Genomic DNA, 71,901 nt, shown 5'->3' with positions numbered 1-71,901 from the left:
TTGCACTCACATCCTTATACGCTGAACTCCATTATTCACCTGGCCTCTCTGCTGCTCAGTAGTCCCACGAGAATTTATTTCCTCTGCCTTTCCAAATCCTTTGAAATGCGCATGTAACATGCAAATCCATAATCCGGTACAAAACAGACCCATTTAATAGATTTGTGAGATTTTCGAGCAAACGGGCGACATATACATTCCTTTTTATATATGCTTGTATAGTATCCACTATTGAACTGTGGAGCAGTGTCTGAACTCATTATTCTTTTTAATCCTCCTCCTTCAAGGTTCATTCATGAGAGAAACAGTAGGCAAACAACAATAACATTTCATGTATACAAGGTCTTTGATTAAAGCTTTAGGACAACAAATGTAATATGAAGCTGCTGAGCTTGTCTTATTGACAGCACAAACATATAACACAAGGACTAGCCCGAGGGTCCACTTTAATCCTATGCTTCACCAAGACAGAATCACGTGCAATGACTGCATTGCTCTCATATTGCATCACTGCCCGCAGGAGTAAAGATGGTCATAATAATGGATGTATTGAAACACGGGACCCATTGCCAAGCTTTGTGTGATCAAGAGTGAGGTTAAGGTGGAGAGATGAGTGGATGAATGATCACAGGTGGAGGTCACTGTGGCTGCTGGTTTGTTTTTATCAAATCTGTGGGCTGGTGTGGAGGCAAGGTGAAGGTCAGGGTGGCTGCTGCTTCTATCTCAACCCCCCCCCCCCCCTCCGGCCACTAACACCACCTCCACGGTCCTCTGGCCAGTGTCCTTCTTTACCATCGACAGCTCACTCAATAACCATTACTCTCAGCTGGACAAGAAGTGGGTGGAGTCTGCAGGGCCATTAATCCCAGATCAATACTTGACCATAACATACCAGTGAGCTCACCTGAGGGATCTATTTGTTTAAAGAGTGGAAGACTCATTAATCACAGCAGTATAATCATATTAAGACAGGAGAATAAGATGAGATTCAGATGTACTTTATGATCATTTTCAAGCAAAATGTACCAAGACTAAAACTTCAGAATCGTTTTCTGGCTCAGTCTCACAGGAAAACATCGCATTTGACTCGATTTGTCTTGTTATTATAACCATCACAGAGACTGGGCTTTCCTTTGTTGTTTCAGCCTATAGACACTGCATGCTTGGTAATGTATGGATGGCAACACAATAAAGCTCAATAAGAAAGGTCTAAGAATGCAAAGCAAAGAAAAGCATTGCCACCTGATGGGCAGAGGGAGTAACTACAGCTTAAAGCTACCATGCATGTACTCAAACCCTGATCAGTTTAAGTTCAAGTTTATGCACGCACACACACACACACATACACACACACACACACACACACACACACACACACACACACACACACACATAAATAAAATACTGTTACATAGTCGGTTTGACATGACAGTGGAACGAAGCAGTTCAGAGGTGCTTCAAATAAGCATCACCACATTCAGGAGGGTTTGATTTAATAGGCATTTGCTTTATTTAGCTGCAGCCGCATTCATTTGTTTCATTATAGGGCATCTAAATTCTTAACAAACTTACAGACTGACTATTTAAGCATTTAATAAGTAGAAAAAGTAGAATACTGTGTTTCCTGTGTGTATTATTATATAAGCTTTCACACTGCTTCACTCTTGGTGGGTGTACAGTTGTTGACCTAAAGGAACTAAAGGGGATGCAATGTCAAGTGTGAAGCTGTTTCGATAGGTAGTCATCATACTTATGGCTAGACGTTGCCTCCCCTGGGCGAAAACAACATGTTATCTGTGATGACATCATCAGTGGACCTGTGACAGTGTGCACAAGAGATCACAGACTCTGTGAATGCAGCACATTATAAACTCAAACCTATTACAGCTCAATGTCGAGTTGTTATGGATTATCATAACCATACTTACTAGTGTTGTAATAACCCTTCAATGACAAAATTATTTAATATTAAACATTTTCCTTATAAACAGGATTTAGAGCTGGTAACATGTTAGATAAGCCACATGAATTTGCATTTTTCAGGTAAATTCATACGTTGATGTGGACGGTGAGTTAGTGGAGCTTGCAGCTGAAACTGACAGTGAGTGGTGAGAGTGATTTGAAGCAATAAATCTTTGGTCTGGAAAATTCAGTTCAACTCAGTTTTATTTATATAGCGCCAAATCACAACAACAGCCACCTCATGGGACTACAACAATAATACAAAGAAACACCAACAATGACATGACCCCTGTGAGCAAACGCTTGATGACAGCGGCTGCAAATTTCAGCTCACAAGTGACCAACAGTAATTCATTGTAAAGATATATAAACATAAGTTAAACTCCAAGACTGTTTCCACAATCAGAGAATTAGTTTGGAAATATTTATTGTTCCTTTTTGTGTTCGGGGTTTTTTTTGGTAGCATTTAACTGAAAAAATAAAGAAATTCTTCACACTGTCAAACATGTGATCATCTGGGTGCAGCGTGTATGTCAGAGTGTGTCTCCATTCATGTGCATGTTTTGCACCCCAGAGAACGGGAGCATCCAGGTCGTCGGTTCAGTGATTGACTGTCCTGCTGAGTATTGCTGACGAGGGTGCAGTTACTTTGCTATGTCAATACAAGCAGACCCGCATCTCTCTCTTTCTCTGAAGCACACACACACACGCATGCACAACGTGCCTCTGCAACAACCATAAACCCTTGCAGGGCAATCAGTCATCCAGTGCTGGATATTGCTATGTACAGTAAACCAAGTAGCAATAAGACTGTCAGGGAGATACAGTCTTTCTCTTGGCAGTGCATATGTCTTTGTCACATTTACTACCTTTCCAGCGTCGTCTTCTACATGTACTTTCTGGTTTCTCACCTGGGCTTTGAGGGGATCAGTTTGGACATACGTGTCCAGAAGCTCCTGCATCCAATCAATATCTGGGGATTTGTCAACACTCCCATGAGAAGTTGCCTGGCATCACCCTCCCCCCCAAACCCGCATACACATCTGCATCAGCTGACTTCACACTTGTGCCTGGCACGCCTCTTCAGAGCTACCTCATAAATCCATCGCACGCTGTTATCGATTCGGTGCAAATGCAGTTTAGAAAAGTACTGTAACATTACTTTGGTGTGGTGGTTTTCAGTGCTTTAATTAAAGTAACACAAAGAGATTTCAACTTGGGATTTACTGCCTTGCATTTGATATGTGTCTTTTTGTGAAATGAGCCAAGTGACAGAAAAAAATATGTTTTTAATTCATTTTGCTCATGAATTACTAGTAATAAATATTTTCAGCCTCGCAGGCTTCTCTTATTGATGAATGTCATCAATTATATAACGGTTTTTCATTTTTGTTCCCCATTTAGCAGCTTTATAGTTATTGAAATCATCTCTTTTCACTCAGCAGGGACTGAGTTATATGTTTTGCCAGATTGCCTGAGCTCATATCAGATGAAAAGAAATTGAATATTGTTTGCTTTCATAGCACGTAACCTTGTCTCTTAGAAATTATGTCACGCTCTCCTTCATTAACATGCTTTAATTATGTTTTCACAATAGCTTACAACAATATCCAGACAACCACAGAAATAAAAGAAGTATATTTTAGTTGTAGTATTTTGGACGGAAGACCCTGGATGACCCCAACTCACCCTGTAACGTCTTTTCTCACAAAGGGGTCACAGTGCGCCTCGAAACATAATTTATTAAGATTGCATTGAAACAGAATCTGAACTACTTAGACACAGATTTTAAAAAGAATAATTCAAAGTGAAGCTTGAGGCAGAGATGAGGAGCTCTAATAGACTGTATGAAATGTTTTCACGTAAGCAATTTTCAGACCGAAAAGTTTTCGGCTCTACTTGTGGGTAAATGCCCACTGGGGAGCCCCCTGGGAACTACATAGGATCTAAGTCTTTTTTCCTGTTTGCAGTTGCAGCACTAATCTGAACTCTCAAATGATGTAAAAGAAGGCCACTCATTAGTAATACAGCATCAGCTTCTTCCCGCAGCCCATTATTTCCTTGTAATCCTGTTTAAGCCTCTTCATTTTCACACACAACTTGCTTTACTGTATGGTGGATGCCTTACACACAGCTCAGAGGAACTGGTGGAAAGACTTTTATAGTTTGCAAGTTAATGAATGTTATGCATTGTGTGCAAGATACTGAGCAAAACTGTTGACCCGCCCCTCATTTCTCTGGATTTTTTTTCAAAGGAGCCAGACTTTTTTATAGCCGTCTTGAGTAACAGTTCTCTAAGGCTTTTACAAAACAGTCTTTCAAAGTACTTTTTTTTTCAGGAGAAGGTTTCTTGGTTTCTAAGGCTACTTAACAGTGACCTTTGAAATATTATATAAATAACATAAAAGGTGCCTAACTCAAGGGATGAACCAGTGTTGTGTTGTGACACTTAAGCAAACAACCAATTTAAACTGTATCCTTAGACATGGAGACAAAATAACACAAACTTCAACAAAAACATATCATATGTTCTCATGTTTTTAGTTGAATTTGTGAAAATCACCAGGAAGGTGATTCCCAAAAAGCCAAAACCTTGGTTTATCTTGGCATGGTGTGCCATGTGTGTCGAGACCAAAAGTAGAATTCGTAGTCTGAAAAACTATCTATAGGAGATAAACAGTATCTGAAAGTCATATCGTAAAAAATATTTAAAAAAATAATCCACCAAAGACCTGACCCTTAAGCTGATCCATCTGCTGTTCACTCAAGCCTCATCAGAAATGGTGGAAGGTAGGAAATAGGGAGAAATGGTTGCCAGATAATACAAGAACTGGACTCAAAATCAGTGGCAACAGCTCTTATGAAGTGATGAATTCAAATTTGACAGTTTTGATTCAAATTTTGGCAGCACGGTGGTTAGGGCAGCACGGTGGCACGGTGGTTAGCACTGTTGCCGCACAGCAAGAAGGTCCTGAGTTCACTTCCACCATCAGGCCGGGGTCTTTCTGTGTTCTCCCCGTGTTTGCGTGGGTTCCCTCCGGCTTCCTCCCACCATCCAAAGACATGTAGTTAGTGGGGATAGGTTAACTGGTTAAACCAAATTGCCCATAGGTGTGAACGCAGGAGTGAATGCGAGCGCGAATGGTTGTCTGTCCCTGTGTGTTAGCCCTGCGATAGACTGGCAACCTGTCCAGGGTGTACCCCGCCTCTCGCCCTATGACAGCTGGGATAGGCTCCCTGCGACCCTGAAAAGGATAAGCGGAAGCGAATGGATGGATGATTCAAATTGTCGTCAATATGAGGGGACGGAGAGAGGTACAACAGTATCTGAAGCCATCTGTAAAACGTGGTGGAGGCTCTGTCATGGCTTGGAGCTGTGTTGTGTGTTGTGTTGGGGATCTTGTTGAAATTCATGAAATTATGAACATAGAAAACTACCATTTGATTTTAAACCACCATGCAATAATATATAGAAAGCAAAGGCTTAATTTCAGCATGGCAATGATCCCAGACACACTACCAATGCAGTGAAAGCATACTTGGATTGATAAACACAGAGTGGATCACTAGAAAATGAAGAAAAAAAAAAATTGTAATACCAAATATTCACTTTCAAGCTTGTTATAAATGTGCAAAAATTTGTTTTTGTGGCTATACATTTATGGCTGTGCATGTTTCAATAAATCCCTGCAACTATTTGGCATTTTCAAGACTTTTGTAGAGTATGTTACAGTATATGTGCATTTTGCTAAAAGGCCATGAGAATATTTTAGGCAAGAATCAGTAGCAAATCTATAAATGGTTTAGCAATCTACTCTTATTTCACATTTAAATATATGTACGTGTTTGTATTATCAGTAGCTGAAGCTTAATAGCAACCATGAGGCCAAAATGTCAATATTTTAACAAAGTAAAACTGTCTCTCATGGAGAAAGAGATAAATAAAATGTGGAAGGATATATATGTTTTAATCCGTTAGCCTTTGCCCCGTCTCCGCCCTAGTTAGCACTCACTGTGGGGCACATTAAGGTCAGCATATGTGTCACAATAACAAGCAGCCTTTTCCACACACACACATTTGCCTCCTCTTTCTGTCACTCAGTTCTGTTTAACATCACAGTCACACAAGATGCCTCCTCAGTTCTTCTGTTGGCACTGAAAAATTCATCCGTAATGACTAAATGATTCGCGGCATAAACAAATATTTATGCGAGAACGCAATTAAGTATGCATGCGTGCTGTTTATAGGGTTGATATGTGCATTGAAAAAAGTAGATGTCAATAATGAGCAAATCAATACACTGAACTGTACCAAGGTAAAGCTTTTGTGAGTTTCCTCACATCACTTTCAATCAGACTGAAGCCTCACCTTTATTCAATTATTGTAACTATCTCCAATAATTTACATACATACACAAACACAAGGCAAATCTTGAATAATTCATTATGCATCACACTGGCAGCCAGTTCATATGGAGATGGGAAGGAAGCAAAAAAGGAATTCAAAGGTAGCCAAATCTACTTGTTAATTCTCAGCGTGAATCGCAGATGCTTTTGCAACAAAGAACAAAGAGCAGAAGTTCACAAATTCACATTCAAATTCCCTGAGATTTCTATGAATATATAGTGAGTGACTGAAGCCATCTGAACACAAAAAACAGGACTTCAAACAGTATATGGATACTGCAATTACCTTAAATGCTCTTTTTTCCCTTTGCCTCATCTCTCGTGCTCATTTTCATTTTCATTAAATGCAGTCAATGAAAATACAAAGTAAATTCTGATGGAAGCAAGCATGCAGTGTGCAGTAGCATATGGCTTTTAGAGCCACTACAGAAGTGGGTTTGCTCTCCGTTGTTTTAAATCACATCTCTCCTCCTCAGGGCTGAGCACAGTTAGACACTAAACAGCCCACCAGCCTTCCAGCTCTAATATGAGAATATGTTGATGTTTGACACCCCTGTTGTGTTTTTCACATTTGCATTTCAATAGCTGGTGAGCCACATGTAGTTTTGGTAGCGATAATGCCTGTCAAGCACATGGCAATAACACTGAACGGGGGATTCTTCTTCTTCTTCTTCTTGTTTTTTTCCACCCAGGTTGTTAAAAGAGTCGTTTGACTACCAGAGAAGATTCTGCAGCTGGAGACACATTCGTGGATTGCCTGCTGCTGCTCAGTATGTATGAGGATTCATAATTATAAAGTCATCAATTTGTCACTAATGCTTCACGGTCGGCTTGAACAATGACATGAATATGCCCTGGGAACAAAACAAGCATGTGTGTGCTTTGAAGAGAATTCCCCTGTTTTCTTTCAGGTGCTCTTTTGTTTCATTCCTGCATCCTAAATCTCCATCTTTGACAGCGAGGCATACATTCTCCTGGAAATGATGTTTATGCACAGCTAATTTGTCTTGCCTGATAGGAAACACAAGCGAAGCATAAATGTGATTGCTGTACTGTTGGAAATGGAAATGTTTTGCTACCTTTTTTAAATGCTTATTTTTATAGTTTTCCAAACATTTCAACAATGTGACAAAGATCTGCAAGGCACTGCTAGGGTCTGAGTAAATTTCATGATCAGAGGAGGTATACAACAAAACGAAAAACAAACACAAAAATGCAGTTCCTCAAATGGCCACTTGAGGCTGTTACCAACGTGAGTCAATCCTGCTTTGTTCCCATGTTAAAATGACTAAATTTACGACAAAATAAGATATGTTTACATCCTTCTTAGGCTTAAAACGAGCAAGGGACGGATTTAACTGACCTGTTTGCTCACTTATGACTGACAAGTCATCAGTCAGTAAGCATTGCCTGGAATTTCCTTCTTTCTAAAAAAAGAGTATTACTGAAATTATTAAATTAACTTATAGGTGCAGTTGTTTGTTTGTTTGAGATTTAATAGCAAAAAGAATATTATACTCATAAATATACACTGATTACTGTGTAATTATGTCTTCAGACATTATGATGCACTCTCATACACTTGAGGAAACCACCACATTGATCTGCCATCTTGAATACAGTGATGGAGCCCAGCCACATACTGTACGTAGTACACCAATAAGTCTGTGTCCAAACAGTGTACTGTTGTTTGCATGTACTTAGCATTAATTAGCATATTGAAAAAAATGACATCAATATCCATAAACAGAGGGTGAGTGAATGAATAATCTGGAAAAGCCCATAAAGTTGTTAAGAGATGTGACAATAATACAATATACAATTTTGTCATATAATCATAGTAAGGTGGTCAGGCCACCAGCTGTAGCAGCGATAGTGAAGTATAAACACAACACAGATAAAGCTTCTTGTTGGAGCGGGATTAAAATAGCTATTCCCTTGTTACCATTAGATACTATGCAAAACTTACTGCCTGGGGAGTTGGGTTCATACTCAGCACAAACACACAAGAACAATAGATTTTCTTTTCCTCCACCACCCAAAGAATAAATAAGCATGCTTTCCACAGTTTTGAACTTAAAAAAAAACAAAACAGTAAGATGAAAATATGGCTGTTGCAAACTACACGACAAAAAAAAAAAAAAAAAATCACAGGAAAATGTTTTCATCAGAGCAAAGCCTCAAGTCAGTTAAACTTGGATATTGATCCGATCAGTTGAGCAGAGGGGTTTGTTAATCAGGTTCACCTTCTTTTTGAAAATGAAATTGACAGCAGGTGCACTAGAGGGGCAACATCCACCTGGGTTTTACAGGTGGAGGTCACTTAAATTTTTTCCCTCCTATATTCTTTTGTGACTGTTTTTTCATTAGTTTCACATTTGGCTGTGGTCAGTGTCACTGCTACTAATGCGAAGCACAGTATCAAGAGGATGAAGGAGATTCCAGGAGACCAGCAGTTACATTAGGAGAGCTAGATGCTGGAAACATACAGCATAAAGGGTGGCTTGAGGGCCTCTAGTGAGCCCTGTGCTCACTGCCCAGCACATTGGAGTCAGACTGGAATTTGCCATTGAATACCAGAATTGACAAGTTTACCACTGGTGCCCTGTGCCAGGTGTTAGGCCCCAAGTTGCACCTGAGACTCTTCAGGAGTTAAGCGTTGCTCTGGTCCAGATCTGCGAGATCCCCCCACGAAACCATCCATAGTCTTCCCAATGTTGACAGGCTTGTATACTCGCACGTGGTGGCCATACAAACTACTGAATACCACTTTGAGTTGCTGCAGTGAAATTTCAGCAAATCTTATTTGATTTTCCCTCTGTAAGTTGGTCATTTTCATTTCCATCAAACAATGTACCATCCTTTTGCTCCTAACACACATTAAATATTGGTATAGATTTCAAGCATGATTTTTTTGTCCCCCATTGAGATTTTATGTGTTTCTAAGTTTTTTTGTGAGCAGTATATGAGTACATGAATGCAGGTTGCAGGAAACAGGGATCCCATACAAGGCGTACGCAGACAGAAAGTGGCAGTTATTTGTACATTCTCACAAGGTCAAAAATAAGTGTTTGTCAAGGCTCAAGATGTGAATAAAGCAACAGTCAAGCACACTTTGTTGTAAGAGCAGGGAGGCGTAGCAGTCACATTATTATTGTCTGTGGATGATGTGCTCAAGGTCATCTCCAGACTTAGCAACAGATCTGTTCTACTGCGTTCTCCCTTTCCATCTTTCCCAACTCAGAGTGATGCCATTCGGTCTGCCGCGTCCCTGCCGGCGGACTAGCTGTCACCCTCTGACTTCCACGAAATGGGCAAGTCACCGCCTATGAACCGGACACCACTTGGATCAATTCACCTTCTGCCCTTCATCTGAACCACTTAGACACCAATCAAAGAAGGGGAGGAGCCCCATCATCAAGCACTGTACACAATCTGGTATATTTATGAGGCGCTCAGCTCACCAAGTGCTATTATTGAATAAAAGTACTGCAGAATGTAATTTGACTTCTCAATATAGGAAACACAAATATCGCAGCCCCTCTTTAATGAGGTGTCAATAATAGTCTTTAATGAATGCGCCACCATTGGCGCACTGAGACCAATTATGCTTTAACTGTCACAACTAGAGATGGACCGATCCGATATTACTATCGGTATCGGTCCGATACTGACCTAAATTACTGGATCGGATATCGGAGAAAAGTAAAAAATGTAATCCGATCCATTAAATATCACGAAAGCACTTCACAAAACTTGCAACACGCCGTAACTCACCTCAGAACGTTAGCGCGTCGGAGCAGTGTGGTCACGTGATAGAGCGGCTGTGGCATGCGGGACCTGTCGGTGGTCTGGATAGCATGTGGAGCTTCGCTAGCAACCCGGCATTTCATCTCCGACAAAGTTATCCCGAGAGAAGTAAAGCAAGTGTGTAAGTCCATCTCTGAATGTTTGTAAAGCATTCCCACGTTAAGCTTAACAAGCGACTGCCTCTCGCTCTCCGGCTGCTACTTCAATCATGAAACTGCTTAATGATCAGCTGATCGGCTTTTCTGTCGCGAGTCCGTGTCTCTGGTTTGTTTTTTGGCCCACTTTGCACCAGGAAGAGGAAACCAGCGGCTGAACAACAGCAGCACGTTTAAGCTTGATCAGCTGTTGTTAGAATTTATTTATTATTACTTTCTACTCGAGGATCTTTTTCTACGTAGCTGACTGCTGGTAACTGTGCAGGGGCGGATCTAGCAAAGTTTAGCCAGGGGGGCCGATAGGGCATTAACAGGGAAAAGGGGGCACAAAGACATACTTTTCTTTCTTATTCTCATTTAAAATGTCTAGCTTTTAATAAATAATTATCTGACACCCAAAGTTTTAATTTGATGTAAAATGAATAGAAGTCAATTACTGTATATAGTGACTATTAAGTCTAATATATATACCCTAGTAAGCTATAGTACTTTTTCCTTTGAGAAGGTACCATCTGTGCAGTCTGCAATTTTGTTGAAGAAAGATGTTGAATCTATTTAATATTTCTTGAAAAATAATTGATTTCTGTGCATTTTTTTTTTTCACACTGCATCAAATTAAGGTTGATTACGTTGATTAAGCATCATGAGGTGGAGCGTGAGGGGGTGGTTCCCTATTTTTTTATTTATTTTTGTTGTTGCTGGGAGTTGGAACCCTATTAGTTAGGTTGCTTAATATTTACGCTAAGTACTCTTTAAAATACCAGAATAGGGAGGATGGTGTAGGTTTAAGTTTATTAGATTGATCAGTATTGCTGAACTATGAATTTTTTTTTTTTTTTTGCATACAGGTATAACAGAATAGCTTTAGTGTAGTTGTTGTTTTAAACTTGAGTATGAACTTATACAAAATGCAGCAAGATATTTAAAAAAAAAACAGTTTTGTTGATTAAAAAACACTATATCGGATTCATATCGGTATCGGCAGATATCCAAATTTATGATATCGGTATCGGTATCGGACATAAAAAAGTGGTATCGTGCCATCTCTAGTCACAACCAATCAGTCAGTCATTATTTTTCAGTCGCATCAAATTTGCTGTTACTCTCGCAGGATCTCAATAAAAATGGCTATCAGTGTCATTTTACAGTCTCATCCATTTTCCAGTAAAATCTTTTAATCAATAAAACTGATAAAACTCATAGTGTGCTTTTATTTAATAGTCCCCACTGCATATGTACAGTGAAAAAAGAAATCATTAGTCTAGATGGTGTCTTCAAGGCCAGCAAAGGTTACTCTATTAGTCCCAAAGGTAATAAAGGTGGATCTTACAAACTCTGGCCTCTGAAAATTGGAAATCTATCATGATTAATTGATCAGGATGGTCCAGGGAATATAGTAGAAACGCTGCCATAAAATCATTTGCAAAGGACAAGAATTGAGCAACTAATTTTGGCTCCTCGTCAGCTGAGTAGTGAAACCCGCTGAAAATCAATTAGAAAAATTAAAAGCCAAAAAAACAGAGGCAAAGATTTATCTCGCTTTTAATTTGCATAACTGTCTATAATGACAGGTTGGCTGGGACGCTCTTTAAGTAATCATGGTACTTGACTGCTTGACACATGCACCTGTGATGACTGACTGATTCATCCACCAACACAGCTGGAGGGAATACTTAATGTGCTTCATGAAAGGTGGACCCATCTGAGGTGCCCTGCTGATGGATGGACAGATGGTCCAGCTAATGGGGGCAAAAGGATTAGGAAAGGAAAGGAATTGAAAGGAAAGGAAAGGAAAGGAACAATTTGCTGACCTTATAGGCCGTGTTTGCATACAAATACACAAAATTTACAGTAAATAAAATGTCTTAACTGCAGTTCCAACGAGAAAAAACTGTAGATCGGTGGCAATCAGATAATATTAAAGCAAACAGACATAATCAACAGATTCACTGCTGTTCTACTTACAGCTGACAACCAATTTAATAAGGAAAAACTGCAAACGTTGACACCCACTGCCTGACAGTCAAAAGACCATTGCCAGGTGAATATAATAAGAAGAGACATTTACATTATGCAAGGCAATTTTATCTGTAGCCCATTTCATTACTGGAACCTTAATGTGTCGTACATTAAAATGCACTCAGCCCTGTGTACAGAGGCACAGGAACACGATTATATATTATAAGACTGAGAAAACAGAAAGCACTTAAGGTGTCACCGTTTGAAGCCTTGTGTTGTGTTCCCTGTTTTGTTTTCCCCTGCCTCTTTGTGCCTCCCTTTTACACCCCACTCACTCACCAGATGTCCTCGAACTTTCTGCTGTCAGTTATCCGTCCGCCACACCCATCTCACCTGTCCTCGGCTCCCCATGTTATTTATCCCTCTCTTGACAGACTGTTAAACTCTGTCTGCCGTCTCAGTTTCGTCTTTACTAATTTTCTGCCAATCACAATGCTTATCCGCCAACCATCCACCCTGCAGGCTTGATTTTGCTTTTGTAAACAAACCACTCACACCGCCTGCCAATCCCACTCTGTTACCACAAACTGTGAGTATCACAGATCACCCACAACAGATGGAAACACAAACACCTATATCAGTATCGCTAATTACTGGTAGCTGGTGTTGCTGTTAGAAGTGGGTTTTTGGATCAGCACAGAACCCTTTCTGGTGTCGAGCATTTCCCACAAATATAGGTTAGGCTGAAGCTTGAAATGTGGGTTTGCAGTGAGAACCAGAGAACCAACTAGATCAACAGTGAAGAGACTGCTTTCAGTGTACTAAACCAGTGAAAATAGAAACGCACAAAAAGAAGTGTGTTTCCTGATGGTCCAAATAGTCTTTCATTGGACTGGTGCTGCAGAGGGCATGATTTTGCAACAGGGAGATGCTTTTATGCACAGAAATAGCATTAGCAGGTACCTCTGTTAGCTAGCTGGGGATTCTTTACTAGAATGTTTCCAAACTCCATTCAGTTCAATTCAATTCAGTTTGAATTATATAGTGCTAAATCACAAGTTGCTTCAAGTTGCTTTATATTGCAAGGTAAAGACCCTCCACAGAGTCAGACGCTTAGCTGCTATCTTATTAACATTATGTACGATTAACTTTTTGAACTTTGAAGGATCTTTGTAAGGTTACATCTGAAAAGGCCTGCAAACTGAACCTCTTTTTGGAACATGATGGCTTGACCCTGTACCTGACGTCAAGGCTTCCAATCAGAAGTCTCCCTGAGCGATATGAAGACTTGCAAGGGCCTCTTTTATTATGCAATTTCGGTTGAGACCTCGCAGTTATATTTCAGAATAAAAGGGAAAGAGATGATCACTTTATCAGGTAAAAATACAGCAGTGAGATTTTTCATTTAGATTAAAGTTTGAAAAAACAGTTGAGGTTACAAAAACAATCTGAGAATAAGCCGAATAAAGCTTTAAAAATAATAAATGTTGTATATCAATATTTTTTACAATAAAATTTATTCTGTATATGTGACATGAAATGTACATGAACAAAAACATTACAGTAATCTGTGACTGCAAAATGTGAGAGCAGAATAACATCAGTGTCTGCCATGAAGCATTAGAGAAGTATTGATGTGACTCTAAATAAGCCCATGGGCTAAAGCCGACAGAAAGTCCAATCCAGCCAGCTTTGCAAAGTGTAATTACTGCAGGGAGGAAGGCCATAATACAGCAATTTTAAACTGAAGGCATGCCTCGGGCTGCTGGATGGCTGACCATTTTCGAATTCTGAATGAGGAGACCCCTATTAACTACTTCCCCCTTTTACTCATGGTTCTAATTATATCACCAAGCATACAACACAACAATTAATATTCTACAACTAACTTTCTTTAATTATGGGCTGGACTGAGTGGTCTCTCCACTTGAGAACAAATTGGGCTGTATGCGGTCCATGAGCTAAAATGAGTTTGACATCCCCACTCTAAGCAACAATTAATGGGCCCATTGAGGCATTAATGAGGCAGTAACTCTAGTTTTTCTTTACAGAAACAGCTTTTTCCTCTTTCTGAACAGTGATCTGAAAGCTTTTGACTTCTAATGAATGCTGTTTGTTAAAAAAGGAGCCAAAGGGTAACAGCAGTGTGAGGAGGTGAACACAGGAAGGAAGAAGCATCTGTAAAAGAGCTGAAGTGAGGACAGGATGGAGGCCAGAGGAGTGACAGTGAGTGAGAGTTAGACGGTGTCCATTGTCCACACTGAGCCCGATGTCCACGCCTGCATTCAGGCCAAACCTGTGGCCGCAGGGCACTCAATCAGTCCCAGTAGTGCCTGGCCGATCCACGGGCACAAGGACAAAACGAAAAGCTTTGAAAGTAATCTCCAAGATAATAGACTTCTGCTCCGTCCAGAAGTGAATCAATGCTGTGCTGAAGTGGGCAGGCCAAAAGAGAGACATTTTCCTTCTTCATCTGCTAGAGATGAGGCCACTTTCAACTTAACCTCATTTATTATCAAGACCAGCACACGGCAGTCCAGAGGACTTCAATCTCTGTCTCTGTGATATTACTGCCAGTCTGCACTTCATCCTTTTTCTTTACTCCACACTGCTTCTCTCTGTCACACAGCAAAGATAGATGGGAACAGTATGAAAGAGGGTCACCCACTCCCTCATGTGAGTTCATTATCTTACACAGGGAGGGAGGAAAAGACACAGAGAGGTGTTCACTGGGGATCCCGTACACAGTGGGGAATTTCTCAGAGCTCTAAAGAGGGGCAGGAGGGATGCTGGTCTAAAAAAATGCAGGTCAAGAGTGTCAGACACAAAACACAACATGGCATTCATTGCGCATAGACATCTCCACAATGCCAGAGAGGAAAGAGAAGTGTACTTTATTGTACCAGCAACTGTTCCAATGTTATGGAAATGCATGATTAAAAAGGTGAATTGTAGGTTTTGTGTCACTCGTGGTGGCGCTTTGTTATCCTTCCTGACATTCACTTAAACTAAGCAGGAACAAAGCTGATCTTTCTCTCAGTGTGTGTGTGTGTAACTGCTAGGAAATAGTGTGTCGGGGAATGCGTGCGGACCACAGTTTGTCCCCTATCGGTGTGCCACCAATTGTCAGACTGGAAGCTGCTCATTCAAATCAGCAACAAAAGGCTCTTTCCCAAATGTTCCCTCTCTGCAGATACACTGCTTTCCTCTTGAATGAAGCAAAGCCAGTAGTGCAGAGACAAAGCATGGATAAACGAGGGAGCACAAAAAAGGATTTATCAACTCATGTAAGCAGAACTATCTCAAGAGGTGTTAAGAAAGAGTGAGATCCAGAGAGGGGTAGGGGGTGTATGGGAAGAAAGACCACGACTGTAAGGAGAGAGGGGAAATGTTCCCATAGCTGCTGTCATTATTCTTCTCACCCGGGCGGTTATTATGGTTTGGAGAGGAGTTCTGGCTGCGTCCCGTGTGGTCGCTGCTACAGTGTGACCCAGTCCAGATGGCCTCTTCTCTTTCCCTTCTGTGTGTGCAGCACACTACTGGGACAGTAACAGACGTGCACAGCGCAGCTAACGGCCCACGGGGAGGATAGAAAGACAGTCAAGAGAGGTTTCACACCAACAAACAGAAACTGACACATTTACAGATGACTGACGACTGAACAAATAAGAGGAGAAACATGACTATTGCCGATCTGTTCGCGGACGACAAGAGCGAATGACCTGAGGACAAAAATGATGTGAGTCACGCTATGGTCTTCAAACTCACCAGACGTCAACCTAACTTAAAACCTGCAGAGATTTTTAGACAAATATGCTAAACCACACAAAAAAGTTTTTCACATCCACAACAGAGTTTCAGACATTTCACCTATATCAAGGACGACTGACTTCACATGAATTCACTTTTATACATTTGTTTTATGTCTTCTCTCAGTGAGAACAAATCCAGAAGTCCACTGGATCTGTTGCCTCTATGTCGTTTACGCAGTGTTTTATCTAAACTAAGTGCCCGTAACAACAAATAATCACCGTATCACCTCGTGTTTTTGGGACCGCATTATCACTTTTCCCACGTTTCCTCTCTACATCTTGCCTTCACCAACTAGTCAGATCACAGTTTACATCTATATTTGTCCACAACAGCAACTGTCTGCTATAAAAGAACACTGTAGCTTCAGTAGTAACAAAACTGTAACATCTACACAACCATAACAGATACAATAAACACAATTCCCTTAAATTTAGGTCCCGGGGGTGTGATGTAAGAGCACATGTAGCCAAACCCAACACATCACAATATGTACTGAAGTATTTCAATGAATTTAAAAGATGAGCACCAAAGTGTAGCATTAACCGTTCAGTATCTGATCAAATGTCAAATATACCCACAATTTCCCCTTCTGTTCATGTGTATGGCCAAAAACATTATGGCCATACAGGTGCTTTGAGAGGTCACAGTGACCTTTGACTTCTGACAGCCCAGTGATTATAAGTCTGTCATTGTTTTTGTCAAATTCCATCAAATAGTCCAAAGGACATAGCATTCCCGAGAATGATAGCTAGGTCAAAGGCGAAAGCAAAGGTGCGAGACTTTTGGTTTATGGTTTAAAAAGTTATTGTCAATGATATGTACCAGAGGCAGGGAAGGTTCATGCTAAAAGTTGCATGGTTTATGTGAAGCACACATATTAGTAAAATAAAGAAGCAATAAAGAACTGCAGCCAATGCTATGGTTGTCAAAAAATCAGTACTCGGATTATAATTAACACTAAAATCACTATTGGATTAGATACTCGTTTGCGAGATTTGACGTCATACAGAAGCTGATGTTCACAAACCTGAGCAACACTTTGAGGCATTTCATGAGTTTAGTAAAGCTCCTGGAGTGTTGTTAATGATAACCAGAGCTACACACATGCTAACGAGCCATTTAACTGGTATTCCATAGCCACACTAGCATCATTAGTGTAGGGGCTATGGCTAAAAATAAAACTAACAATGCTGGAGCTACACAGCAAACTGCACCAGTCCTGCCTGTCTGTACTGTTAATAGACAGTGTTAAATTAACAGGCTAGGACAATTACTTGTGTCTGGACAGAAAACATTGCAGCCTACCTTAATAACTTTATTTGATTATAAATGAAAATTACCAGAACAGCCAAACCTCAGATAACTTAAAAAGGGAAAATTAAAAAATGTAGCTTATATACACCTTACCATTATTCTAAAGTAGGTTTGTTTTTTCTCCACATGGCATAAGACAAATTTAATTTAATTGCATTGGCACTGTTGTTATTATTTGTATTGTTCCAATCTTTATTTTTTTAATGAAACAAATAATTCCTCTTAATTTCGGATCCTTTTTTCCCCCTGTGGCATTGAAAATGAAAATGAGTATTTTCCTGGGTATTAGCATCAAGCTTGCAATTCTAGTACTGTGACAACCCTCAGCCATTACTGCATAGCTGTATAAACTGTTGCAAACACTAGAACATTAGCTCAAAAGCAACATCCGTTCCACCTATGGCACTTAAAATCAATAGGCATTTAATTTTAAATGTTTAAAATGTGGCATCAATATGTTGTTAAAGAGCATTCAGAGGCATGGTGTTTATGCCTTACGGGATTAGGACTCTGGCCAAAATAACATCTCTGATGGACAGAGTCTCCCACCCCATGCATGTAAATGTTGCTGAACTGCAGAGCTCCTTCAGTGACAGACTGCTGCATCCTAGATAAATGGTAAAAGGCCTGTATTTATATAGCGCTTTACTAGTCCCTAAGGACCCCAAAGCGCTTTACATATCCAGTCATCCACCCATTCACACACTGGTGATGGCAGTTACATTGTAGCCACAGCCACCCTGGGGCGCACTAACAGAGGCGAGGCTGCCGGATACTGGCGCCACCGGGCCCTCTGACCACCACCAGTAGGCAACGGGTGAAGTGTCTCGCCCAAGGACACAACGACCGAGACTGTCCAAGCCGGGGCTCGAACCGGCAACCTTCTGATTACAAGGCGAACACCCAACTCTTGAGGCACGATCGCCCCAAGCTGCATGAAGGAGCGTTTCCGCAGGACCTTCCTCCCTGCAGCTGTCAGACTGTACAATAAAAAACTGCTCCCAACAAACATAGATGTTTACATCTGCGCTGTAACTGCAATAATTTAATCAACCGAGCCGCACTACAACCTGGTTTGCCTCTTATCTGTAGTTATTTTTATTTAATTTAATAACTGTACAGTACTCTGTTTATAGTAACCATTGTCCATATGTAAATATGTAAGAAAAATTGTGTATTTTCTGTTCTGTGTCCTGTGTACTGTTTGTTTGTATATGTGTCTTTCTGGCTGCTGTTACAAGTAAATTTCCCCTTGTGGGACAATTAAGGATTATTCTATTCTATTCTATTAATTTCTGTAGAATCAATGGAAAGTGGAGCCAAGTGTAATTTGTTGCCTTAAAAAATGAAACAAACCCAAATGATCAAACATGTCTGGATGTGCGACAATTAAGGGCTAATTATACCGGTTACCACCCGCAGCTCCTTCATTAGCTGATTTGTCTGCACTGTGGTTACCACCCAAATCTCGCCGTTGCTCGAATCATCAAACTAACACACGGAGCTTCATCATAACAGTCCCTTATCGACTGGCCTAGAGCTGCTGTCTGCCACCTGCTCCCTTTCTCACAGCTCCGCCAGTGTACCCATCTGTGTAACCACCTTGCCCCTGCCGCAGACCAACCTGTGAGTCCCAGCTCATCTATTATCACTGACAGACAAGCACCACACTTCAGTTCAACACCTGTAACAAGTTCTCAACAACATATGGGTCCTCAGTTCCTCTGACAGCCTCGTGCTCTGACGTCACCTTTAAAGTCAAGCTTTACCATGTGAGTATGCAGTACTCCCCATTCTACCACTACTGTGTGTATATGAGCTGATCATGGTAAGACATTAACAGTTAAAGCTATGTGAGCCTTAGTAAATGGATCTGTAGTACTCATATTTTTCTACAGCCTTTAAACGGATTTCCCTGCTAAGCTCCTTCCTGTCTTCAGTCTCTACCGGTGTTGACTGCTGCCACATGTCATCTTTTATCTGCAGCTTCCACAGCAGTGACAGTCCGTTAGCAGCTTAGCAACACTGTGTCTGATATTAAAGCAGCTTTGATCAGTGTTTTTATCACAGCAGTATATCAAAGGCAACATGAAGACTCTGTGAAACAGGGTGCAGGTAGTTATAAATATATAGAAAATTATCAAATGCCTCTACAACAGTCAGCTGTGTTCAGTGAAAAACCTCTGATCAGTAAAGTATCTGTTTGTCTTTTTGTCTATCTCCAGCTTTTTTTTTGATCTAATGTATATATAATGTTTGAAGATGGCATTTTATATTTTGTCTAGGCAAACTAGCTTAGGCTGTAAAATACTTCAGTGAATGATATTCGTCTATGCTACATGAGTCATGGTAAAACAAAAGTACACCCTTTGTGAATTCTGAGGTTTTGCATATCAAGATCTAGTTTTTACCAAGTTCTAAATTTAGGTAAATCCAACCTGAGATGAATTACAATGAGATATTACACACTGTTGTTATTTATTTAACAGAAACTGACCCAAAATGCAGAAGCAGCGTATGGAAAAATTAGGAACATTATTTCATTTTGGCCTACGCTACAAAACTACTTTACAAGAATGCTTCAGTTCATTTGCAGGTATTAGTTTATGCAAGTCCCCACCACAGCATTTCAGTCAGGTTAAGTTCTGGACCTTCATTCTTTTCTTGTCTTTTTTCAGTCATTCTGTCATAGATTTGCTATAACAAACCCAAATCATCCCAACCACCATGTTTGACAGTTGGTATGAGGTGTTTGTGCTGATAGTCACCAAACGTTTTGGCTGAAAATCTCCACTTTGGTGTTGTCTTTCCAAAGCACAGACCTGTAGAGTCTGAGCTGTAGCTCTTTTTTGCAGTTTGCATGGTCCGACCTTGGGGTGAATTTGTTAGGATGTACACTCCTTGCGCTCCTTGAATGTTTTTCAATAATGAATAATTATTTCCAATGAATCTGTCTCACTGCAGAGTGATGGATTTCACATTGTTTGGAAATGTTTGTTTAACCCTTCCCAGATCAAAAGGCAGCAACAATTTCTTCTGTAAGATCATTGCTGATGTTTTTCCTCCGTGGCATAGAGAATCTTCCAGATGAGCAAACTCACAAAACTTATTGGTGATCAACAAATGAAGTGCAATAATTCTTATGGAAGCAGAAAACCTTCACTTAGTTTTTCATTCACTGTTTCTGCATTTCTGCAGTTCATCTGAGGTTGTGTTTACCAAATTTTAACCCCCACCTGTCTGACATAAATTCTCACTTCTTAGTGTACAGACAACCTTTTAATCTATATTGCATTGCTTTCTTGTCTGAACAGATGTAAGAAAACCTTTACTGAACCCACATAACATGTTGGCTTGTGTTCTGCACAATTTTGCTGCTGTTTTCTTGATTCTGTGCTGTTAAAAAATAAATCCTGTAACTTCATGCCATCCAGCTAAAACAGAAGATTATAAAGAAAAACAAATCTGCTGCATAAGCTTTAATTGGGTAATTTAGAAAAAGGAGATCAGAGATTTAGCTTCCCAGCTGGGAGGGGAATTGCCCATTACCCAGTGATTTTCTCGAGCATGACTATTACTTGTGCTATGTAAAGGCTCAATGCTACCATGCCCAGTTAATTACATCCATTACTCAGGATTGGGTGGCAACTTCACACCTGGGGAAACACACACACAGAAGAACACGCTGTCACGTTCCTACTCACCTGAACACACACATAATCTAGATGTGTTTAGACTAAAAGCTGTGGCTGCTCTGGGTTGTTTCTCATTTTCCAGAGCTTAAAGCCCATTTTAGAAAAGGAAGATTGATTCCACGAGCTCACAGAGAAACACCGTCTTGTTGAAATTTTAAAGAAGCGCCTACTTCTTTCTCAGAAAACATTCTTACTGATAGGTTATGCCAGTTTTGACCTTTAAAGCCATCTGCGCTAACCTTTAAAAGCCATCATGTTTAATGTGAATCATAACAGAACAGCTGGCTGGCCGTGTGCATTCACTCACCACAACCTTTTGTTTTCACCACAGCTCCATATTCGGGGTCTGCTGGGAGTGAATTTTCTCGGAGTGATGGATCTCATGCTGAATTTGTCATATGTCATATCCTGTAGTATTGCTGTGATAGTGCGAGTCTTCTGGTGAAAATCAGCTGCCAAATAGTGGCACCTGCTGGGAGAAGAAAGCGTGTACACTGACAGTTCTGAATGACCTTGGTCGAAACAATATTTAGATCAGGATTCCTTCCTTCTTACCATTTTTATCACATTTACCACAAGTTAAAGATATATTTACCACCTAATATGATCCCCTTTTAATTTTTATGCAAACTTAAAGTAAATCAACCTCACAGATGCTGTAGCCAAACTGATAATTTAGAAATCCATAAATATAGACTTATTTAGTTAAACAACTTTAATGTATTACAAAAACAAACAATCAAACAAAAATCAATAGACTGAGCTCCTGACATGCTAAGTTATACTCACAGGCTACTTCTTTTGGGATGCCTTGCTAGCACTGGGTTGGATGCACTTTTACCTTTGGAACTAACAGTACATTCATTCTTCATGGCACAGATTTAACACGGTAAAATTATGATAGCATCACATGGATGCTGCAGATTCGTTGGTTGAACATCTATGATGTGACTCTCCCATCCCAACAACAACACCCCAAACACGCTGTATAGGATTGAGATTTAGTGACTACGGAGGTTATTTGAGAACAGTGAACTCACTGTCATGACCAAGAAACCAGTTTGGTGATTTGAGCTTTGTGACGTGGTCTGTTAGCCTGCTTGAAGCAGAACATGGATAAACGGATGAGCATAGTCAACAATACTCAGATGGGCTGTGGCATTCACAATGCTTAATTCGTGTCAAGATTCAAAAACTGAGCCACAAATATATCCTCAACTAAAACAGCCTCAGCTGGTGATGCAAGGCAGATTGGATCCATGCTGTAACCTATGTGCTTTAAGGGTTGACGTGCTGTGTGTTCAGAGATGCTCTTCTGCTTACTTCGATTCTAACAATCTAGCAATTCTTCTCTGACCTCTGACATCAACAGAAAACTGCCACTCACTGGTTATTTTCTCTTTTTCAGACTATTCTCTGTAAGGCCTACAGGCTGTGTGGGAAAATCCCAGTAGATCAGCAGCTTCTGAGACACAGGGATGCCTTTCTGGGACTAACAACCATGCTGGGTTCAGTCACTTAAATCGCCTTTTTTCTGATGTTCAGCTTGAACCTAAGCAGGTTGTCTTGACTAAAGTCTGCATGCCTAAATGCTTGGAGTTGCTGCCATGTGATTGGCTGATTGAGCAGTTGAATACATGAGTGTAGAAATTGATTATGCTCTCTAATTTCAAAAGCAATAATTCCCACCTTTCAGGTTGCTAAATTCCTCGGTGAAGAGAGGTCAACACCAGTGTTCACTCTCTTGTTATCACAGAGTAAATGAGCATCAATAATGTCTCATTAGTTCTTGATTTCTTCTCAGAGGTTTTTGGCAGGCGGTGATAAAAACCAACACTAGAGAGCAGCACTGTGATATATGACCTTGAAGAAAACCTTCAGACAGTATGGCATCCAGATTATATTTGGACAAAAATTGTGGGGAAAAGAGAAAACCAGGAAAGATCTGGCTTTCCAAGGAAAAGAAGCTTCCTGAAGACAAGCACTTATGGTGACCTTGGCTAATTCGTTTTGTTAGTGGACCAAGACATACCGTCTGAGGTTGTTGATGTCAGGTAAAGGGTTTAATTTAAGAGAGGCTGATTTAAATTTAGGTTTACATAGGGTAAGTCGCTGCAACATGAATGTAAGTAAATGAAATGCCCTCTGCAGTGATGGGAACACAATCACATCTGTCTTGGAGCAGTTTAGGCTTGATGTCTTTCCCAGCATGAAGGTTTCCTGTTTGCAGATTATAAATGGCTCTAAAGGGAAACTTTATTTATTTTTTATTTATTTTTGCTCTGTTTGGCTCCAGACAAACATGTCTTTAACTTTATGACTTATGAAAGTTCAAATTATAAACAAGAAGACATGGATGGATGAGTCTCTACTGTAAGTGTATTTCACATGAACATCAACCCTCACTGCTGTCTGACAGCCATCTAAACATTAGGGACTTTGACTGAAGATTGCTTTAAAAATTAAAAACACTATAATTTGAATCGATTTCAATTTTGAATCGTTTCAATTTAAAGTAAACATAGCTGACTGAGAACAAAGTTGTATTTCATACCTTAAGGAATGAATGAACACTTAGAAATTGTATTTGTATGAATAAATGAATAAGTGGAGTTGAAAAGACTAAAAAAATTAAAATCATGTGTTTGAGTTTTGGGTCAATGATGAGATCCTAGGAGGGAAGGAGGGAAGTGAGTGATGAAAATTACTACAGCTCATTGCATTAGATGTCAAACACCTGCAGATGACAGAATAATTACACTATCAAGTTTAGGTTTAAGCACTTGTGGGCTTTATGAACATCTGGCAAATGTTTACATATTTCTTCCCTAAACTCAAAGACATGGCATATAAACTTTATTCATGTCACACTTTGTTAGAACAGTTCCTGTCTGAATAAACACACACACACACACACTCCCGATTAAGTAGCTAAGATTAGAAACAGATGTTGATTCAAAGAAGACATAACAATAGACTGTATCTCTACAGCCTGATGTTTTAGCTTGATCATCAGGACCACAGTATGGATAATCCTTCATGTATAGTCACGCAGACCAGCGTGCCAATATTATAGCCTACAATTTTCCAAAGTACCTTAATTCAAGGCCGGTTTCACACAGTAATCATGAGCCAAATAATCATGTGACATAGCTGTTTTATCAGAACAAAATATGCCCTGACTTCCACAAATGAAAGCCAGGCGCTTGACTTAAACATTGCCAGGACTGGACATCTCAAGCTTAGGTTTGAGAACTCCAGCACCCGAGACTGAGCTCCTGTTTGTATTGTGAGCGTGAATATTAAACACAGCCTAACGGTAGATATCAGTTTTCCGCTGTGACTGTGGCTGGTTTGATAAGTCAGATGAAGGAAGGAACTGAAGGAGCTCCTAGACGGTGATGTCATACGTTTTAGAAAAAACATCAGCACCAGAAGGCGACTGGACAGACTTGTTCCCACTGATGTCGCTGAGAGCTCTGTGTGGCACTGGCAGCTTATTTTCTTGCAAACAAGTTTTAATTTCGTGGCTATATAATAATGATCTTCCACAATGATTAACATTTACCTTCACATTTGCATATACTAATTTACTTTTAATATATTATTACTTCTCATCACCCTTCAGTGAGTTCCAGTATTTACAGAATGAACTAAAGCTACAATTATTGGCTCTTCCCTTTATCATCAGCTGTTTGATAAGTGAGTAATTTTCAACACTGCTTGCTTGTCGGTTAACCTTCCAGTCAGTTTATGAAATAAATCAGTAAATCCAGCCACCTGAACCTTAATATCAGTTGTGATTTTTCTACAATTACTTTGGTACATTTCATAAAAAAAGTAAAATTTTACCATCATACTATGAAAACTGTGCGTCGCAGCCTCTTGAAGTGCATAATGTTGTTATTTTTCCAACATTTTTCACCACTCATAACAGGACATTTTCAGGGCTGACAACACATACTTAAAGTGTGTTAAAACTTAAACCAACTCAAGTGTCACAATCTAAAGCTCAAATCCCCCTTTGTTAAAATTATTTTTTCTATGACCAACGTTGTGCATCATTAAGTCTAATGCTGATGACATAAAATGAAAGTAACAATCATTTATACCCTGGATGTTTTATCTCTTTTCTGCTAATAATTTAGAGAAAATTTGTTGTCTTTAAGTTTTAAATTTAAAAAATGTTTTATGCCACGTGTTGTATTTTGTCACGGTTCCACTCCTGGAACTCCACTCCACGCCTCATAGCCTGTTCTCCACACCTGTTGACTGTTCAGCTGGCTTTATTTAAGACCGGTGTTCTGTAGTTTATGCACCTTTCTGCTGTCACACAATAATTCCAGCATAAATTTAAATAAGTAGGACGGTTTGCCCCTTAATTTTGCCCGTTAGAGTATGCTTCTAGCTCAGGGGTGTCCAACTCCAGAAACAACGGGTAGGATGCTATCTTCTGCTGACCCTATACCTCTAGGGCCATTCACTCACCTTGTGCAGTTTCTCGCCTACCTTTTTCATCGCTGGTCACTACACCACTCAGATTACCTGCTGCACCTGCCTTCCCTCCTGCCATCATCTCTGGTTTGGAACTCTGGACTCTCTGGATCACAGCCAAACGATTATTCACCGGAAACCCGTCGGCAGTCTTCTCCCCCACGCTTCCTCCGACCTGCTCTCAAAGCTTCTGACCCCAGCACCTCGTATCCTGATCCCTTTCCTGCGCTGTGCCTTAGTTATCACCACTTGTATCACGTACAGCTACATCTCGTAGTTTCAAGTTTTGTGTATTATTTATAAACATTTTCCTTTTTGGGAAAGTCACTAAACCCCCGTCTGTGTCTGAAGTTTGAGTCCAGCCTGTGTGACACTATCACCACGTGGTATAGGTGAAGATTTCCTTTACTGTGGGGAAAAAATATATATAGCAATTTAAAAAGCATCAAATTACTTTTACAGCCAAATTACTTTTATACAGTCATTAAATGTAACTAAAACAGTTTTCCCAATAATAAAATTATGCATGGATTCTTTAGATATGTTAGATGTGTTTATTGTACAAAAAGAGCACCAGCTGATTCTGAGAACTTTTCTCATATTTGACTCCAAGAGAAACAGATTCAGAGGTTGGCAGTCATTGGCAGTGATTAATGAAGTGGTCCACCAACCTGCTCCAGAGCTAAATGTATGTGTGAGTTGACTGTTTTTATAAAGGTTGTCACACCATATTTGAACCATGTAGTTCAAATACATGGTCCTTATTTGTGCTTATGGTGTTTCGACTTCCAAGACATTTTTGCTGTTTGAGTAGTGTTGGTACATGGACATAAAATGAGGCACCACTGAATTTTAGCTCTGAATGAAGTACCATGACCAGGAAAGTTTTTCCCCATCTTCTGTTGTTCTTGGCCGGAAGGTGAACAAACTTTTTTTTCTCTCCCTGCAACAGTTTTCCACATCATGCAACACTAAAGTCCTGTCCAGTATAGTTATTGTTTGCAAGATGATAAACTGTGACTCCTGCACTCTTAAGCTGTTGTTTGTTTGGGGAAACTTGTCTTAAAATCCCTGAGGGAATTTACATTAACCCAAAACCCAAAAGCTTGTCATGATTTTGTGCTTTTTACATATCAGAAAGGGATTGTAAAAGAACAAAGTTTTTTAAGTAAAGTTTAAAGGGCTAAATTTGCCTTTTCATGAGCTAATGATAAGTTTCATTGTCAGTGTTAGAATTAAATCTTAACCGACACATAATTCAATTCAATTCATTTTTTATAGCTCCAAATCACAACAACATTACATAACGGTGTGTTTGTTATGTTATAAAGTCAAGATTCTACAATGATACAAAGAAAACCCCACAATGGAAAAAAAACCCTGTGAGCAAGCACTTTAGTGACAGTGGGAAGAAAAAACTGCATTTCCTGTCTCTTCACGTCTTACAGACAGACTATACCCAAGTGTATCAAAAAGATGTATCCGTGATGATAGACAGCAATTCACAAAGAAAACTGGTTAGAAAATAAAGATCCAAAGTGTAGTTATGTTTAAAGTTTTCACATTGTGAGTCAGGTTTCACAGGGACCATTTTCTACCTCTTCTTCTTTCTTTTTTTGCCTGGATGGGATCCTAAAAGTGAGTCATGTGACTGGGGAATAGCCTCTTGTCCAAGTGTGGTCTGGTTTTGTACCATTTCCTTTTTTCTGTGAAATTGAATGAAGCCAGATTTTGAATTACTTTAACCTCCTGAAAACTTATGTGATTCACACAGCTGTGTGAGTTTCCTGTCTTTCACTCTTGTTGGGAGAAAAAAAGCACGAATAAATGAGGAACCTTCATATAAATGTCCTTCTTCATGGACAGGAGCAAAGTTTATAATCCTCTTCTATTGATAATAAGTTGTATAAATACACCACCTGGCCAAAAGTACTGGGTCACTGACACATTACATCTACAGGAGATGCCTGTCTATAGAGACCTATGCCATGAAGCTCTGAGCTGATGTTAATGCCAGTGGAGGTTTAGAGCTCTGCAATCATTGAGTGTCGGTGACTTTTACACCTCTGTTACTTTGTGTTCCTCAATGCTTCAGCTTTGCAATAATAACACTTGATCATAGACTATCTAGAAGCGAAGGAATTCAGTTCAGTTCAGTCAGCTATTTAAAACGAGACATTCTTTCACAAATCTTTATCAAGTCAGACTACAAGGCTGGTCACATTACTTTATACAGCTGAGGCCATAAGACTGAAAACACCTAAATTCACAGGCTAAGAAGTGTAACCCAATATTTTTGTCCATATAGTGTGTCAAACATCTGCAGCAGCACTCTTTGTAGGATACTCCAAGTAATAAAATACAATATGAACACTTCAAGAAGAGCAACATAAAACGTGGAAGAGCTGAACAAATGTCTGCGTGGATATGTGGCATCTTAGAGGCTTCTGAAGCCAGCGGTGTCATGTTGGACTGACCAGGATTCAGTTTCTCAAATGTTAAAGATTCTCCTAACATCTTCTTCCATCTCATAATCTTTCCCAAAGACTGACTCACCTTCCTGTTTATTTTACTGACCAAATTCTGTGGCAGACTCTTTCAATATCCACTAGTATTTTATCTATACTGCAATGTCAGACTGCATCACACCGTTGTTCCAATAAAAAGCCACGACATTTACACTTTTCTTACAGTTTTATTTTTTATTTATGGCCTACGATGTTGGTGAGTCCTTCTTTTGATTTTAAATGTCTATTACCAAACCAGACCAGAGCGCTAAGACAGAAATTACAACAATGTGCAATTTTCAGTCTAGATAGTTTTTGAAAAGAGTAGCATTGGTTTGGAGATAAAAAAAAAAAAAAAAAAAAAAAAAACTAAGATGCTATTAAATACAACAAGAACTACAATAAGATGAAGACAAAAAAAAGTGTAGTTTTGTTTTATTTTGTTTTCTCCTGCTAAGCCAGATATCCCCATCTCCTCAGACCTTTAGCACTGAGGATCCCCAGGGGTCTCCAAACTCTGGTTGAAGAGGTAAATGGATGACCTTGTTGAGCACATATCATCTGTCTTCCAAGTCAGTGGCCACATGTTTCTAATCTACCCCTTATTTCTGCATGTCTTCATGCTTTAAGTGAGCTAGAGCCAGAAAACATGAAGTCGATGCTTGAACATTTACTTGTGTTCTCTATAACGTGGCAGGGAGAAAACCATATGTCCTCTCCCTTTGCTTGTTTCCAGGTTAAAATGTCTTTACAGTCATTTAAGAGGAAATGCGTTTGCGCTTTGGTCATGTGCAGTAATGGATTGGTCCTAACATCTCGCAGATGTTCGCTCTCCACTTCAGTGACTGGGTGTCATTAAGCTAAGAACATCGGCGATATGTTAGACAAACAGTGTTTACATTCTTGTACAAATGCCAAGTTAGTTGTTTGTAATATAAACATGCTTTCTCCATTTAAAACACTGATGTAAGTGTGTCATTAGTGAGGGTAAAGAGTAGCATGAAGCAGATTTCATAAACATGCACAGTATCAGGTTTCTAATATTAGCACCTTTCAACTTGTCTGACATATTTATTAGATATATCGATTAGATATATTTTTCTTGGATAACTTTGTTTTTTTTTAAATGATGAACATTGCTGTATGATTTATTGTAACATGTCATCATTTTGCGTGTAAATTAAAGCTGCATAATGCTTATAAATTATCTGGTAACTGGCCTGGTGACCTGAATGCTCAATGACCTCAGTGTTGCATTTTATGTCCCAGAACACCAGTATGGCTCCAGAGAGCACCATGTGGCCCTTATATGTTTATTTCTGGCTTTAAATGTAGCTGCAGCTTGTTGTTGAAAACAGGAACTGAAGAAAATAGGAAGCTAACTCATTACCCCTCAGGCTGATTATAAGTTAGCATGCTAGTTTGTAGTTTTTACTTATGACCCTCTCTTCCTTCAGATATGCCGTTTAAAGATCACCTTGCTAAACTAACAATTAAATGTACCGTACTTAACAAACCGCTACCTAATGTGAGGTTTATGTCTCAGTTGCCATAAATTTATAGGGTTCAGACATACATGTCTTTTTTTTTTTTTGAAATTGTATTTTTTATGCTAAAATATAACTATTGTTGTTATCCATAAATTTTCAAATGTACCGTTTTGCAGGAAAAGGCAGAAATTATTGCTATTTAATGGCATTCATGAATAGAAGAATTCGTTTCAGTGACTGGATGTGATGCTTGATTCATTTCTGACTTCTCAGTGTGAATCCACATGTTGGAACCAGATCCGGGTATAACAATGTGGACCCAGTTTGAAACAAGTGTTTCCCAGATTTCTAAATATTTGTGTTTTCTTGTTTTTATGACAGGTGGTCTAATTAACTTGTTAACACATTTACAGAACAGCATGAAAGCTTCCCGGTTCAATCACAGAAAGAGACACAAATCCCTTTGGGTTTCCATCATGAAAGGTTATGAAAGGCATCTGGCATGAAAACTGCCAGATCAAACATACAGAGCTACCTACTGTGGTGAGTCAGGGCCAGCGTGGTGGTGCAGTGGTGAGAACAGCAAAAAGGTCCTGGGTTCAAATCCACTCCCAGCTGGGGCCCTTCTGTGTGGAGTAACATGTTTTCCCTGTGCCTGTGTGGGTTCTCTCGTGGTGCTTTGGCTTTCACCCACAATCCAAAGAGAACGATAGGTTAATTGGTGGTTCTAATTTGCCAGAGGTATGAATGTGAGTGGTTGTCTGTCTCTCTGTGTTAGCCCTGAAATAGGCAGGTGACTCATGCAGGGTGTCTCCTGCCTCTCACCCGATCACACCTCGGATAGTGTCCAGCTCCTGACTCCCCTGAATTGGATAAGCAGAAAAGAATGGATGGATGAATATATATCTTGCTATTAACAACAATCAGTAGTTACAGCCTTATAATATAATACAATAAGTATCAAAATATTAACTAAATATTCTTAAATGTCCTTATTTTCTCAGTAACTCATTACACACACTGTGATCCATGATAATCAATAGGTTTTCAGTGTTCAGTGCTGTAAAACAGCATTTTACCTTTAGTCACAACGTTTTAAAAAATTTGCAAAAAAACTGTTTAATTGATCTCTGATGATAGTTTCTATTTTTCTTGCTTCAAGGAGAAAAAAACAATCCTTCTTCGATAAAACAGCCTGAATTAATGTAATCATAAGATGTGAAGGAGAGGTCTGCCAGCCTTCAGTCTGTTCGTGCTGCTGACTTCCTTTGTGGTTTATTTACTCATACTTAAATAAGCACCTCTTTCACGGCACATTTTCAATAACATTTCCACTGCTGAGACTAACACAGCCAATTTTATTTTATTGCTTTCCTGACCGTGAGTTATGTGGGCCAATCCAACAGTAATACATTACAACTAAACATATTGTGTGTGGTAGGCTACATTCTGCAACTTACGACTTACTGTGATCCAGGCCACACCGTTTTAGTGCAGATGTTGTAAGTTTGACACAATCATTAAAGGAAGATGACACACCAGAGCTGTTGTCACAGAGGTACGTGTGAGAAAACAAATGCGGACATAAAACGGTCTTTAACTTCCAAGATCACTAGTAGAATATCTGTGTGTTGTCCAGTTGAACCAGTGTGAGAATAATGCAGTTAATAGGTAAATGCATGGAAGCTGCACATTCTGCTCAGGCAGCAGTATTTCCAGATGTATTAATGCATCTGTTGTGTCTTACAGATAAAGAAGCTGCAGCTTGAAACAATAAAACTAGAGTTCACGTGTCATTATGCCTTAAGAAAACACAAAGTCTTCTGTGATGATGTAATATGATTGTATTTCTATAAACAGCAATAAAATCACACATCATTTCTGTCGCTTGCTCACTTCAGTTTCTTTAGCTGCCACAGTTTATCTCTCACTTTTGGACTGTTTTTTGAGCCAAAGAATGTGTTTGATGGCACACACACTGTAAATTATATCATTTTAATTAAGAGATAATTGCCAGATTATGCGATAATCTAAACAAGTCAGTTTTCCACCATATTTCCTCCCATTCTTATCTTACAATATAGTCTTCATGTATCCTGTAACCCTACCGTGTGCTGTAGTTGCACCTTCTGTCCGAATTCTGTTTGCAGCTGCTCTGCAAGAGATGAGAGACAAACTCCACAATCACCATGCAAAGTGTTGTTTAACTTTCGTAAAGCAAGATCTGTGCATTCTGTGTGAATAACTGTATTCCAAGGGCAAACAGGCATGTGAGTATTGTTTCAGGACTTTCCTTTAATCCGCAGAGCGGTGAGTAATTTAGTGTACTGAAACAGAAGAGACTTGTATGTCTTGTAGACAGACTGTACGTTACGAAAGCAGACAGGACAGCAAGGAAACAGAGGTTAAGCAGAGAGCACTGGGGGGAGGGGGTGGCTACTGGTCCCTTTAATGACTCTACCAGTGAAAATATGCAGAGCAGCTTCTGCTTCTGTCATTAGGGGCCCGGCATCACACAGAGGGAGAGAGAGCCCACTCTACTTCCTTCTGGGGGAAAAAGTGGTTGAAACTCAAGAAAATCAAGATTTTAAAACCTTTAGAAGATACATTTGACTTTGGAGAAAGCTCAGCATCATCAGAGAGCACAAAAACTACATCTCTGATGAAAACCAATAATTCCTGATAGAATGATTTAGGGGTTTCTCACAAAAGATGGTTTTGTGTTTTGGGATTAGATTAAAATAACTGATGCCTTCATTCATCATTTACTGAATATAGCACCAGGTTTAAAGCCCAGAGTAACTAAAGTTTCAGCGTTGATGGAGAAGGAAGGTCTTCAGTCTTTATATTCCATCACAGGTCAAGGATTCAAAATGATGTGTGGATGTTAATGCTGTGCCATTATTAACCAATCACATCACCTAGATTATTTTTTATCTTATCTTGCTTCTGAAATTTAACCAATTCTTTAGTGAATAAATTAGAGTGTGGCTGAAGAAGGAAACAATAGGAAAATCTGTGCATTGTGTAGAACGATATAAACTATTTTATTGATCTGTAATTGATGCATCAGTGTGGGCTTCACTTTGATAATAATTGCATTTACCTCTTCCTATACAAATGCTACATTTTACTTCACCTGGTTATTTTCCACCACTAGTGGAATTTTCCAGACATAAACTTTATTTAACCCAACACTGGGGAAATTCGCTTGTTACAGCAGCACAGGAGACAGGAGGAATTAGAGATGCATTAGAAAACAATAAAAAAGGGACGGGGGCAGACTGGTAATAATAATAATAATAAATAATCAATTTTTTTAAAAGCCAAATGTTCAGATGGTTAATATATTCAGTAAATAACACCAAGGTTTTCCTTTTTATATGTACATAAAGTGCAGTAGGAATTATAATAATATATATACATATTAATATTATTTTCATGTCCTGATGATGCCTGATCATCAAATTGTTAGTAATGTTAAATTTTACACTTAAATTTTGCAGGTGAATCAGCATCTAAATTGAAGACTTTAAACTGAAACTTATCTGACCTGTGAGCGCTTTGGGGTTCTATAGCTCCAGTTGCAGCGCAAATTTGTTGCGATCACGTATTTTGACTGTAGAGGAAGGAGTTTAGTGTTGTTCTCTCTATATTTCTGGCTTTACAACCCTATCTCCTGAGACTTCAGTCCTGTAATTGATGGTGTGTCAGTTCAGGATGTTCTAAGGTTGTATAACAATGGTGTAGAGCTGCCAGTAAGAACCTACATATTTATTATCAGGAAAGAATGCAACCCGCCTCCCACCATTTGGATGATTGGCATGTATCCCACGGGGGCTAAAACAGTCTATTAACCACAAACAATGCAGGAATTTATGCTGCTGTAGTATCCACTGCTACACTAATACCTCTGGTATCAAATGTCAAATGCTTTGACTGCTTACCATTTGGGATTTATTTATCTTATGTGTAAAAATGCAATTTAAAATGTATCCAGTGACTATAGTTGTCTGATGTGAAGGTATCCATTTCATATATATACTTATATATGAAATGGATTTCATATATATACTTATATATGAAATGGATATAGTTAAGTAAAGTGCTTCAATCTGTTTTCCATCACAGACCAAAGACAAACGATGAGTCACCAATAAAAGACCAACATTAAACCAATGATGATCACAGAATAAAAGTGCAGTTTTTTCAGTCATGTGAAAAAGAAAGTTGTCACAGTCAAGTACAGCCTGTGATTCAGTAGCTTATAGAATCAAATTTAGCAGCATTAACTTGAGATAATAGTTTTCCGTATGACTTTTCTATACCACTGTTATAGATTTGATGCTTGCTTTACTTGTGATCCTTGTCCTGTTACGTAACCCCAGTTTGGTTTATTTTTTGGACAGATGACCTTATATTTGACTCTAGAATACTCTGATATACGGAGGAGTCCACAGTGGACTCAATGACTACAAGGTGCCCGTGTCCTGTGGTTGCAAAACGAACCCAAATCATCTCCCCTCCATCACCATGCTTGATGAGGCGATGAGGTGATTGTGCTGATGTGCTGTAATGTTTTGTTATCCCTAAACATGTGGTTCCAGAAGTCTTGTGGGTTCTTCAGATCCAACTTTGCAAACACATGCTGTCCTACCATGTTGCTTTTTTAAGAGGCTTTCTCACAGCAAAACTTTTTTAAGAGTGTGTTTTAGCTTCAGTGTAGAGTCTGAGATGTAGCTCCTGGCTTTCTTTGCAGTTTCTCTGAACATTGCACAGTCTGACCTGGGGGTGATTTTTCTGGGATGCTGATCCTGGGAAGAGTGTGCCTTTGTGGTAACCCACAGCTGAATCCTCCAGACCAACCACTAAAACTTTTGCTTTTGTAGAGGTGCTCAGACTTGCTGATGAAAGTGCATTTGGGTAGCAGCTGCTACATACTCTCTTAATTCCTAACAAAAGGTTTTTCTCACAGTATTGCACAAACTTTCGTTTTCACATGACTTTAAATAATTACTAAAACGACTGGCGGATAAAACAAATTTCCATTTGTTTGCTAAATGTAAACTGTAACAGATATTTAATGGCCTGTTGATGGGAGATCTTGCCAGAGGCTGAGTTAATGCCATCCTGATGGTAAACAACCGTCTGCCTTGGCACAGTGCAGCTTGAATAAAGTGTGATGAGGATCAGCCTCATCCTCACTTCATAAAAACAACCTGTCTCATTTGATGTAATTCCACAAACTCTGCCCAACAAGATGTTTCTGTTGCCTGGAAACCTGACTTTGTGTGTTTGCTTATTCAGTCACTTTTCCTCCCATGAAGTCATTACTCGCCTCTTCTGTCCTTTCATTTATAAAGACACAAAGTTCATTTGTCATAAAGTGCCATAAAGTTGTCTTCACTAAAAACCTCTTTAGTGAAAGTGGTGGCTGGTGTCTAAGTTTCTGGCGAATATGTGATTGATATTTATTACGCTTAACCAGAGTATAAATTTGTTTTAGTGAAAAGTATTGCAAATACAGCCTCGTTACATCAATTTCAGATTTTCACGCTCACTCGACCGTGTCGATGAATACGCTATTTTTCCATGAGTGCCTTTTCTACACGTAAACAAAGGCAGAGCATTGCTTTGGCCCTTTATCTGCCTCCAAACTTGACCACACTGACGCTTATTTTCTCTCCCCAAACCAAAGCACCTCTGCAAAGGAAAGTCAGTAATTGGTGGAAACTAAACATGAAGCTTCAAGGTTGTTGAACCTGATTGTGTTGGGTTTTTCACCTCCGGAGAACCCTGTGCTCACAGACATGCGACTGTATGTGTTTTATGTAATAAGCAGTTGACCAAACTTTGCCACTGGCATTTGTCCTTTTACCTGGCCTGAGGCCTGTGGTGCAGGACCCGGTTAAATTCTTCCGCTGCAGGTTGTTCTTTGCCTTGTAATTGACAAAAAGACGTCAGCTAATAAATGTTCTGTGGAAAAACAACAGATGCTGACAATTTTACAGGATTTCTAACAGACATGACAGACTTTGCTCCTCTAGCTCGCTCTGTGACTCTGTGCCTCTTTGTCTGGTTTAACATCACTGAGGGGAAAAAAAAACACTTGCGTAAATCTATGTTTTTAATAACATAGATTTACGCAGCAGAGATGAGCTGGAGATAACAATTCAGCGTTATCTCTAGCTCATCTCTGCAGAGCTTTTTTGTTGTTTCAACCTGCAGCTGTTTTCTCTTTTGTCTGGAAAAGCTCTAAATACCAAACACCAGACAAAGGTAGCAGCTATCTGGTGAACATAGTGGAGCATTTAGCAGTTAAAGAGCTAGACTTGTCCCTCAGGACTTTGTAGAGACCAAAATCGGGCCCCCAGACTGTACTTTCACTAGGTCAGGAAATAAATGAATGGTAAAATGTTGCTGCTTCCTGGGTACGTGTGTCTATAAGCAGCTGTTTGGTTGCTGAGTCATAAGACGTTTTTTAAAAAATGTGCATTTCTAAATGTTATTATTATCATCTTGTACAAAATAACCAAATCTTCAGTTAGTAGTACGCAATCCATACAGACAAGTAATCCAAGCCTGCATTTGACAGCACCTCTTTAGGTTTCATTTGGTTTCCTCTGCCACCAAAAACTTTCGGGCATAATTCTCCTCTCACTGTGTCCTTGATCTAGCAGCTGGTCCAGGGGCACTGCACAGAGGTTGCTCACTGATTACACAACAAAATGGAGATAAATGCACATGCAAACAATTAATTCGCTCAAATCTGCTTCACATCTGAGAGTAAAAAGAAAGAAAAAAGTATAACTGAAGATTTTGTCTTCTTCGAATGGTCAAAATCTGAATTTCTAATTGCTACAAATGCTTTTTTTCTTGTGCCTATCACAAGATTATAAAGTTGATGTGGAATATCTGAATCCCCAGCTCTTCCAGCTTAAGAAGGAAGCATGCAGACTGAGAGCAGAGCAGAGGACAAATGCCCAGATTGACCCTGACAGCACTGATCTTGGGCACGGGGATCGATTTTATTAACACCAGCATGTGTTGGTCAGAACCTCTGAATTTCCCATCTTATATATGTAAGACTATATAATAGCTGTTGTGCATCATGGCTTTTATAAGAAATGTGATGAATTATAAAGATATTAGTGCAAAGATACTGTGGCACGCTGCCACAGAGGGAGGGGAGGGGGTGTTGGCTGAGGCAAAGAGGGAAGAGATATAAAGGAGACATGAAGGAGTGTGTTGAACCAGAGGAGGGAAGAACTGAAGAGGAGGAAAGAAATGTGAAACAGAAGTATAACGGGAGAGAAAAGAAGGACATTCTAAGAGAGAAACAAAAACTAAGCTCAGAACAGAGAAAGGTAAGTAAAAATCAGTTTACTGGGCTACACAAATTCATGTGTCACAAGTCTGTTACTAACTGCTGAGACTGCACAGAGATGTGGCAACACTACATCAAAGTGAGCAGCTGTACTTATGGCCGATGTTGGTTGATTATGTTACAGAAAGTGGAGGGTTTATTCAAATTCCAGAGCTTGGAATTTAACTAGTGCCATTTGTGACTGGAATCAGGTGTCTTACCTGTAGCCTTATTCCGGGTTAGTCTTGCTGATACAAGTTTTACTATTAGTCTTTTTTTCTTCATTTCCTTCAACCCATCCATCTCAAGCCTAACTAACGTGTTGTTTCATTAACACTTTCTCTGTTCTTTCATCTTACAAGCAAAGGTGACAAATTAGTCTGCAGTGTACAATTTTTAAAGTGTGCTAATCTGAACCTTCTGTGTGGAGATTTGGACGGTGAGGCCAGTGTTTCAACAGTGGATGCACAAATGTTTGAGTGTTCCCCTGACAAATACTGATGACTAACACAGATGTGTAATCTGAGGGGGAAGGGGGGCTCTGTCCAGCCATGTTTGGGGGGGGGTGTTTCATCCCAAAAGCTAAAAAGATCAAATGTATAATGGTGAATATACTTAAGGACAAATTTTCAATCTAAACATGAACTATTATTTTATTACTTTTGGCAGCTAATGCAATAAGTCAGTTTGAGTGTCAATACATATTTTAAAATTTGGATGGTTTTATCAAACGCTGCTAACATGAAACACTTTTTTCTCCACTGAAGTTCCTTGTGAGAAGCACACATACCAGGGGTGAAAGTTCAAGTGTCAAACGTGGCAGAAGAGTGTGAAAATGTCGCTGAGGTGTCTGTTCATTTTCTTGGGAATCACTGCAGCCACTGTTGTTACAGCTCAAGGTGGGTCTCTCACAAAAAGCTCCTTTTGTCATCATTTGAGTAAAAAGATGATTAAAGAAAAGTTACAAAGCATCACAGCCAGCACGCATTCGCGCATCGTAATGCCGTGTAAAGAGTATAGAGTGCAGTGATTTGCAAACCATTTGATTAGCATGATTGATGACAATGTATCAAATCGTAAACGTTTTTCAAAGTTTTGTGCGGGAAAAAAACCTTGATGAAAGCGAAATGCTTGATAAAAGGATGTGACTGCCAAGTTCAGTAATGCTAAAAACATGTGGTGTGTAGTTTAAACTGCAACTGGTCAGTGATTGGGTACTAAAAAAAAAAAAAAACTAGAGGCAGAGTCTTTCACAACTAAAGATGGGGGGCCGGAAGGCTTGACAACTCTGTGAAAGACTGCATGTTCAGAATAACGTTTCTCAACATAAAATTACAAAGAATTTGGGTGTTTCATCTGGAGTCTGTAAGAACATTGACAGAATGTGGAGAAATCTCTGGCCAAAACCACTGCTCAAATGTCTGTGATGTTTAGTATTTCAACAGGCACTGTACTGAACACAAAACTGATTCCGCAGTAAAAATCACTGCATGGTCTCTTACTCTGGCACCAACATCCACACTCAAACTCACTTAAATAATCTTTCTTTCCCGTTCTTATGGGCTGTTTAATAAAGTTTTAAATTTTTTAAATACATTTTAATTCAGTTAATAATTAAGTTTTAACTTAAACTTCAGTTTTCCACTTAAGTGGAAATGAAACATTACATGTATAAAGGCAAATTGACACTACTGAGCCCTGCTCTCAAAAACTGACATAGATGTAACTCTATGTCTGTAAAGCTAGATTTAATGCATAAAAGCTCAAGTTTTTCAAATATGTTTAGCGCCATCTTCTGTCAATATGGAACATTACATCGCCATGACAAACGTGACATGAGCTAATCAAATGTTTGTGATATGTCCTTTGCAGGATCATGGAGACAAAGTGGCAAAGAGTCTAGTTCTGCTGTCTACCAAACAGAAGGTAACTTTTGTTTCTTAAAAATCCAATAAATTTTCTGACTGATATAAAGTGTTCTTTCTATCGTCTTAAGTTTTATGAGATATGTTGAACACTGTAACAATGAGGTGCTATTAGGACCATATTTATTTCCGCACTCTCTTTGCACATAGATAACTATCAGTGGTCGACATGGTTCAATGTTGATCATCCTGGAGGCCGTGGAGATTATGAACAGCTGGATGCCATTCGTTTCTATTACCGTACCCGTGTATGCGAAACTCCAAAGGCAATCGAAGCCAGAACCACTGAATGGATCCCAGCGCGTGAAACTGGGGAGACGGTCCATGCAGACCCGACTGTGGGCTTCTGGTGCCTGAATGAAGAGCAAGGTCCCCAGCTCAACTGCTCCAACTATGCAGTCCGTTTCCTATGTCCAAAAGGTTTGGCCATGAACATTTTTTTTCTGTTTGCCTCTGTGCAGTAAAAAAGATCTATTTTTTTTTGTTTGTTAAATTTTTTTTTTCATAATCTAAGTAAAATTACTTTTCAGAGTACTTCTATTTTTTTTTCTTTCCCCCAGCACATAACAGTATTAACATTCAGGGAACCTGGGGACCATGGTCAGACTGGAGCCCATGTCCTGCCCTCTGTGGCCAAGTGGGGGTGCAACTTCGCCATCGAAATTGTCAATCTGACTCGCTGCTGTGCAGTGGGCCAAAATTAGATGGGAAAGCATGTAATGGACCTGAGTGCCCAAAGACAGGTGAAAAAAAGGCTTAATTAGGCTACACAGATAATAACATAGCACATATATGCAATTACAAATTTGTTACTAATAAACTTTTTCTTGTTTTTATGTTACTCCTTAGCTTGTTCCCTGCAGTGTGTGATGGGGCAAGCAAACTCTGACTGTGAATGCATGTGTGAAGAACACACAATGTTGGGTTCTGTACGCAGCACTGGTGGTCTCGTCGCCAAAGGGGCCGCCATCCTTCGCTCTGGCAAATTCCTTACCCTTACAGACCACAATGGACATTTCCGCATACCCAATATCTGCCCTGATGGCAACACAACCCTGACTGTCAGGCTCAAGGGCCATGCCCCCCTTGATGTTGTTGTGCCCAAGAGCAGTGAGCGTACCTCTGTCCTCAGCGTCCAGCTAAAAAGAGCCGGTAGATGTCTATAGAATTACTTGTGGATCCAAATATGAAAGAATAATTCTGACCTGCATATTTACTAAAGTACAATCTGTTTAACATGTAGAGGTAATATTTTATTTCTGTTTTTTAGAGAAACTTCATGTGTTGAGCAATCCTGAAAGCAAGGTCAGGAGGGCAGGACAAAGTGCTGCCTTCTGCTGCAAAGTTGCAGGAACGCCACAGCCGGATGCATACCAATGGTAGGACTAATTATATTGGAATTTTAGATAGTAGACATGTTGAACTCCTATTGAATTATTTCATTTGTTTTGTCAACCAACAGGTTTCACAATAACACTCTCATGGAGAAGGAGTCAGAAAGCACCTTGGTCATAAGAGATCTGCATCCAGAGCAGTCTGGAGAATACTACTGCAGAGCAAGTGGTCCAACTGGAGCCATTAAGACTAAAACAGCTACTCTCAGGATCTTAGGTGCAGTATTAATTAAGTGAAAACACGTGCTGAATACACAGAAGTGAGAATTTTAGTATACGCAAACTAAATCATTTTAATTTCTTCATCTAAACACAGGCAGAGATGAGCATTCATGCAACCCTAAACCTGAATCCCACCTCATCCGCCTTCCACACGACTGCTTCCAAAACAGTACCAACTCATTCTACTACGATGTGGGCAAGTGTCCCCCAAGTAGATGTGCTGAACAGCTCGACAATGGTATCAGGTGCAAAGACAAAGTGGCTTATTGCTGCGGTGTGGCAAAAATGGAGGAAAGACAGCTAACATGTCAGGGCTACCAACTGCCCACCATGGTGGTGACCAAGTGTGGCTGCCAGAAATGTGTGGACACTAAGGCCATTGTGCATGGTAGGGCCATTGCTGCAGACAATGGAGAACCAATGCGGTTTGGTCATATTTTTATGAATGGAGTCAGAATTAGTCGTACAGGCTACAAAGGAACCTTCTCTATCCAAATCCCCCAAGATACAGAGAGGCTAGTATTAACCTTCATGGACAACATGCAGAAATTTGTCAACACCACAAAAGTGCTTCCATTTAACACCAAAGGTGGGGCTGTTTACCATGAGATAAAACTTCTCAGAAAAAAAGCCCCTGTGACAATCAGCTCCACAGAAACCAATACTCTTGAGCTTGGGGAGGTAGAGAGCCAGGAGCCAATGGTTCAAATCCAGATTCCTCCCTATTCCTTCTACAAGGAAAATGGCGAAGTCTTCACGGGTAACGTCAGTGCTAGTGTAACATTTCTCGACCCCAGAGACATCTCCACAGCTGCCGCAGCTCAAAGTGATCTAAATTTTATCGGAGATGAAGGTGATACCATGCCACTGAGGACCTATGGCATGTTTTCAGTTGACTTTAGAGGTGAAGAAAACAACGAGCCACTGAATGCAGGTGAAGTAAAAGTTTCACTGGACTCTGCTCAGGTTCAGATGTCAGAGCACCTCAACACCATGAAGCTGTGGTCACTGAACCCTGAAACTGGTCTGTGGGAGGAGGAGGGGAGTCTGCAGGTGGAGAAGAAGAAAAGAGGCAAAAGGGAGGAGAGAACATTTTTGATTGGTAACATGGAGATCAGAGAAAGGCGACTGTTTAACTTGGATGTCCCAGAGAACCGTAGGTGTTATGTGAAAGTTCGGGCTTTCCGCAGTGAACGGTTCATGCCCAGCGAGCAGGTGGAAGGAGTTGTGATCAGTCTCATAAATATGGAGCCCAAAGCTGGCTACTCCACCAATCCCCGTGCCTGGGGCCGATTTGATAGTGTGGTCACTGGTCCCAATGGAGCTTGTCTTCCTGCTTTCTGCGATGAACAGAAAGCTGACGCCTATACCGCCTATATCATGGCCAACCTCGGTGGAGAGGAACTGGAGGCTGTCCCGTCTGCTCCCAAATTCAATCCCAACCTCATTGGAGTGCCTCAGCCTTACCTTGGTAAACTAAACTACATGCGATCTGACCACGAGGACCCCAGAGTGAAGAAGACAGCATTCAGCATCAATGTAGCAAAACCAAGCCCCAACACAGCCGAGGAAGGTAACGGACCAGTGTACCCATTTGAGAACTTGAAAGAATGTGAGGAGGCCCCATTTAGTGCAGCACACTTCCGGTTCTCAAGAGTCGAAGGAGATCGCTACGATTACAACACAGTGCCCTTTAATGAAGATGACCCCATGAGCTGGACGGAGGATTACCTAAGTTGGTGGCCCAAGCCTATGGAATACCGGGCCTGCTACATCAAGGTCAAAATCAACAGCCCGCATGAGATCAATGTGCGGTCCCACAACATGGGCGGTACCCATCCCAAGACCGTAGGCCAGTTGTACGGCCTTCGAGACACTCGCAGCATTCGCGACATGGACCAGACATCTGTTTCAGCAGTGTGTCTGGAATTCAAGTGCAGTGGGATGCTGTACGATCAGGAACGTGTAGATCGTACACTGGTGAAGGTGATCCCACAAGGAAGCTGCAAGAGAGATCATGTCAACTCAATGCTTCAGGAGTATTTAGTCAACCACCTGCCCCTAGCTGTCAACAATGACACCAATGAGTTCACCATGCTGGCGCCTCTTGACCCTCTGGGCCATAACTACGGAATTTATACGGTGACAGACCAGGATCCCCGCACAGCCAAAGAAATTGCACTTGGCCGCTGCTTTGACGGTACTTCTGACGGCACATCTCGGGTCATGAAAACCAATGAGGGCATAGCGCTAACGTTTACCTGCGGAGACCGTGAGGTTACACGCCAGAACGTCTTTCAAACAATGCAGCGCTCTCAAGGTCAGACAGTAGGAACAAACATCGTGAGAGGGGAAAGCAGGCAGAACCGGCGCCGGCAGAGGGCAAACGCACCACGCAGCAGTCGTAGACGTAGCACCAGAAACCCTGAGGGAAAACGTACAAAAGCCAGAAACTAGACAAGAGGAGACCTAGGAACATCATGAAGACCAGACGATGACTTGCTAAAATGAAACCAGATGGTGTTAACATGTTTTTGTTTATACATCCATAAATATCCCCCACCCCCACTTGAAGAGTAACTAAACTGTTATGCTAATTTCTTGCATCTTCATCTCAAGGAATATGTAATGTTTCTTCCTCTCACTTTACATTACTGTGGCAAATATTTACTTGAAAATGTAAATAGAGTATTTATTACACAAGTATTATCATCTTTCCAACTGTACTATAAACAAGGACAAAAACAATATTTTTTTGACCAGTGATTTATTAAATTAGATGCTTATAAAACACTGCAGATGCTGTATCTTCCACATTGTATGTATCCAATTGTCCATGTAACATTTAAACTGGTCAACTGCTTAAAAAGAAAAAGAAAAAAAAAAAAAAAAAAGACAGGAGAAAAACTCTCCTTTCAGCCAACTGTAGCCCATATGAAGACATGGTGGGGTGAAGCCCATAAGCCCCCGCTCCTCATCACACTTGATACAAGCCTGCAGAAGCAACAATTAGGAGACCAGTTGTAGCAAGTTAATCCACTTGCCTGATCCATACTTTTTTTGCATTAGTAGAAATCAATTAGTAATTTTCTGTCATGCACAAAAAACAAAACAAACAAACAAACAAAAACAAAAAAAACTAAGTACTGTTTGCTCCATATTTTCAAGGATATTCCAGAGATATCAAGAGAATGGCTGTGAGGTTTTAAAGTCACATTTATTATACTTCTCTATCCCTTTTATCTTACAGTGAATGTTGTGTGCTCTCTGCAAGCTTACAACTACTACGTTCATATTGCGTCAGTCAACCTTTCCAGAAATAAAGATGAATAATGGACTGAATAATTGTCTGCATTTGGCAACTGAAGTTATAGATACTATATACACTTGCCTGTAAGAAAATCATCCACAGGTAAGTGAGACCTATAATATATACATGACATTCTGTTTAAAGGATTTGCATAGAACCATGTGTTTCTATGTCACTAGACTTATAACTGCAATACTGCATCTGACATTTTGACAGGAGCAACATTTAATTTAAAAAGAAACAAAAAAAAAACAAAACAAAAAACAAGCCCTGCAAAACTCAGATAACAGCAGTTATGGTAGTATTCTCCGTTGTAGCTGGGTCGAGCAACAGATTCCGCGTGATTTGTTTGTGAGTTGAGGCTGAATGAGAGAGAAAAGGCAATTCCATTTGCATGGAAGGAGAAAAGAAGAAGAAGAAGAAAAAAACCGTGAGTGGCGAGACTGGATGCTCCCTGGTATAGTCCCTCTGGTCACTGAAGCAAAATGAAGGGGGCAAGACACAGTTCAGATTTTCCAGGATGGCACTGGACAGCATGAGAAGGTACAGCTGCATTTCTGACAGTCGGGAGAAGGGGAAAGGGCAGTAGTGATGAAGCCAGTGTCACATGAAGTCCTCATAGTCTTGGGCGTAGCCTCCATCAAACGCTGCATAGTCAAGGTCATCTTTGAGCTGTGCTTTCAAACCACCTCCAGCTAAGACCCCCTTCTTCTTCTTTTTTCCTTTGTTTTGCTGTAGAAGGCAAATAAAAGCGACTTAAACTAAATACATATATATTTGAAAACGACTATATAACTACAAACTTTTGCCAGAGTTTACTTTTTATGATTGGACATCGAGTAAGTATTGGGTGAGTAGCACCCCCTGCTGAATAGAAACTTAATTAACTTAATAAATGCAAGCATGCAGTCACTTACTTTTTCTTGTTTCTGTTTTTCACTAAGTAGGACTGACAGGGAATTACTGATTTTCTTCAAGTCATCTACTTCCACTGTAAGAGGAAGAAAAATAAGTAGTTATTGGACAAGCCCAGTGCATTTTTAATTTAAGACAAGTGTAATAAAAAATGTTCAGTAAAAGCAGGAAAAAAAGACTTACATGAAATACAAAGTTCCCGAAACAATGACTCCAAGAAACTTGAATAATGCACAGATTTTTCAAACTGGGTTATCTTTTCTTTTAGCATTTTTTCAAACTCTGTGAAGTCTTCTTTGGAAGATGGACACATGGCATCAATTCCAGTGACACTGTTTGAAGTGCTGCCAACACCTGAAAAATATTTAAAGGTCACCATTACATACATTAATCACAACAAGATGAACAATATCAGGTCTCAAAAATCCCATATCTGTAGTATATACTTTTGTTAGACATGCGGCAGTTTAAAAAACACAGAGTCTACAGCATCAGGACCACAAAACACAAATATTTTCCTCAAATCACAGCTTTCCCAAAGCATGTGTAAAGATCTTACTTAAAGCTTCAGCTTTTAGAGTCCACTCTAAACATTTTACAGATAATAGAATGGTGCATTGTTCCTTTGGAGGTGAGGTATAGTATGTGGCATCTACAGCAGGATTACTGGGACATCTGTGTAAAATGTAAAACCCAAACAAGTATTTAAGCCTTTTAAGTCTTAGTTAAATGTTAACTACAAGCAACAGCGACTAATGTATTGCAAACTAAATGTATTGCATCAGTTATACAACCTGATTTTGTGGAAGACCTCATATTCTTGATAAAAAAAAAGTTTCTACACCTGATCCGGTCTTACCAAAAGCATCTTTTGCTAGCTCCAAGTCTGCGTCTTCCTGTAATTTCTTCACTCTTAATTTTTCTGCCAGCTGTTCTTCAAGAGTGAGCTCGTCTTCCTGTAAATAAAAATGTAAGAGTTAAGATATTATTAGAGATAAACGAGCATAGAGTCAGAAGGTTTACAGATGAGAAAGTGGGACTTACTTCTTGCTGTTCCACTGCCTCCTGTTGTTTCTTCTTCATCCGGTTTTCTTTCTCTTTTATCTTTTCACTAAGCTTTTTCTTTTCAGAAACCTTTGGTTCTGCAAATTAAAATAATGACATAAGAAACATAAAATCATTCAGTAATCAAGTATAATCCATTAGTGAAAGGCAAGCGGTACTGGAGTACAAACCTGGTTTCTTCACATCTGTTTTTTTCTCTTCATCTTCTTCATCATCGTCCCAGTTGTCCTGTGAACACAGAACGTAATGTGTGTAATTGTTGCCTTTTTATTAATATCTATGCTAGAAGTTATAAATATATAGCCAAAGATGTACAATATAACCAAAAATAAACAAAACAAAAAAACAAACAATAACAATTTTTTTCTGAGCAACATCTTAACACCTACAGAGTTAGACAACTTTACGAATGTAAGTTAGTTCAAAGGCTGCAATCAGTCAGAATTTTTATTTTAAAATAACAAAAAATCTAAACTTTTTAAAACTAAAATGATCAGTTATCGACATGCAACAGCTGCCACTTCATTTTCTGAAGATGAATAACTTTTGTTCTACCTCTTGTTCAAATTATTCTAGTCCTGATTACACTGGTGCAGATGTATATAAGCTGGATCGATCAATGTTACTGATCCAACAAGGGTAATAACTGTGTTACAGTACCAGGATAAAGAATAAAAATAGTACAGTCTACAGTCAACTTAAAGTACCACATGCACACAGTGAGTGCTTAATACTGTGTGATAATGCAGAACTTGTATATATTAAACAGTGGTTAAGAATCAAAAAAATATAACAACATTAAAGCTTAAGATTCTGTAATTCATGACAATGAGTTACGAGTTATGACATCAGTGTTAATTTATTAATTTTATCCTTTTTGGCTGCTACCTCAAAGCACACTGTGCGCTGTCGATCTTACGTGCTGCACAATAATGTATAATATTTAGTATTTACTGTTATATTCACATAGATCATTGTGATGATGTCGTTTATTATATTGCTCTCTTTTTCTTTACTTGTTTTCTCTTTTTTCTTTCTCAACAGGTGATCCAGGTGATTGATATATGCATTTGTCTGTTTGTTTTGTTGGTTTTTGCCCCTTATCACCATCCCTCTTCCCCGCCCGTTCCCCTATAAATTATTAATTTATAGGTGATGACTCTTCAGACATCACTTGGGTTGTGATCCTGTAGATTGCTGTCTTATATTAAGATCCACCTTAAGTGTCACTACAAATAAATGTAATCCTATCCAAGAAGACACTAATTTCTAACTGAAATATCCAATACTTTAAACTGTGAATTACTACACAATAAACATTTGACAACCGGCCTGTTGCATTTCCAGCAGGTTATGAACAACAACAACAGCAGCAGCAGGATGAAAGTCGCCTGGGAATAAATGTAATTATCTTGAGTAAAAATTAACTTTGTGCTATTGTCTTATTTCCACAAAAATCTTAACCCTTCTTCCTAAACAATGACCATTTTGTACTACAGTGGACATAAAACCACCAGGCTCTTCAGTCTGGACGCCATATGCGACAGAAAACGGGAGAACTGAAGAGGCCTCTGCCAGCACTTTCCACAGGATCAATTATCTGAGGCTTCTGGACAGAGACCGTGCCAGCTTTCACATAGCAGCCACCTGTATTACGGTATCAGCTGAACAGCGGCTTCCTACTGCCTGCTGTAAAGTCGGAAAGTTCCAGGCCTAGTTCTTGGCTGAGTTGAGTCATCAACCCAATGGATGATTTAATCTGAATGGGGCTAAAGTTGGTTAGCACGCTAACGCCGCCTCATACTCAACGTGACTCAAGCTGTGGGTTTGCCAGAGTAGACATAATTATGCTAATCTCCAATAATCGTTTAATGTAACTAAATCTGTGTAATAATGGGATGGACCTGTATATTAGGAACACATGACCAAATCACTCAATACTGAGGTTACCCAACATTAAAGCTTATTTACAGACGCAACAATACACGAGAGCTAGCAGACTAGCTAGCTCAAGTGGCCCGTCCGGTGAGAGATTTGCTTCAAGCACCGCTATCAAAATTCATGACACCAAGAGAAGTAGAAAACACTACTAACGTCCAAAATTTGATTAAACCCATAAGTATGAACTGGCACGCCATTATTCAGTTTGTTAACAATACGTTTGAATGACTGAAACTCGAATACCAGCATACCGTTAGCTGAGCTAGAGTTTCCAGAGGCTGCCTGTTGGAGCCACATGAGTTAGCATAAAGCTAACAGGGGTTCGGAGGTTCGGACTGACAGGCGACGAGAAACCACGACGAAGCGTGGCATTACATCCTATCGCTTTCTCGGTCAGCTAACAGCTCGCAAACAACCGGTGGCCGATTTTAAAAAGCGGCTCAGACTGTACCGAGTGTTCGTCACGATATTGTACCTTAACATCTTCATCTTCGTCCTCGCCTTCCCATTTGTCCAGCGCTGCCGCCTTTTTAATCGGTTCCTCCGGCTCGAAGTTGTCAGCGTCTGTAAAAACAACAACATGAGAGTCGTTAGGTCAGTCCACATCTGACACCCGGAGTTAACAATGAGAGGTGTATTAGGCCCTTAAAACACCGAGTGCGACAAGTAAATGTTGTACAGATAGCCATCCTTCCCAACTTAGTTTCTCACCCCAGTCCGCCATGTTGGCTGTGTTGCTTGTGTTTGACAGGCTCGCTGTACAGTCAGTGCAGCAGCCCGTTGGCCACGTTCAGAAACAGCTCCCACCTTCTGGGCGGCACTCCGGCCTTATCTAATGTCCACGGAGCACTTTCAGCACAACGACCCCGATATAACTAATCTCATCACGCCTTTATTTATTTCAATTGTAAACATGAGACGCTACAAGCTAGCTGAAGCCAAGTTCCACACATTTTTAAGTCGAGCATTGTAAAATAAATGTGTTAAAAGTACATTTTACATAATTCTTACATAAAGAGTCAAAACCTATTCTTAATCTCTTTTGGATACATTTGGATACACTACATATTATTTTAATCGAAGAAAAATAATTAATAATAAGCCTTAATTTTAACTGAATCTCATAAGGGAGTATAATAAAGTATATACATTAAAAATAGTTTTTAATCATTCTTGTGGAGAAAGCGCAGTGCCTCAGATGTATGATATTGATGGGAATTGAAATGGAAATGGTGATCAATAATTCCTCAGCGATATATTAAAATAAATAATATTTTTGAAGGAGCAAGGTTGAGCTGGAAAGGATGTGCAGCAGGTTAGGGTGATTGAGATAGAGATGGAAATGTAGTAATGAATAAAGTTTGCTGAGAAAGTGGAAAGGCTACTTTGAGGAGCTCATGAATGACGAAAATGAGAGAAAGTTGAGGATAGATGGAGGACAGTGAATGAGGAAGTGCAGAGGATTAGTAAAGAGGAAGCAAGGAAAACTATAAATAGGATGAAGAGTGAAAAGGCAGTTGGTCCAGATGACATAACTGTGGAGGAGACATCCAGGAGAGGGGGCAGTGGACCAGATTAGAGTGTGAGAGGATGCCTAGGGGATGGAGAAGAATTGTACTAGCACCCATTTTTAAAAATAAGAGTGATGTACGACCCCTAAATGAAGCAACTGAAAGAAGAAAAGGAATTCTTTATACGACCCTTGCAAATGTGATTAATATCCAATTACCTATTGCAAAAAATCTAGTTTCATACACTCTTTCTTTTTTTTTTTTTTTTTTTTTTTTTTTGGCCTGTCCCGTTTGGCTCTTTTGCCATCAGAATTGTTGTCTAAAGGCAAAGAAAGATGCCCAACGGATTTACTTTACCAAACTGACCATCCCAGCCTTGCCGTAATGGTCCATTACCTATAATATCCAATTACCTATTGCAAAAAATCTAGTTTCATACACTCTTTCTGTTTCATCATCAGTGATCATGATTTTGACTTCATTCCTTATTTGTCTGTTACTAAATATGATAAGCTTTGTTTTGATCTGATTTATTGCTAATTTCAACTGTATTCAGAAGCTATTCCAAACTTTTTCCACGGTATAAACAGTTTAGAGCCCTCCTTGTTGAACCTCACAATGAAACCGGAGTTATTATTTATTTGCACACAGTGGTATCTATCAATGTGGTAGCTATTTAACCAATGTGCCATCCCGTTGATACCGTTATCTCCGGTTTTATCTTTAGTAATCTGTCATCTCTAGTGTCAAATGCTTTTTGAATGGTGAACAGAACTGTGGGTAAGACTCAGCTCTGTTAACAAGCAATAAAGCAATAAAAAGAGTCAATCAGAGGTAGATTGGTTCAGTTTATTGATCATTTAGATTCATTTTAATCACACCACCAATTGTGCACAACAGTACAAAACTCACAGCAACAACAGATCAAAGTTGATCAATACTAATACAATCAGGCCCTACTAAGTATTGTTTTGTAATCAAGATAACTCAAAATAGACAGATATATAGAAAGTGTTATCACTATTACTCACATAAACCTATAGTTCCCCAAAAATAAATAACTTTGTACAACAGATTTCTCTCATAATAACTGCACAACAATTATATTCTAACCTTTATCATTTTTAAGTATTATTTCTAGGTATGGCATCCCTGAGAAGGATATATATGGGACAGTGTTTAGATAGGTTTGTACAAAAATAAATAAATAGTCTAGGATCTGTGGGTATTAGATAGACTTGCTGATTAAAACAAACAGCTCCTACTCTCTCAAACTGTTAACTTTGTTCTTTCAGTGCTAAATGTTGATGGTAAAGTAATAGTTATGCAAGATCAATTACAGTGTTGGTAAAAAGAGTACGGAAAGCTTTAAATGCTGTTTATTTCAAAGAAATACAGCATTGCGCAGAAAGACAATCATCATGTGGATGAGGGGGTCTCCTGATTCGGCTGGGGTGAACGAGGTCATGTGTCAGGGCAGAGCAGGACGGTCAGCAGCATCAGCAGTCCCAATAAGAGACACAGGGGGCTGTGGCTCAACGCCAACCCCAGTGACCTCCCTACAGGAATTCAGCAAAAGCATTACAAATGTAGAGCTATGCAAAAATATAGTTCAGGCAGATTATCTGACTTAGAATATCATTAACAAAAAAAATAATCACAGTGAAAAATGACAATCACATCACTGTAGGCACTCTCTTCACACCTAGAGTATCCATGCATAGCATATCCAGCAAGGCATAATGTTCATAATCTCAGTTAGAAAAGAAAGCACACTGGAAACATCTAGAAGTACAATGAGAACAAAGTGCTGAAACCAGCAAGCAAACAACAGCAGCTATTGTCAGCCTTGATTTTGGGAGTCAAATTACAGTAATAATTTATACACTCACAGGTCACTTTATTAGGTATAGCTTGCTAGTACTGGTTTGGTCCCCTTTTGCCTTCAGAACTGCCTTAATTCTTAATTCCTCACAGATTTTGGTCTATACTGACGTGATAGCATCACACAGTTGATGCAGATTTGTTAGCTGCACATCCATAACGCGACTCTCCAGTTTTACCACATCTCACTGGTGTTCTACTGGATTGAGAGCTGGTGAACTCCTCCTACTGGAAACTGCCATCAGAAGATTGTACACTGTGGTCATAATGGGATGGATGTAATGAGCAACAGTACTCAGTCAGACTGTGGTGTTTAAATGATGCTCACATGGTACTAAGCGGCTCAAAGTGTGTGGAAAAAATGGGCAACAGGAGCAGAAAACAACTCTTGTCAGCTAGGAACAGAAAACCGAGGCTAAATTTCACACTGGGTCATCCAAAATTGGACAAACAGATTGGAGGGTCACAATTTGGCTTAAAAAGCATGGAAACACAAAAACGATTGTTGGTTCACTGTGTTCAAAGTTCAGGCTGCTGGTGGTGTGATAGATATATTTCCGTACCACACTTTGGGCAGGTTAGTACCAGCTAAGCATTGTTTTAACAACACACGCCTACCTGAGTATTGTTGTTGATGTGTCATGTTCATCCCATTATGACCACAGTGTAATGCACCATGTCACAAAGCTGAAATCATCTCAAACTGGTTTCTTGCGCATGACAATGAGCTCACTGCACTAAGAAACCCTCCACAGACACTAGATCTCAATCCAATTGAGCACCATAGCTGGACTGGCCATCGGGCATACCGGGCATTTGCCCGGTGGGCCGCTGGCGATTTTTTGGATTTTTTTAGGAAGGGTATATATAATGAAAGGTGTTGGATTGGCCAATTGGTCATGATCGACTCTGGGCTGGACCAATTACAGCCGAGGAGGCCGGATGCACCCTCTCCCTTGTTTAGCAATCACGTGATTTTCGCGCATTGCATGCCGGGAACTCGTGGCAAAACAATCCAAGCATTTGCAGCACCGCAAAACGTTCATTCTCCGGTTCCAATGCCTTCTTGTTTTTTCTTTGACGTACAAAAAGGAATGTACAAAAACAAAAGGAGAACAATGCCGGTCCGTACAAAGACAGACTCGACGAAAGGACAAAGAAAAGATACGAGGAAAAAATCAAAGGAGTGAAAGGGTTAGACCCTTACGAGCACACAGAGTGGACAAAAGACGTTAGCGTGCTGCCCAACTTTCACCACGCTCATATTTATAATCATACGGTTCTTGGAGTGAGTGCATACACTCATGAAGTTTAGTAACTTCAGGTCACTGCAACAAGCCCAGGTACAGTTTACCGACGGATGGGTACAGGACCTTGAAATGCACCGTGTAGAACGAAAGACCATCGTACAAACAAAGGTAAGTTTACCAGTCTCACAAATCGTCTCATAGATACACATTCGTTAACCGTTTATTACCATAACCTTTGAGCTCAACGGTAATTAATTAGTAGTGGAAATAATTTCTGGTAGCATTACAGAAATGTAGCAGTGACAATAATATTGTATGCTGTAATCGCACTGGACAATTAGTGATACAAAACAACTGTTTTATCCTGTGAATAAAAGTATATATTTTTGTCAATGTACCATGGTAATAACAGAAGCGAAACGCAATATTGTGTCAGGACAATTCACTATTTATGCACAATAAACAAAGGAGCATAGCGCAACAATTTCTGTTCAGCGCCAGACTTGCTTGTAACCTATATCACCAATTATGTTAAGAAAAATGACGTATTAACTACTACAAAACTCTGACCTTTGTGGGAATGCTTGGAGCAGACTAACAGGTGAGCTGGAGTGTTGTGAGACGTTATATTTGGTATATCCAGACCATCCACCGCGGTAAAGTGAGCCGTCATTTGTGAGCCGCGGTCAAGCCAGCCGCCTCCTATCCGCCGCATAAATTTCCTTGCGCTTTTGCACCAGTCTTTACGGTAGCGCCTTTTCGCTTTATGTGCCGATTGAAAGACTATACCCGCGCGCGCACAAATTACAATGTAGCAGCCCGATACAGTCAATACAATTATGGAAATGTCAGAAATTCATTAAAAATCATCCTGAGTAGTTGAGGTCCAACTTTCAACACATCCCCCCTCTGGGACACCTACTGTACCCGTGTGCCAAGTTTCATCCAGATTTACTGTAGAATTCCTCAGAAATTAATGGAAACATTTATTCAATCTAATACAGCCAATGCACTACAATTGTGTCAATTTTCAAAAATTCATTAAAAATCATCCTGAGTAGTTGATGTCCAACTTTCAACAGATTCCTTCTCTGGGACACCTACTGTACCTGTGTGCCAGGTTTCAGCCAGATTTACTGTAGAATTCCTCAGAAATTAAAGGGTACTTGTATTCAATGCAATACAGCCAATACACTATAATTATGTCAATTTTCAAAAATTCATTAAAAATCATCCTGAGTAGTTGATGTCCAACTTTCAACACATCCCCCCTCTGGGACACCTACTGTACCTGTGTGCCAAGTTTCATCCAGATTTACTGTAGAATTCCTCAGAAATTAATGGAAACATTTATTCAATCTAATACAGTCAATACAATAGAATTATGTCATTTTTCAAAAATTCATTAAAAATCATCCTGAGTAGTTGATGTCCAACTTTCAACACATCCCTCCTCTAGGACACCTACTGTACCTGTGTGCCAAGTTTCATCCAGATTTACTGTAGATTTCCTCAGAAATTAATGGAAACATTTATTCAATCTAATACAGCCAATACACTACAATTGTGTCAATTTTCAAAAATTCATTAAAAATCATCCTGAGTAGTTGATGTCCAACTTTCAACACATCCCTCCTCTAGGACACCTACTGTACCTGTGTGCCAAGTTTCATCCAGATTTACTGTAGAATTCCTCAGAAATTAATGGAGACATTTATTCAATCTAATACAGTCAGTACAATAGAATTATGTCATTTTTCAAAAATTCATTAAAAATCATCCTGAGTAGTTGATGTCCAACTTTCAACAGATTCCTTCTCTGGGACACCTACTGTACCTGTGTGCCAAGTTTCAGCCAGATTCACTGTAAAATTACTCAGAAATTAATGGACATTTATATGCAATTCAATACAGTCAATACACTACAATTATGGAAATTTCAGAAATTCATTAAAAATCATCCTGAGTAGTTGAGGTCCAACTTTCAACACATCCCTCCTCCGGGAAACCTGCTGTACGTCTGGGCCAAGTTTCAGCCAGATTTACTGTAATATTCTTCAGAAATTGCAGGGAACTTATGTTCAGTGCAAGAAAGGCTGAAAGACGACCACCACTGAACAAGACACACAAGCTGAAACGTCAAGACTGGGCCAAGAAATATCTCAAGACTGATTTTTCTAAGGTTTTATGGACTGATGAAATGAGAGTGAGTCTTGATGGGCCAGATGGATGGGCCCGTGGCTGGATTGGTAAAGGGCAGATAGCTCCAGTCTGACTCAGACGCCAGCAAGGTGGAGGTGGAGTACTGGTTTGGGCTGGTATCATCAAAGATGAGCTTGTGGGGCCTTTTCGGGTTGAGGATGGAGTCAAGCTCAACTCCCAGTCCTACTGCCAGTTTCTGGAAGACACCTTCTTCAAGCAGTGGTACAGGAAGAAGTCTGCATCCTTCAAGAAAAACATGATTTTCATGCAGGACAATGCTCCATCACACGCGTCCAAGTACTCCACAGCGTGGCTGGCAAGAAAGGGTATAAAAGAAGAAAAACTAATGACATGGCCTCCTTGTTCACCTGATCTGAACCCCATTGAGAACCTGTGGTCCATCATCAAATGTGAGATTTACAAGGAGGGAAAACAATACACCTCTCTAAACAGTGTCTGGGAGGCTGTGGTTGCTGCTGCACGCAATGTTGATGGTGAACAGATCAAAACACTGACAGAATCCATGGATGGCAGGCTTTTGAGTGCCCTTGCAAAGAAAGGTGGCTATATTGGTCGCTGATTTGTTGTTGTTTTGTTTTTGAATGTCGGCGAGGATTCCGCACGGCACTCCCCTCCATTCACCTCGCGAATCTCCGCTCTCTTCCAAACAAAGTCGACGAATTACTGCTCTTAAACCGGACTAACAAGGACTTTGCACGCTCTGCTGCCCTCTGCTTCACTGAAACCTGGCTCAGTGAGCGAGTCCCAGACGCTGTCTTAAATCAGCCGGGCTTCCAACTTCACCGGGCGGACCGCGAAACAGAGCTCTCAGGGAAAACAAAGGGTGGTGGAGTCTGCTTCTACATTAATGAAGGTTGGTGTACTGATGTCACAGTGTTACAGAAACACTGCAGCCCACACTTGGAAAGTTTTCTCATCAACTGTAAACCTTTTTATTCACCGCGGGAGTTTTCTTCCTTCATGCTGGTCGGAGTTTACATCCCTCCACAGGCCAACGCGAACAACGCACTGTGCGAGCTGGCTGACCAGATTACTACCCTGGAGAGGAAATTCCCGGATTCCTTTACAATTATTCTTGGGGATTTTAACAGAGCAAACCTAAACTACGAACTCCCTAAATACAGACAGCATATAGACTGCCCCACCAGGGACAACATCATACTGGATCACTGCTACACCACTCTAAAAGATGCCTATCGCTCTGTGCCCCGGGCAGCTTTGGGACATTCTGATCACTGCATGGTCCATCTTATTCCAGTTTATAGGCAAAAACTCAAACGTGCCAAGCCTGTAGTCAAAACTGTGAAGAAGTGGACTAACGCAGCAAAGCAGGAACTGCAGGACTGTTTTGACTCCACTGATTGGACTGTTTTTGAAGCTGCATCTGAGAACCTAGATGAGCTCACGGACACTGTGACATCATACATCAGTTTCTGTGAAGACGTGTGTGTGCCAACAAAGACCTTTTGCACATACAACAACAATAAACCATGGTTCACTCCTAAACTCCAACATCTTCGCAAGGCCAAGGAGGACGCCTACAGAAGTGGTGACAGGGTCCTGTACAAGCAAGCCAGGAACACACTGACCAAGGAGATCAAAGCAGCTAAAAGGATCTACTCCCAGAAGCTGGAAGAACGGCTCTCAGCCAACGACCCTGCATCAGTGTGGAGGGGCCTGCAGGAAATCACCAGCTACAGACGCCCCCCACCCACTATTGAAGCAAACAAAGACCTGGCCAACGAGTTAAACACTTTCTATTGCAGGTTTGAGACGGACAGACTCCCACGCCCCACCCTCCCCTCCCCAGGGACATTGCTTCAGACATTGACCCCCAACACACCTTCCACCTCTCCCCCCTTCACCCTGCCCCTCCCCAATCAAGACTCAACGACCACCCCCACCCTCCCCAATCCAGACTCAACGACCACCACCACCCTCTCCATCCCAGACTCAACGACCTCCACCACACCTCTCACCCCCCTTTCCTCCTCCCTGAAACTAAGAATACACACTCAGGATGTGAGCCGACTATTCCAGAAACAGAAGCCCAGGAAAGCCCCCGGACCAGATGGCGTCTCACCCTCCTGCCTCAAAACCTGTGCTGAACAGCTGGCTCCCATCTTTACTCGCATCTTCAACAGATCCCTGGAGCTGTGTGAAGTTCCCTCCTGCTTCAAACGCTCCACCATCATCCCTGTTCCCAAGAAACCCACCATCACAGGACTGGATGACTACAGACCTGTCGCCTTGACGTCTGTGGTCATGAAATCCTTCGAACGACTGGTGTTAGCCCATCTGAAAGACATTACAGGCCACCAGCTGGACCCTCTGCAGTTTGCCTACCGGGCAAACAGGTCAGTGGATGATGCAGTGAACATGGGGCTGCATTACATCCTGCAACACCTTGACCGCCCGGGAACTTATGCCAGGGTCCTGTTTGTGGACTTTAGTTCGGCTTTTAACACCATTGTGCCTGAACTTCTTTCCTCCAAACTCTCCCAGCTCAGCGTGTCACCAGCTACCTGTCAGTGGATCACCAGCTTCCTGACAGACAGAAAGCAACAAGTGAGGCTGGGGGAGATCACCTCTGAAACCCGGTCCCTCAGTATTGGTGCCCCTCAAGGATGTGTCCTCTCACCACTACTGTTCTCCCTCTACACTAACGACTGCACCTCCAATAACTCTGCTGTCAAACTCCTAAAGTTTGCAGATGACACCACTGTCATTGGCCTCATTCAAGATGGTGATGAGTCTGCATACCGGCAGGAAGTTGAGCGGCTGGTACTCTGGTGCAGTCAGCACAATCTGGAGCTGAACACTCTTAAGACTGTAGAGATGACAGTGGACTTCAGGAGACATCCCTCAACTCTGCTCCCCCTCACCATATCAGACATCCCTGTGTCGACTGTGAAGATCTTCAAGTTCCTGGGTACAACCATCTCCCAGGACCTGAAGTGGGAGACCAACATCAACTCCATCCTCAAAAAGACCCAGCAGAGGATGTACTTCCTGAGACAACTGGGGAAGTACAGTCTTCCACAGGAGCTGCTGATCCAGTTCTACACTGCGGTCATTGAGTCTGTCCTGTGCTCCTCCATCACAGTCTGGTATGGAGCAGCCACTAAACAGGACAGGAGCAGACTGCAGCGGACTGTACGGGCAGCAGAAAGGATCATCAGCGCCCCCCTGCCCTCCATCCAGGATCTGTACCTCTCAAGAACCAGGAAACGGGCAGGGAAAATCATCGCAGACCCCTCACACCCTGCACACAGACTTTTTGATCTGCTGCCCTCTGGCAGACGGTACAGAAGCCTGCAGACCAGGACCACCCGACACAGGAACAGTTTCTTTCCCCTCGCCATCTCCCTTCTTAACAGTTGACCTGTCACACTGCTCCCACTGCCAGACTGCAACTGCACCGTATGTACATTTTGTAGTATTCATTCCACCTCATTCATTTCTGTATTTTATGTATATAAGTTTAGATTCGTTATTTATAGTTGGTTTACATAGCTTTGTGTATGTATGTGTAATGTGTATATATAGACACTTATATGTGTGTGTGTGTGTGTGTGTGTGTGTGTGTGTGTGTGTGTGTGTGTGTGTGTGTGTGTGTGAGATTTACATTGCTGTGCTTGAGAGCCACCATCTACCAGAACCAAATTCCCTGTATGTGTCTGCACATATACTTGGCCAATAAACACGATTCTGATTCTGATTCTGATTCTGAGATGTATATTTGTGAATGTGGAGATGTTATATTGGTTTCACTGGTAAAAATAAATAATTGAAATGGGTATATATTTGTTTTTTGTTAAGTTGCCTAATAATTATGCACAGTAATAGTCACCTGCACACACAGATATCCCTCTAAAATAACTAAAACTAAAAACAAACTAAAAACTACTTCCAAAAACATTCAGCTTTGATATTAATGAGTTTTTTGGGTTCATTGAGAACATGGTTGTTGTTCAATAATAAAATGATTCCTCAAAAATACAACTTGCCTAATAATTCTGCACTCCCTGTAGGTCTGTTGACAGAGCTCTGTACAGGTCTGCTCGAGCTGACCTGAAAAGGGGTCCCACCTGTCCAGCAACAACACATGGCATGGAATAATAGACATCATAAACCACAGAGGCAGAACTGTGAAAACAGAAAACCTGAGTGTGCAGCTAGCAGAGGACATAAACAGCTTCTTTGCCCGCTTTGAAACACCACAACAGCAGCATTCATCTGCCTCAGCCCTGCTCCCATCCTCATCCTCACCTGGTTCCTGCACCGCTCCATTCACTGTAACGGAGCACGATGTCAGATGAGTGTTCCTAGCAGTGAACCCCAGGAAGGCGTCCAGACGGAATAAGTGGTAAAGTGCTAAGACCATGTGCCCACCAGCTCACCCTCATCTCCACCAGAATCTTCAACCTCTCACTGGATGAAGCAGCCATCCCATCCTGTCTAAAATCAGCCACAATCATCCCAGTACCAAAGAAGTCTCCCATCACCAGCCTGAACTATTATTGCCCTGTGGCCCTCACACCGGTAATCATGAAATGCTTTGAGAGACTAGTCCTTCAGCACACCAAGGATTACCTCCCCCCAGAATTCGACACCCACCAGTTTGCATACCGTGCAAACAGATTCACAGAAGATGCCATCACCCTCCACTCGGTGCTGAGTCACCTAGAACAGCGGCAGAGCTACGCCAGAATGCTCTTTGTGGACTACAGCTCACCCTTCCACCACTCGCCCATTGAGAGCCTACTAACTTACTGCATCACAGTATGGTACAGCAGCTGCACTAAGGCGGATAGAGCCACCCTCCCAGCATGTTTGCAATGAGTAGGAGATGCTCTGTATCTCACTGTACAACTGTATAGTGACAAAGGTATTGGGTTCTTTTCTAAAAATTGCTATAAACAGAGGAACCCAAACTGATGAAAAGTGGCGAATATTTTTTTTCAAATGACTATTTTTAGTGGATTTTTGATATAGAAGCAGAATGACAGAATGTTAAAAGAAGTTACTTTTAGTCATTCTAAGCTGGGCATTGCATTCTCTGGCTGTTCAAAGCCATGGAACTTTAGACTTTCCAAGCAAATAATGATGGCCATACTGATGTTCTTTTCAGTACATTTTACTTTATGTTCATTTTCATTTTTATGATGTTTCTATTTTTACATAATTCCTCCCACATAGCAAAATTGGTATGGCCTGGATCTGTCCCACACAATGTGCTTACACATGGCCTGCGTACCGCAAAGAATGACGGCCCTATGGTGGCCCAGATCTGGTTTACCAGAGGTGGCCCACACATGAGCCAGCACAAGGCCAGTTGCAGACACACTGCTGGCCCTGTGCTGGCCCAGAACAGTTTCAGCTCTGGCCCCAGATGTCAGCCTAATGTGTACCTTAGCCATGTAAGCCATGTAATAACAACATGTGCTGGAACATAATAGTGCAAAAGTAACATGACGAAACTCTGTTCAGACAGTGAATGGACTGATTCTTATACAGCACTTTTTTACTCACCCATATTACTCAAAGTGCTCTATACAACATGTCACATTCACCCAATCAGGCCAAATGTGGCATGCCATCACATAAACAGTGCCATCTTACCATGCCAGAAGTCAGCCAGCAGTGCCGGCTTGACACCAGATCCAGGCAAGACCCGTCTGCTATGTGGGATGACTTGTTCTTTTGGCATTTTAGTTGTGGATTATGTTTGGACTGTGTCTCTTGCCCTTTCAGTATTGTTTCCTTGTGCTTCTAAGTGTCCCTTTGTTTCTTTTTAGGTTATGTAGTATGGGTTAGAGATATTTTGTATGTTGTTTTTGTTTAATAAATCCGCCTTTTGGATTATTCCCTGATGTGCCTGAGTTCTGTTATTTAGTGTCACTTTGAAAGGACACACATCCAGCATTGACATATAATTGTTCTTTCAATTTTTGATAAAGATTACAGTGAATTGAGATGTAACTTGGCCCAGAGGTACAGTAGGACGCCCAGAGTAAGAAAGTGTTGAAAGTTGGACCTCAACTATTATGGATGATTTTTAATGAATTTTTGAAATTTCCATAATTGTAGTGTATTGGCTGTATTGAATTGCATATAAATGTCCTTTAATTTCTGAGGAATTTTACAGTGAATCTGGATGAAACTTGGCACACAGGTACAGTAGGTGTCCCTGAGGAGGAATGTGTTGAAAGTTGGACATCAACTACTCAGGATGATTTTTAATGAATTTTTGAAAATTGACACATTTGTAGTGCATTGGCTGTATTAGATTGAATAAATGTTTCCATTAATTTCTGAGGAATTCTACAGTAAATCTGGATGAAACCTGGCACACAGGTACAGTAGGTGTCCCAGAGAAGGAATCTGTTGAAAGTTGTACATCAACTACTCAGGATGATTTTTAATGAATTTTTGAAAATTGACATAATTCTATTGTATTGACTGTATTGAATTGAATAAAGTACCCTTTAATTTCTGAGGAATTCTACAGTAAATCTGGCTGAAACTTGGCACACAGGTACAGTAGGTGTCCCAGAGGGGGGATGTGTTGAAAGTTGGACATCAACTACTCAGGATGATTTTTAATTAATTTCTGAAAATTGACACATTTGTAGTGCATTGGCTGTATTAGATTGAATAAATGTCTCCATTAATTTCTGAGGAATTCTACAGTAAATCTGGATGAAACTTGGCACACAGGTACAGTAGGTGTCCCAGAGGGGGGATGTGTTGAAAGTTGGACATCAACTACTCAGGATGATTTTTAATGAATTTTTGAAAATTGACATAATTCTATTGTATTGACTGTATTGAATTGAATATAAGTTTCCTTTAATTTCTGAGGAATTATACAGTAAATCTGGATGAAAATTGGCACACAGGTACAGTAGGTGTCCCAGAGAAGGGATGTGTTGAAAGTTGGACATCAACTAATCAGGATGATTTTTAATGAATTTTTGAAAATTGACATAATTCTATTGTACTGACTGTATTAGATTGAATAAATGTTTCCATTAATTTCTGAGGAATTCTACAGTAAATCTGGATGAAACTTGGCACACAGGTACAGTAGGTGTCCCAGAGGGGGGATGTGTTGAAAGTTGGACATCAACTACTCAGGATGATTTTTAATGAATTTTTGAAAATTGACATAATTCTATTGTATTGACTGTATTGAATTGAATATAAGTTTCCTTTCATTTCTGAGGAATTCTACAGTAAATCTGGATGAAAATTGGCACACAGGTACAGTAGGTGTCCTAGAGGAGGGATGTGTTGAAAGTTGTACATCAACTACTCAGGATGATTTTTAATGAATTTTTGAAAATTGACACAATTGTAGTGCATTGGCTGTATTAGATTGAATAAATGTTTCCATTAATTTCTGAGGAATTCTACAGTAAATCTGGATGAAACTTGGCACACAGGTACAGTAGGTGTCCTAGAGGAGGGATGTGTTGAAAGTTGTACATCAACTACTCAGGATGATTTTTAATGAATTTTTGAAAATTGACACAATTGTAGTGCATTGGCTGTATTAGATTGAATAAATGTTTCCATTAATTTCTGAGGAATTCTACAGTAAATCTGGATGAAACCTGGCACACAGGTACAGTAGGTGTCCCAGAGGGGGGATGTGTTGAAAGTTGGACATTAACTACTCAGGATGATTTTTAATGAATTTCTGAAAATTGACATAATTCTATTGTATTGACTGTATTGCATTGAATACAAGTACCCTTTAATTTCTGAGGAATTCTACAGTAAATCTGGATGAAAATTGGCACACAGGTACAGTAGGTGTCCCAGAGGAGGGATGTGTTGAAAGTTGGACCTCAACTATTCAGGATGACTTTTAATGAATTTTTGAAATAAACATAATTGTAGTGCATTGACTGTATTGCACTGAATATGAGTTTACTGTGATTTCTGAGTAATATTACAGTAAATCTGGGTACAAACTGGCCCAGAGGTAAAGTAGGTGTCCGAGAAGAGGATTGTGTTGAAAGCTTGGCATCAACTTTTAAGAATGATTTTTAATGAATTTTTGAATATGCAACCAGACTGTCACGATGGCTGTATTGAGCTGTTCCATTGTAATTTGTGTGCGCGCGTGCGTGTGACTGTTCACGCGCGTGCGTGTGTGCGCGAGTCTAGGCTTTCAATCAGGATATAAAGCGAAAAGGCGCTACCGTAAAGACTGGTGTAAAAGCGCAAGGAAATTTATGCGGCGGATAGGAGGCGGCTGGCTTGACCGCGGCTCACAAATGACGGCTCACTTTACCGCAGTGACCATCCGTCGGCTCTTACTTCGGAAACATGGCTTAAAAAATTTCTCTTCAACGACTTAATCCGATAAAAAAAAAAACGATCTCTTTACCCGTTGGCTTCCCGTGGCTGTCATGCGACCGGCTATTGCAGTTAATAATACAACAGCTTCTTGCCATTTTTTGGGTTTCTTTTTATCGCTGTGTAACTGAGTTCAATTGAAAGCCTGCGTGCGCCAGTACCTCTTGCCACAAGTTCCCAGAATCCTTTGCGGTTTTACCCCTGAATGACGTCACATTTTCAATCTTTATCCTGCCCGGGCCGATTTTTTGTCCCAGTCCAGCCTTGTTGAGCACCTTTGGGATGTGGTGGAACAAGAGATTGTGCAGTCTGCAGATCTGGAGCAACTGTATGATGCTATCATGTCAACATGGAGCAAAATCTCAGAGGAATTAAGAAGTAAGGCAGTTCTGAAGGCAAAAGTGGATCCAACCTGATAATAGCAAGATGTACCTAAACTAGCATAAAACTTTGGTAAGAGTTTTGATAAGGGCGATTATATTTTCATCAGGTAAAGCGATTAATGCATAAAGAAGACAAATCAAGTTTAATGGTTATCAGTGGACAGCAGTGATTCAGGTTTTACCTCTGAAGTCTACAAGCTTATCGTCCCAGGGTGTTAGCACCATAGCTAGAGCTGTTTTCTGGAGGTCTGACAGAACAGAGCGCTGGTTATCAGTTACTGCAACAGCCTGCTCGTAGGAGAACATGGCGATCTTTTCCTGGGAGAATACCACCTTTTGAAAACAAAACACACAGCGGGGGGATAGAGATAAAGATAAATTAAAGACATGATAAAGATTTGTCAAGATGGACGCAAAAACAGGAATACATTTTTTTTATTGTAAAAAAACAAATGTTACTAAAAAATTATGTACTTTTTACACATATGTAGTTTAGCTCACCTTGATATTACAATAATCGGCCCTGACCAGTGAAACTAATCTTTCTGCCAGTGAAAAGAAGGTTTACTACCCGTTTAATCTCTGACATGATATACTGTGGTGTAGTATAGATTGCTGTGGGAGAGTTTGTCATTAGCAGGAATTGCTGTAAAAGTTATTAAAACACATTTAAAAGTCAAAAATAGTATTTCCTCCTTCACATTTTCTAAAGCCATCCAGTTGGCCGGATCGGAGTCTTTGTTGGTTCATTTCTGGCCCCCGTGCTTTATGTTTAACACCCAAGATATGGTTGGTTTAATTAAATCTTGACTCACAGCAAACTTTTTTGGTGCCATCATTGAGATAGCCAAAGGTGCGATTCCCTCAATTTGCTCTTTTACCAGCGCTGACATGGCCATGTCTGGGATACCCACTGAAAAACAAGCAAAGTGTTCCAGTGAAACAGAGCAAAGGGTGCTAGAAACAATGAATCAAAAGCTTTTACAGCAAAGCATAGAGGAAAACAAAATGTCTTTGATTTAAATCTCTCACCACACATTAAGGCAGATGTAGGACTATGCATAGTACAACTAAAATTCATGTGGAAAAGACAATGAATAGACAATACCTGCCAGGACTCCGATCTCAATGAACACATCGGTGCCCCAGGAACTCATGAGTCCAAAAACGAGGCTGTGGGTTAGCAGTTCAACAAGAGCTTGCAGCTGCTCCTCTGAGCAAGACAGCCTCAGCCGACCCAGCCTGAGAACCGCCTTACTGCAGCCATCGGAGGGAGACAGAGTACAAAGTAAATTCAAGTGTCAAGCTGGGCTTGAAAAAATACGCTTCATTTAAGCATTTTCCGATATTGTGCGCACCTGAGCTCTATAGGATTGAAAGACCTCAGCTCTGTGGCTTTAGCGCCACACACAATGTATCCCATTGCCACCAGAGTGCTGGAGTCAAGCTGGCTCGGATTCTGCTTGGTGGAGTTTAACACGGTGGAAAACAGTGTGGCCAGCTAGGACGACAACAAGTTATAAACCAGTCTAATACAGCACAATAATGCCACAGCTGGTATTATTCTTATCAGACGAAATAAAAACTGCCCAAAACACAAAGCAATTTTGATGTAACATGTAAATATTTGAACTGCAGTGGCTAAAATACTTACCTGTCTGCTATTCCAGTCACTGACTGTGCCCAGAGCGGCGATGCTTCTCCGCTCAGTCAGTCGAATGGCATTCAGCTCGTCTAATGATAGCTGTGTCGCTATTACACCGAGCTGAGAAATCACAGCCTGAGAGAAGGATGAGACTGGGCCATATATCTTCATATATTCACGTTAATACCGAGAGGCCCGGAGCAAAGACAGAGCAGAAACACAGTGTTAAGACCTGTAAACTTTGGCCATCATCAAATGAAACACATGTAAGAGGTTTTTGTTGGACTGATTCAGATTAACAATCAGTCTGACCTGCTTGACTTTCCTGAGCACTTCAGTGCGTTGGTAGGATGCAAGAAACGGGTCGTGACCCATCAGCTCCAGACAGTTGGAGAAGGCAGATGAAGGCATGCTAGTCAAACTGCTGGAGAGCCAAACGGAGGGGGCTGTTGTATGCAGAATCTCACAAGTAGGAACCACTGGAGTCACTGGCCAGCAACACACACAAACATATGATCAGGAGATTATCTATGAAAATGTGTCAGCAATGTAATATAACCATGGCTTAGTTTGAAGTTGTCAAGTTTTTTTGTTTACTGAAAAGTATTAGCCAAAGTCTTTCTGAAAAATTTAATTCAAGAAGCTAATTTTCACTGTTAGAAGATCAGCAAGTTCTCCTGCTACAAAAGTCAACTTGCAAAGAAATTCATACGCACAAATGTATTACGCTTTCAGCTGTACCAAAAGACAATAATGCAAACAATGTTTAGAAGGATAACAATTCCATCCAAAACAATGGTTGGGTTAATAACTTGTTGTTTTTTTTGGACCACTGTTTCAGTTCATTTTCCAGTCTTTACTTAGAGGCGATAAAACGTTTTTTTTCATCAAGCCTGGTCACGTGATTGGATAATAAATAAAAAATAAACATTATCATTCTGTATTTCCAATTCACTCACTAACTTAACTACGTTATTCATACTAAATAGAGAGCATCACAAAGCTATATTAACTACCCCACTGCCTATTTTTCATTCAATATGCTGTTTGCCTACCAATAATCCTCCCCCCCGCCTCCCCTCTATATGACTGCATAACAGAGTATATAGACTTTATATAGCATAAAAAGTTGAAAGAAAAGGTGGATGATTTTTTCCTAATTTCCTACTTTAATTAAACAAGGCTAACTTTCATATATTCTATATTAATTATGTGGGAAGTGAACTATTGAGAAAGTGTTTGTTTGATTATTTTTTTTGGTTAAACTGATTATTATTAATTATGGCTTTTAGCCCATGAAAATTAGAAATGCCAGCTCAATGAAAGAAGGATTTACGATACTGAAATTTCTAAATTTCTCTTTCTCTAGACTTCAGGACCTTGATTTCCAAAAAAATGCAACATTCACTGTAATCAATCCAGTTTTTCCTTCTTTAGCCGCATACATTTTACAGTGGATGTCCCCTCACTGTTTGGCAACTTGACTGTTGATCGTGAAACACCTTTGCACATAATTAAAATGTCTTTTTTTTACTTGAAGTTATTAAAATTGAAAGTGCTCTTTGCAGAACTAAAAAATCTTCGCCGGCTGTTTCACCTTTTTTCAAGAGTATATGCTAACATAAGCTAACTAAACTAGTCTGCTTTCTGTAGACTGATATGAACCTCTTCCTGCCTAGAGCCCTTGCATGGGTCCATGTCATGTCTTGTGACACTTCAAAGGCAGCAGAGAATGCTACATTCACTGAAGAAATTCTTAATCCCACCAAATTTGATGAAAACCATACAAGGTTATTGTAAGAGAAACCAAAGTAAGGCTTACATGACTGAGAATTTAGTTTAAGGAAGCCCAGGAAAAACTGCAGAACAAACTGCTGCCTTTCAAAAATGGTCTTCCTCTCAGTCTCATCTGAACACAGCATCCCGATGTCCCCACGTTCCCACTGATGGTGGCTCATGAACAGCTTCTCTATTCGCTCCACAGTCATCAATGCCTGCGGGCACACAGACACAGACAGCAACACGCACATTTGAATGGGTTACAGGAAGACAGCAACCTCATCACCTGATCTTGACACCTTTTGGAGATGTGACACCCGAGAGATTTCTTTACAGGCTCTGACTTAACATGTCATTGGATCAAGTTCTGACACAAAGCTCCACTGTGGACTTCTGGACACTCAGCGAATGTGTTGCACTTTGAAAAAAGTAATAATAATATGGGGAACTATTCAGGCTCTGGGTTCAGATATTAAGTATTAAATACTGAAAGAAGTGCAGCAATAAACTTACCAGGGAAATCTGCTGCAGTTTGTCTTGAGGCAGGAAGAAGAGAAAGCGGTCCACCTGACTGAGTGTTGTCTGGTCCCAGTTCTCCACTGGGCTATGAGGGGGAGACAAGATCATGCTATCATTGTTCCTTTTATCTCAGGTTGTGTGCAAAGCCTCTATCAGTGGAAAGTTTAGAAAATAAATTTCATATAACTTCATTTTCATTTTAAAACCTATAAAAACTGTAAAAGAAACATCCTTACAAGGCCAACTTCTAAAAACTGCTGCGTTGGACTTTGTTGATTAATTCATGCCTCTGTGAACTAAATATTCTATGGATACATTCACATTCTTGAAATTCTCACCCATTTAGTATATATGTGATGCAGTTGACGTGGAAAAACATAATAAATACAGTGCAAGAAAAAGTAAGTGAACTACAGTTTTTTAAAATTCATTCCTAAAATGGTCACATCTAACTTACACTTATGAACAAATAGTCTAGTTCAATGATTAACACAGACCTCATTGCATTCTTCCTTTTCACAATGAATATATAATTTCTACTGTAACAATGTAGCTTGGAAAAATGATGTGAACTCTAAACTTATGATCACAACAAAGGTTGACATGCCAAAAAAAACACCCAGACCAACTGTGGAGTGATGAAACTACAGTTAGATTGTTTGGGAATATTAATATTATATTAGTTATCCAATTTAATACAACGTTAATAATACAAATCTATATAAAAAGAGCAGTGCATATCAACATAAGTGAAGGGAATCGGCTCATCATCACTGAGCTATAAATAAATGATCAAATTTATCAGTGCTTTAACATCATGGGGGCTTTCAGCTGAAGCTTAGCGTAGGCTGGGTAAGTGACTTTACAGGGAATGCAAAGATATTTAGTCATCTTAATCCTACACCTCAACTGCTAATGATGCTGTAGAAATGCCAGAAATTAATTAATTATATACCTTAATGTCAGTTTTCAGCAGTTGAGCTCAGTCGCCACACAAAATATTATAATTATTTTTGTGATTAATTCAATTTAATGTATTCTTGTTTATATAACACCAAATGAAAACAGTCAATTCAAGGTGTTTTGTATTGTAAGATCAATTATAAGGAAAATAACACAGAGAAAACTCTGACAATCAGAGGACTCCTTAAGAAGTGAGGTGACAGTGGGAAGGAAAAACTCCCTTTTAACAGGAAGAAACTTCCGGCAGAACCAGGCTCAGGAAAGGGGAAGCCATCTGCTGCGGCTGGTTGGGACTGATAGGAAACAAGCGGGCCAAAAGACAAAATGTGGATTAGCATATATGTGTTTCTAAACTTGTGACCTAAAGAGGAGCTGCCCACAGAAAGGGTTCTTAAATACTGTTTCTTGTCATTATTTCTCATTTAACCTAAGGACCAATTTAACCTTTCTATGTAACATGTTATCATTTCAGATCTTTATGTTAATTTTATTTATTTATTTATTCATTTTACAGCTCACACAGCTGCTCAGTCTTGCTGTTTTCCTGAGAATCACTTGTTGAATAAATGTTGAATAACACTGTATCTCCTTTCAGCAGACAGTTCGGTTTGTGGTAATGTTACCCAAAGGCAGCAGGCTCTTGGAGAATACGAGCCACGATTTCCATCTTGGTGCTGCTGTAGCAGAGCCCATGGAGGAAATCCAGATTTTGAATGAAGAACCTGCGGTCCACCTGAATAAAAACCTCATCTACCACAAACGGTGCCATGATGTCAAGCAAACGGAACTCCTCCTCCGTGAACACGCCTGTATACATGCCCTGGAAATAAAGCACAAAAAAATATATAAATAAAAAATAGGATATTTCAAGAGACATGGGAAACAAGAAAAGCGTACTAACTAAAAGCTGGCAGAGAAAAACTATTTATTAACTCTTTGGTAAATCCTGATTATCTCAATTCTAACATTTCATCTATGCTCATGGTAAAAAGAAAGTACACACTCTGCAAGTCTGCAAAATGCAATTCTAAGGTTTTACTTATTAGGACATGGTTAAAAGTTAACTAGCTTTTAACCATGTCTTACAACCTGAGATTACACAACACATGACATATTACACCATGTCATTATTTATTTAACAAAAACTCAGAAGCAGTGTATACTCTTTAATAAAAACCTTTTTGCTTGCATACATTCAAAATTCAACATGCTAGTGGATTTAATAACTGTTGGCACCTTTTATGGCAGAAGTAACGTTAAACAAACTGATACCTGCAGATCAGACTTTAAAAAGTGTCATACACTCTTGAGATCCTTCAACAGTATCTGTATGGGGGTGAGGTGTGGACTCCAAACTAATCTGATCTACTGAACTTGATCTCACAGACGTCCACACTGAAATGAACCTATAAGAAACACTGATGAGCCTTTTTTTGATGTGTGTTATCTTAGCAAGGTGCTCATTTTTGTGGTGAGTACCGAGTACTGTGCAGTTCTTATGTTCCTAACTGATGATGGATGAATATTTAAACTTCCACCTTACTTTTCCGCTGTTTGTAAATGTTTGACAGTTGCTAATTTTAACGGTGTTTTTGGTCTTAGCTAAAACTTGGAAGAAGCTCAGATTATATTTTAAGACAAACACAAGAATAAATCCAGATAACTGTTATCATTTTTGTCTTCTTTTGGTAGCTTCTTTTCCATTGAACCTCAGAAAAGGGCCACTGGGAAATCAGGCTCTACTTACCAACCTCTGCGCCATTTTATCAACAAGCAGCAGCTGCTTTGTTCGGGACAGCAGGAGAAAGTGATGCGGTCCTGCTATAATCATCCTCCTGAGACTGTTCATCATATCTGTGGAAAACCTTTTTATGGCACTCACCCTGCAAGACACAAACACACAAGACCAAAACAATCCAAAGTTTTGTTTCAGGGCAAAGAGTACACAAGGGTCTCCTGCATTGCACACATACTCATTTTTCACTAAAGGCATGCAAATCTTATGGATATTAAAGTTTTTCTGCAGTAACTATAATGCCAGCTTTGGACTTACGGCATTGAAAGTGCAATTTCAACTCCAAGATCTTCAAGCAGTTCAAAGAAGAACTCAAACTGATAGAGCACCTCGATTATACAGTTTTTCTGTCCAGAACAACAGACACATAATAGAAGTCACACATTAATGATCCTTGAATTAACGTAAATATCTTAAATGTCAGGAATTAATTGATGTGTAATTACCAGTGAGGTGTGAAGAAGACCAGGCTGCTGCCTGAGCAAGGCCAGGATGCTTCTCGCTGAAGAAGGTGACCGATTTGCCTGAAAACGATCTCTTAAGACAGCACAGCTCACACCCTGCCCCAGCGTTCCCAGACTCCTAGAGTCAATAGATGCGCAATAGTTAATTTATAAAGCTGCAAAATTGCTGGAAAATAAGAGCATCAACCATCAAAGGGGTTCATATATTTTGAAAACAGACAAGAAAATAATTGCTATGATTGCATGTTCATCTGTCTGTCAGATTAAGTGTACTTACAAGAAATGTTGTTTGATCAGATTTGGATTAGTATCAAGAACCTCTCTGAAAATTCCTCTAGCCTGGGGAAGAAAGTGGAAAAGTGTTGGCGTTGTAGTGGTAGCGTGCAGGTTTGCATGATCGGTTGCATTCAGAGGCTGATCCATTCACAGTGTCGCTGATGATGCCATTCTTCACTTAATAATTTAGCAGCTAATCGAGATAGCGTCATGCACACCTCACAACAGAGAGGAAGCATATCCAATAAGAGGAAGCATGAAGAGATCAAAACACAACAGAGAACTCCCTGCTTCACTGTGAGAAGCTTTTACGTATTCATATACCGGAAGTGTTGGTACAGCGCATAAAGATGTAAACTTCCTACCCTTTTCTTCCTCTTCCTTTCCCCGTTTTGAATTCCTAATAATGTTTCACTCATAAACTTTCTTTTATATTTATTCAAGCCGAGCTGTTTACCACTCTGCGGTAATGCAAAGCAGGCGCTAATGTCACAGATGTGCGCTGTTGTGATACCTGCTGCGTGTTCCAGGGTTTTGTAGATGTATTGGAGAGGCTGTTCACAAGTAGACGTTTCCTTGGAAGAACACTGATTAGTGGTGTGCAGCCGAGCAAAGGAGCTACATCGTTCAACCAGGTGACCACCTCTGGGAAGCCCTAAACACAATAAAGATAACACAAAGCGTTGCAGCAGGTGCTCGACACAGATGCATTCTTCTTCTTTCAGATGCTCTCTTTAGGAGGTGCCACTGCCTCCATCTCACCCCATCCCTAGCATTCTCCTCTGTCACACCAGCGTTCTCCACGTCTCCCTCCACTACCATGAATCTTCTCTGTGTTCTTCCCTTTTTCCTCCTGCCTGACATCTTTTGGCCAGTATATCCACTTTCCCTCCTCTGCACGTGTCCAAACCATCTCAGCCTTGCCTCTCTAACTTTTTGTCCAACATGCTTAACCTGAGCTGTCCCTCATATGTACTTATTTCTAATCTTGTCCATTCTGGTCACTACCAATGAAGATCTAAGCATCTTCAACTCTGCCATCTTTATCTCAGCCTCCTGTGTTTTTATTTATTAGTACAGCTATAGACAAAC

General features: G+C 40.2%; 4 protein-coding genes across 4 annotated transcripts in view; 2 read left to right on the top strand and 2 right to left on the bottom strand.

The window, feature by feature from the left end:
- Positions 1-36,864: 36,864 nt before the first annotated feature.
- Positions 36,865-45,098, top strand: cilp (cartilage intermediate layer protein, nucleotide pyrophosphohydrolase). The gene is made up of 9 exons (XM_086288677.1): positions 36,865-36,973; positions 37,740-37,871; positions 38,845-38,898; positions 39,048-39,317; positions 39,458-39,640; positions 39,747-40,049; positions 40,168-40,276; positions 40,360-40,508; positions 40,608-45,098. Exons 2-9 carry the CDS (start codon positions 37,808-37,810, stop codon positions 42,968-42,970), a joined length of 3,495 nt encoding a protein of 1,164 aa, XP_086144803.1. The 5' UTR covers positions 36,865-36,973; positions 37,740-37,807; the 3' UTR covers positions 42,971-45,098.
- Positions 43,712-48,594, bottom strand: eif3jb (eukaryotic translation initiation factor 3, subunit Jb). The gene is made up of 8 exons (XM_086288690.1): positions 48,456-48,594; positions 48,220-48,308; positions 45,974-46,031; positions 45,783-45,880; positions 45,598-45,694; positions 44,922-45,092; positions 44,741-44,814; positions 43,712-44,555 (listed from the first exon to the last, which is right to left on the bottom strand). Exons 1-8 carry the CDS (start codon positions 48,466-48,468, stop codon positions 44,427-44,429), a joined length of 729 nt encoding a protein of 242 aa, XP_086144816.1. The 5' UTR covers positions 48,469-48,594; the 3' UTR covers positions 43,712-44,426.
- Positions 48,595-55,410: 6,816 nt separating this feature from the next.
- LOC147339075 (uncharacterized) lies at positions 55,411-60,432 on the top strand. Its single transcript, XM_086297794.1, has 3 exons — positions 55,411-56,429; positions 59,031-59,402; positions 60,414-60,432. The coding sequence occupies exons 1-3, from the start codon at positions 55,573-55,575 to the stop codon at positions 60,430-60,432; spliced, it is 1,248 nt and encodes a 415-aa protein (XP_086153920.1). The 5' UTR covers positions 55,411-55,572.
- Positions 60,433-63,539: 3,107 nt separating this feature from the next.
- strc1 (stereocilin 1) overlaps positions 63,540-71,901 on the bottom strand; it is a 20,887-nt gene continuing 12,525 nt past the window's right edge. Inside the window, exons 15-28 of the mRNA XM_086298952.1 lie at positions 71,324-71,464; positions 70,811-70,872; positions 70,516-70,651; positions 70,328-70,416; positions 70,022-70,157; positions 68,898-69,094; positions 67,306-67,396; positions 66,836-67,007; positions 65,326-65,501; positions 65,023-65,178; positions 64,727-64,869; positions 64,477-64,625; positions 64,184-64,281; positions 63,540-63,701 (exon numbers count right to left, since the gene is read on the bottom strand). Of these exons, the coding sequence (XP_086155078.1) occupies positions 63,540-63,701; positions 64,184-64,281; positions 64,477-64,625; positions 64,727-64,869; positions 65,023-65,178; positions 65,326-65,501; positions 66,836-67,007; positions 67,306-67,396; positions 68,898-69,094; positions 70,022-70,157; positions 70,328-70,416; positions 70,516-70,651; positions 70,811-70,872; positions 71,324-71,464 (1,908 nt within the window). The remainder of the gene's footprint in view (positions 63,702-64,183; positions 64,282-64,476; positions 64,626-64,726; positions 64,870-65,022; positions 65,179-65,325; positions 65,502-66,835; positions 67,008-67,305; positions 67,397-68,897; positions 69,095-70,021; positions 70,158-70,327; positions 70,417-70,515; positions 70,652-70,810; positions 70,873-71,323; positions 71,465-71,901) is intronic.

The sequence above is a fragment of the Aulonocara sp. 'chitande type north' Nkhata Bay genome, linkage group LG1 (genome assembly GCF_057382095.1).
Source record: "Aulonocara sp. 'chitande type north' Nkhata Bay isolate Kocher_YH1m ecotype deep benthic linkage group LG1, A_spYH_male_GT1.1, whole genome shotgun sequence".
NCBI lineage: Eukaryota > Metazoa > Chordata > Actinopteri > Cichliformes > Cichlidae > Aulonocara > Aulonocara sp. 'chitande type north' Nkhata Bay.
This window is presented reverse-complemented; position numbering and strand designations above follow the sequence as displayed.

Bases quoted from the DNA above. Each gene is read 5' to 3' on its own strand.
- cilp (XM_086288677.1), top strand. From the start codon at position 37,808: ATGTCGCTGAGGTGTCTGTTCATTTTCTTGGGAATCACTGCAGCCACT. The intron at 37,872-38,844 runs GTGGGTCTCTCA...TGTCCTTTGCAG, and splicing joins CACTGTTGTTACAGCTCAAG to GATCATGGAGACAAAGTGGC. The intron at 40,050-40,167 runs GTAGATGTCTAT...TCTGTTTTTTAG, and splicing joins CGTCCAGCTAAAAAGAGCCG to AGAAACTTCATGTGTTGAGC.
- eif3jb (XM_086288690.1), bottom strand. The intron at 46,032-48,219 runs GTACAATATCGT...CTGTGTTCACAG, and splicing joins ACGAAGATGAAGATGTTAAG to GACAACTGGGACGATGATGA. The intron at 44,556-44,740 runs GTAAGTGACTGC...TGCCTTCTACAG, and splicing joins AAAAACAGAAACAAGAAAAA to CAAAACAAAGGAAAAAAGAA.
- LOC147339075 (XM_086297794.1), top strand. From the start codon at position 55,573: ATGCTGGTCGGAGTTTACATCCCTCCACAGGCCAACGCGAACAACGCA. The intron at 56,430-59,030 runs GCTTCAGACATT...CATCTCCACCAG, and splicing joins CTCCCCTCCCCAGGGACATT to AATCTTCAACCTCTCACTGG.